This window comes from Bombina bombina, chromosome 1, assembly GCF_027579735.1.
Source record: "Bombina bombina isolate aBomBom1 chromosome 1, aBomBom1.pri, whole genome shotgun sequence".
NCBI classification, from domain to species: Eukaryota; Metazoa; Chordata; class Amphibia; order Anura; family Bombinatoridae; genus Bombina; species Bombina bombina.
The window spans coordinates 1,250,496,959-1,250,569,047 of record NC_069499.1 but is presented as its reverse complement, the minus strand read 5'-3'; positions in this window follow the sequence as shown (position 1 = coordinate 1,250,569,047).

Here is a 72,089-nt window from a genome sequence, read left to right as displayed (position 1 = left end):
TATTTTTGCAACATCACTAATCCCAATAGTACTTTAAAGTGTGCAGCTCTATTAGAAGAACCAAAGTATTATATAAGGCCTGTTGATGTCATTAAGGATGTCAAGATAAATGTTTGAGGATCCAATGCTTTCTCCTATGTAAACGTTGATAACATATTGCTTTCAATATAAGAGATATCTTATGTCATGTTATATAAGTGTTAATATTGTAGACAGATGCAATTTGAGGGATAATATATGCATAAAACTTACTGTATCTTCAAAAATGGGCTGTTAAAATGTCTAGAAGTGGATTGAGTGATAATATTCCTTGCTCTTCCGGCCTCTTTTAAGTGGTCATATATTATAAATCTTAGAATGTAGGTTATTCAGAGGAACTGGTCATTATCTATTCGAAAAAACTTTACCAAGATATATGTACCACACTTTCAAGATAATCTCTGTAATATAAACTTCTGTGTAATTTATTATTGCAGTATATACTATGTATTCAGGTGACTTGTGTTGTAAACTAGGAGATTGGTTAGCAGAAGGCCATAATTAGTTGGTTTAACAGAATTAGAAAGTAAAGTGTTCCAATCTATTGTGAAAATTTTAATGCTTGGACACATAAAAAGGGAGGCATTTCTTCAAATATATATAACACTCGCACTTATTATATAATAAAAAAATTTTTAAAAAAATTAATAAATAAAAAACATAACTGGTAATGAGCAGTATTTTGCTACTCAGGTACTGATAGGGTATCTAATTCACAGGGAATCTAATTTGCAGTTAGTTTTTCTAATTTATATAGGTAATTGTAGTGGCTCACTTTTTTTTCTTTTTTCTGGGTTGCAGTGCAACATTGTATTTGCATATTTTTTTGTCAATGCACTAAATAAATTTCTTTCTATGGAAAGATATATTACACAAGGAAAACATAGTTCACCCATAATGCCCCCTAAAATAAAAGACTGGAAAACGAAACCCCTAGATGTTAGTTCTGATACTAATATAGAACTGGTTATTCCCCCCTTAGACTGTCAACCAACAATGACGCAGCTAGTTGAGCTTCTTTCACCCCAATTTAATGAAATTAAAAAAGAGTTAACTAGTATCTCCACTAGTATTTTTGCTCTCTCCACTGAAGTAAGACTTTTCTCAAATAGTCTATCAGAGGCCGAGAACAGGATTTCAGATCTAGAGGACCTGACCAACTCCCAAGATAATCAAATTCACTCACAAGAATCTCAAATTAAGAATTTGCAAAACCGACTAGAGGATCTGGAGTATCGCTCCAGACAAAATAACATCAGAATAGTAGGACTTCCCTAAACAGTGGAGTATAATGATCTGCTGAATTTTACCTCTATTGTTTTACCCCAGGCCCTAGGCTTTCTGTCCTCACTTTTACCATTGGTAATGGAAAGAGCCCATAGGATTGGTCCTCCCAAAACAAATGTAAATGGTTCATCTAGGAATAGGATGTGCATAGTTACATTTTTAAAGTTCCAGGATAAAATAGAACTATTAAAACTATATAAGAAGTTTGATTCCTTTTCAATAGCGAATAATATATTATTATTATTTCCGGATCTAGATATTTACTACAATTGTTCTATAGAACATTTGTCAAAACTAAATGCCCCTATTACAGGAGAAGAAATCTCTAAAGCAATAGAGAAAGTAAAGGGCCTGATTTTTTACCAGCAGAATTCTATCAGATTTTATCCCAAGAAATCATTTATACTTTAGAAAGGCTATATAATGAATATTACTCTCAAAATAATACAATATCCAACCTTTTCACAGCTGCTAATATAACTTTAATACCAAAGAAAGATAAGGAAGTGGAAGACCCAGAATCTTATAGACCAATCTCAGTTCTTAATGTAGATTACAAAATCTTGACTTCAATCATTGCATCTAGATTAGCGAAAGGTCTAGATAAGATCATACATCCTGATCAGATTGGGTTTATACATGGAAGGAATTCCTCTAAAAATATTTGTAAAGTGGTTATGCTTTTGGATTATATGTGGAATAAGGATAAAATAAAAAATGAGGGTATATATTCAGATATAGCACTTCTTACTGTAGACGCAGAAAAAGCATTTGATTCCATCACGTGACAGTATCTATTTAGAGCTCTAGAAAAATTTGGGTTCCAGGAACAATTTGTACATTTTATTCATAAAATTTATAAGAACCCGATATTATATTTACTGATTAATGGTATGTTCTCTCCTAAAATAATACTTGGAAGGGGAACAAGGCAAGGATGTCCCTTGTCTCCATTGTTGTTTAATATTGCATTAAAACCGCTGGTGATCTGGCTTAGGGACAACGTAAATGGTATCTCAATAGGATCACAAAAACTGAAAATCCTTCTCTATGCAGATGATCTTTTATTGTTCTTAGATAAAACTGCGTATTCTATCCCATTAATTTTGCAAATATTCTCTGATTTCAGCTCTTTCTCAGGATATAAAATCAATAATGGGAAAAGTGAATTGATGTGGATAACTAAGTCCAGGTTTAGCTGTCAAAATTACCCTTTTAAAGTTGTAGATCTTTTTAAGTATCTTGGTATAATATTACATAGAAACCCACAAGAATGGTATAACTTGAATTTTGCATCTTTACTACAGATGATTAAAAATAATCTTGAATTATGGGTTTCCTTTCCACTTTCCATATCGGCACGCGTTAATCTAATCAAAACTATTGTGTTCCCTCAGATGTTATATCCCCTTCAAAATCTACCGTTGTTTCTTACAAACATTGATTTAAGGAAATTGGATCGGTATCTAGCTACATTTATATGGAATAATAAAAAAACTTGTATATCTTTAGCCAGATTGACACAAAAAAAGTGGCTAGCAGGTTTAACCCTACCCAACATGAGATTATACAATATAGCCACATTAGTCAAGTTTGCACTTGATTGGATAACTGACTCTAATAATTTTGCTTCCATTGAATTAGAAAACCAATATATTTCTCCCTTTTCATTGAAAGCTATCCTACATTGTTCAATTAAACATCTTTCTCCTAAAATTGCGAAGTTTGCTTCTATCAGAAACGTAATAATAGCTTGGCAGAAATATTGTAGGATCATGAAAGTAGATCCCCATTTCTCAAAATTTTTAACCATAAGAGGTAATCCAGAGTTTATGCTGGGAATTCAGTACAATATCTTTAAAAAATGGGAGGAGAAAGGGCTGGAATTTGTGTCTCAGGCAATATCGGACAGTCAGCAACTATATCTCCCAGATACCCTCTTCCAACAATTTAACTTAGATAGGAACAACATGTTCCCCTATTTCCAGTTCTGGCATTTTTACTGTAAATTTTCCCTTCTAGAGGATTGGGCCATCAAGTGGGATGAGATTAATATATGTATAAAGAAGTTCAAAACTGGTAATACTTCAATATCACTTATATATGATTTAATGCAAGCTAAACAAGGTATATTATTTCTCGAGAAAATATGTATGGGGTGGGAAGGTTCTGTCCTTGCTATGAATCCAGATTTGATCAGTCAGAATTTTCTCACAGTAAATAAATGTGTAATCGCTATGAGCTGGAAGGAGTCTCACTTTAAACGTATCAATAATTATTATTTTTCCCCATCTAGGATGGTGCACTGTTATCCCACACAAGTTTTTGTCTGCCCCCGTTGTTCTTATCCCAATGCAAATTTAATGCATATGTTGTGGCTTTGTCCTAAAATAATGCAATTCTCGCTGAAAATTCAGTATTGGGCTTATCAGGCATTTAATTCATCCATTCAATTCTCTCCCGATATTGTAATTTTATTAAGAATCGATTACCATATAAAACCTGTTTTTATAGATTCTTTCATAACTATTGTACTTGCTGCCAGATTTATGATTTTTAAAAATTGGCAGATATCCAAAGCCGCTTCTTTTTGTCTTAAAGATATACAGGCCCAAATTATATTTGAAGCTTTCCATACCGAATTTAATGTAGAAAAACTAATTAGTAAGAATATCTGTAGTTGGCTTCCAATCATTAAGTCCTACCCGCTGGTAGTCCAGAAGAACATATTAACTCCTTTCTTAAGTTCTCAAAGTTTTGCAGACTTAGTCTTACATGGGTTGTTTCCCCTGCTCTGGGTATCTAATTTCAGGGAGGTGGGCTGAGGGAGGGAGCTATGCATCGATCCGGGGGGGGGGGAAGAGAGGAGAGGTATCCCTTCCCCTTTTTTTTTTTTTTTTTTTTTTAGGCCGTTTTTGGTAAAGTTTCGTTAGGTGATGTATTTTATAGTATTCTCTGTTGTTTAATCGTAGGCGAAGGACTGTTATGGAGGTGAAATAGGGAGGAGGGAGAGAGGGAAAAAGGAAAAGAAATGTTATGTTAAGATATTCTCAATGTGGAATTGTTTTGTGTTGATACATTTTTGATTATCCACATTGTTAACGGTTATATTCAAGGTATTATTGTTATAATTTTGTTTGTGTTTTTAATATATTTTTCCCTCCTTCATTTTGCTTGAATACATTTTATTTTATATGTGAAAAAACAATAAAGTGTGAATTAAAAAAAAAAAAAAATAAGCGCCAAGAGCGGTGTTCTGTTTTCTTTGCGTGATATCGTTTTAACTATTTACTTTTAAAATCTGGAGCTAAGCTAATGTTATATAATTCTGCACTATGTGCAGAATTATATAACATTATTTCCTAGGTTTACTGGCACTTTAAATACACTTTTGAAACAGCTATAGCTTTTATTAGAAGCATTTTTGCTAATGCGTGCATATTACAAAATTGCTTCTGTTCAATACCGAAATATTTTGGCTGGAATATCCCTTTAAGATAACTAAGTTTTGATGTGTGCTAACTCGACACCGCATAAGACCTAAAGCATGAAACCTGAAGCTTGTTGCTCATATTTTACATTCCTTTGTTCTTCAAATAGAAGAAAACTTATATTTTAATAATACATATGTATTTCTATATCTATGTGATATTGCTAATGTAAAATATATCTATATATTTATTTATCTATAGGAATAAATATATAGGTATAGATATATAGATATATGTATGTATAGAAATATGTATTTAAAATAAAAATAACAGTGTCCTATATGTGAAGAATTGGAATGTGATATATTTATAATTCCTATCGGATTAGTGCGTGGCTGATAAGTGTTAGGTTTTTTTCTTCTGATTTCTCCATTGAAGTCTATGGGGAAAATAAGTTAATGGCAGTCGCAATATCCGATGTCCTTTAGTTAGCATGCATCGGGTTTTGCTCGTACGCAAAATATTTACTTTCAACTTGCAATACACGCGTTAACCGGCACGCAAAAACTTTACTTCTATGGATGTTTACGCTTGACTATGATAGCTAGATAAGGCCCCACTGGTTTTCTAGCCCTATATCTTAAAAGGAGGAATTTCCCCTAAAACATATCTCTGGAATCCACATATCAAAAATCATCATACTTTCACAGGCTCTCAAATAATTCATATGCTTGCAAAAAAGCAAAAAAAAACAAAACAAAAAACACCTTGTGAACAGGAATGACCTGACAAACTGACATTATAAATAATTAAAGAAAATGTTAAAGTACATTAGTAATACATACAAATATTGACATCCCGCATATGTAATTCCTTCTGGAGGTTTTTATTCTATCAGGTCACAGTACACAGTATTTCCTCTATCATAGATGTACATAGCTATCAAAACATGTTAAAATAAGTGTTGACTGTCCCTTTAAATTAAATTTTAAAAAAAAATTCCTACACATTTTCAAAATCAAAAACGTAATCAATAAAAAGCTGATTATTATTATATATGCATTTTAAAGCGATACATGTAAAGATAAAAAGAGAGAGCGCACAAAAGACTCAAGTGTAGATTTTATTAGAAGAGTTTGCACACAAGATAAATTGCACTTACTAGAAATAAAGTTTAAAACGGCATTCAGAATTCAACTCTCTTTCCTCTGCTTAAAAAGCCGCTCCACACTGCTGCCTAGGAAGTCAGTGTCTCCAGGTGATGTATGCAAAGCTGGCGTCTGTAACAGGGCTTTCCGGATGCCCTTGCTAACTGCCCGTCTGCCAGAAGGAAGGAGCGGTTCAAGTCAAAGGGCGCCATGTACTAAGGCGTCAATTTTTTCGCACAGACCGTATCGAAATAACCCGCCGGCATTCGCACCATGCGGATGGCACGTCGCTACATGAATGTACTAAAAACCAAGCCGTAAAATTTTGCGTCTATTGTGTGTTGAAGACAATCGGATTATTGATAACTTTGAAGCTTCGTTCGGCGCGAAAGAGCAAAGTTAAGAAGCAGTCTGCAACCTGATTGGTTTAGTTCTTTACCCACGTGACGATCTTGGTGTCATAATCGTCAGACAAGCGGCAACGTCTGGCTGCTGACATGTATAAGCTTCTCTGTCCAAACGGAATCTCTGGATAATCTCTCGATCAGAAATGCTTTCCAAACCCATACGTGGAAGGAAAACTCTAGGGACTCTGATTCTTCTACTTCTCCTTCTTTGCAAGTTGTCAATCGGTGGCTGTATAGCCCTTCTTCCTCGTAATTGAATTAATCGGAAAATAAACATATGTAAAAGTGTCTCCATCTCGATTCAGTGATCCAAAAACCAATAATGCTACAATAGTAGTCTAGTCCTTTCACTTAAGTACTTCTACCTGGCGTCAGGTTGAGACGCCCTATAGTTTTCTATTGTATTCGCTACCTAAATGGTCGCGAAGCAAATCACGCGAAGTTACAGTGAAAGTTGGAGCAGACGGATTAGTTGATTCATTCATTATTTCTGATTACAGCGAATTTACGTGCGATCGAACATGTAGTAAGTGGAAAAAGGCTTCGGAACGATCAGTTGCGTAAAATTACGATCGCTGATGAAAATAGTGGTTTTTCGACCAGATCGCAGATTGGTACATATGAGAAGCAGATCGTGAGTGAATTTTGACGCGGAAATACAGACGGACGGTCACTTCGAAGCTTAGTACATGGCGTCCAAAGTCGGAGCGTCGGACCTGTCAGCCGGTACCTGACGCGTTTCCCCCAGTCAGCGGCTGGGCTTTCTCAAAGGTAAAAAATCGGGTATAGTTCTCCTTGACGCCCTCTTCCTTTTAAAGGGCAAATGGCCAATAAAATTTGGGGGGGTGTTTGCTTAGCCAATCAAAAACTCCAAAATGTCCTATGCATTCTTGAGGACCGGTGGCCAATCCTGTATCCAGGGGAGTGAGTTTTTAAACCAATGGCCAACGTCCATGGGTGTGTTTGTTTGCCGAACAGCGTGATTGCTGTCTTTTCTCAATAGCACATAATGTAAACAGACATAATAAAAAGCAATACATTTCTGGCATATACATCTAACAGCAAAAACAAACGTATTATTGCACCTAAACAATCGATCGTAATATTATTGATATATTTCTATTAGCAACCCTTAGTCGTATTGCGTTACATCTATGTTATACCTCCTATTGACTCTCTAAGCACAAAAATTCTTCTACAAAGTGGAGATGACCAATCGTTTTTCTAATACCTAAATTTGCCATGTATATTAACATAAAGGTTTAGTATTGCTGATATTTGCAACTTATGTCATTTTGAAAACTGGCTACCTTATATATATATATATATATATATATATATATATATGTACAGTATATATATACACACACTCTTGAGTTATATCCCTTACTCTGCATGTGTTATGTCTACCCAGTGTATACCATATTGTGTTTTCAAGGGATGCAAAATGTATTTAAATTAACACAATCTTATAAAATCATGAAATTAATTATAAATTTAATAATGATATTAAAATTATACTAAACTAATACTGATAAAAACTTGTAAGCTACTAATTATAAAATATTCAATTTATAAAAGTGTTCAAATCTAAACAAAATTTTCTCTATGTTAAAAACATTTTATTGCTATACTATTCATCTTAATTTTTTTTATTTAGTTTAGTTTAATATGTGGTCTGCATAAAATTACTCTAAATTGGATATTTATACTTATACAAATGGGGCTACATCTATGTCTATATTTAGGCCATGTGGTTGTAATGTTTTTAGTTTATAAATCCATTTTGTTTCCAACTTTCTCAATTCTAAAAGGTGATTGGGTTTAGTTGTAGGAACTCTGTCTATAACTTGTACCTTAAGGGAACTAGGATTATGTCTATGGCATTCCAAAAAATGTTTTGGAACACTGTGGTTTGTCATCTTTTTTTCAATGTTATAAATATGTTCGTTAACACGCCGTCTTATTTGGCGTTTCGTGTGGCCCACATACAGTAGGCCGCACCCACACTGTAATAAATAGACCACATATATTGATTCGCAATTACTTCTAAATGAAATATTGAAAGTTTCGGTTACTAAACTATTAGAAAATGTAGGAGCTCTATTGACGTGTTTACACATATTACATCGGGATTTCCCGCATTTCATGGTTCCCTTCCACTCGCTTAACCAGGTTGCTCCGATTTTTTCAGTCCCTGTTTCACTAGCTTTATTTTTTATAATTGGTTTTATTTTACTTGGAGCAAGCATATTCTTAAGGCTTTTACCTTTCCTATAATTAATGGTCGGTTTGTCCCCTAATGATGGCCCTAAGACAGGATCTAATTGAAGTAGCGGCCAGTGCTTTTTGATTATTTTTTCTAAACTTTTTGAACCTTCATTAAAAGTTGTTATAAGTCTTGGTGGATCTAATTTTGGTGGTTCTGTGAGTTTATCATGTATACGGGACCCTATCGCATTTGATTTAGCTATTTTGTCTTGATTAATTATATTTCTCTCTTTTAAAATGTCCTTATTTTTTGCTGCTTGTATCAGTTTTTGGTCGTAACCCTTTTCCAGAAATTTTTCTTCTAAAATTTTTGCTTCAATTTCAAAGTCAGTTTCATGTGTGCAATTTATTTTTATCCGTAGAAATTGGCTATATGGGACATTATCTAACCATGATTTTCTATGTGCACTTTTGGCTTGAATATAACTATATTAACTATTTCTATCAGTATTTCTGCGATAGTTTTTAACTGCTATTTTTCCTGTATTATCTGTAAAAAGTACTAAATCTAAAAATTCTATTTTATCTTAGGAATTGGTAAAAGTTAGATTAAAATTATTACTATTGGGGGGATGCTTCAGGGCGGCGGCCATGATGGTCGTGTATTTGAGAGGCTGAAGAGTCTGGCATATATTTCTGCTGCATATAGCCAGGCTATGGTACCATTCCTGATCATATTTGATATACCCTAAAACTACAGATTTTGCTGAACAATTTGATCTACTTTTTGTTGCCAACTTCAGCCCTGAAGTACCGGAACGAGAAGGTACGCAGTGGCGGCCTAGAAACAGGTCAGGCCTTCATCTAACGCCCCCGGTAACTCCGGGTACAACAGCTTGTAAGCTGTGAAATAGAAGAGACAACAGAGAGGAGACCCATCTCTTTTGGCGAACTAAGCCTGATACAGAGTTTGAACGACAGAGACAGCTGAATTGTGTTTAACAAATGGAGGCCCTCGATTGGTGGGAGATTAGGATGACCCAGCTTATAGCTGTTTCCTTCAGGGACTTAGCAGAAGAGCTGCACAAATATCTCTTCCCACCACAACATACTGAGGGAGTATTACCAGCTAACACTGACAAGCCACTTTGGGATTGTACCCGTGAACGTCCGCCTCCCCTGCTGTCTCCGGTTGGTGCAGAGTCACTTTGTTCCTGTGGACAGATGGAGCATGCTGAAGATGCATCCGGAGGAGCTCTGTTTCCCCTGAGGTGTAGGCTGGGGAATTCTTCCGATGCTGAAGAACGCTTGTTATTTCGGCCTGTAGAGAGAGTAGAGGCCTTTGCTAATTTATTGGAGCAGAATACTTACCATTGCGGAGCCCGGGAAGCAGTGGTGGTTGAGCCCGAGAAGCAGAGAGGGTCCGGTGGCGGTTTGTTGGCCCCCGTATCTTCGGCTCCAGGGGGTGATATTTGTGGCATGCACCCTGCCCTGGCCTGTGGAGATAGAGACATTCCGGGAGGTAAATCCTATCCTGCTGATGTCCACTGGCCCCTCTTCTTATCCGGACAGACACCGGACTTTAACCTTTGGGACTGGCATCTTTACACTGAGCTTCACACTCACCTAACTTTAGCCCTCTCAAGCCTATGGCTTTCACTCCAGAAGGGATTATCAACGGAGGGCCCTTCTGCCTTCTCCATGCTGGCAGATTGTTCCGGCCTGAGCAGAGCCTCGAGCCATTTAGGCATAGGCTAAACTTTTCCAATCAAGCTAGTGGAGGACCTCTGTCAGTATCTTAGTACCTTCACATAATCATTTGGTCAAACTAGGGATCCATTTCACTGCCTTCTTATTATATCCTGCAGTATTTATGGATCACTATATATGAGGTTTGGGGTCTGATCCTTTGGATTGCCTATAGACATTACTTAGATGTTTTGTTATTATCTGTCTTACTCTCACTTGCAACACATCATATATTTAGTCCTCACTTAGAGGTGCACTTTCATTCTGATACATATTTTTATTTGCAAACGTCTAGTATGTATTTTATACTAATCCCTATACTACATTTTATTATGCCTGTTTTATAGTTATTGCTCAAGATGGTGGTAACCAATGTTTCAGTCACTTCCATCTAAGACTTATGTGTACTTATGCCTAGTTTAGAGACATTAGGACTTGTGGGTTATATGTGTACAACTTAAATAACAGCCACCCTATGTTTGGTTCAGAGCCTCTTTGTATTAGCAATGTTTTTAAAAAAAAAAAACATAGAGCCAGCAGGTTCATCTAGGTATAGTTTTCCCATGCCAGCCTTAGAACTAGAAATACTTACAGTGCAATAGTACAGCTGTAGAAGTCCAAGTAAGTTGGAAAACAGTCCACAAATTCCTTATAACTTAGTAAGCCATGATACCATAACTTACAATTTATAGTCTTTGCTAGTGAGTTTACTTTCTTCAAGACCCCTGAGTAGTAATAGCATGGAACCCATTCCGATATTAATTGATATTTGACTACCTACATATATATTCTATTCTCTACCGTATATATGGTATATTGCCTACCCTAACCTCCTTTTGTTTGAAGATATATGGCAGTGGTCCTGGGCCTCTACAATGTATTAACAGCATACACCCTAATTGCCTTTACTTCCCTTGCTCAGGATATAGCCAAATCAGGCAGTCCTACAGCTTTCCTAGGCCTAGATGTCTGTTTCTGTGAATTGCAATAACTTTAATTTAGACCACTACTAAAAATCTGCCTGTCTAGAAGCTTACCATAATACACCTAGCTTAAATTTCCGATTTTGTGATACAGGGATCTCCTCTCTGTAGGTTTAACTCATAATCCATATGGTTGATAAGATATCATACTATTTTAATCCTTAGGTCCAAGAGTGGCCTACTTATTATTTTTTTTCTCCTCCTTAAAGTCCCCCATCATGTCTACAATGCAGTCCAGGAAGTCCAAAAGTGGCCTCGTTAGTTTTTTGGGGGAAACTATTTAATTCCATATCATATATTATAATACTTTAGGAGGTCATATTCTATCAGAAAGCTGAGGTTCAAAGCTCAATTTGTATTTTTATTTTCAAGCAATATGTGTGTTAATGGACGATGTTATATGGTGACTATCTAATTGTCAATTTTATGTCTGGCGTGATGTTTTGTGTAATCACGTGCTTGTATTATTTTTCTTAAAACCTCAATAAAAAATTAAAACTCAAAAAAAAAAAAAAAAATTATTACTATTAATATGTTTAATAAAATTATCTATTTCCGTCATATCCCCTTTCCATAGGATAATGACTACAATTGGGGATTGGTAAGAGAACCAACGAAGGTATAGGGTTTAAATAGCACTCATCCCTAAATAAGTATAAGTTAAAAAATTGAATTTTTAATAAAGTACATAGTTAAAACAAGGATATACCTTGATAGAGTACCCACACTAAAACTGTACACCTAGCCCCCCTGTTTCCTGGCCGATAGCAGCTCCCTCGGCTTCAGGTGTCAGCACATTTTTGTGCACAATTTGTTGGTTTTAACACTGTCTCTTGTCCCTGACACTATTGGTTGAAGATAAAAGTCGACATATTTAGATAAATTGTCACTGATTGATCCGATTCTGGACACTATTGGCCTACCAGATGGATTTTTACAGTTCTTATGGATTTTTGGAAGATGATAAATAATTGCTATGTTTGGCTGGGTGGTAAATATAAATTTAAACTCATTTTCATTTATAATACCCTCTATTTTTGCTTTATTTAAACTCTTATAGAGTTCTTTATTATATATTTCAGTAGGATCCTTGTCTAGGATTCGATAAGTATCCTGATCACTTAGCAACTTAAAAGCTTCCTGCATATATTGTTCCCTTTTTTGAATTACAATACCCCCGCTCTTGTTGGCGGGACGTATTATTATCTCGTTATTATTCATACGTTTTTTGAGGGATTTCCTTTCCATAATGGTCAAATTATCATTATATTTATTTAAAAATTGATTAGTATTTTCCTTTTTAAATAATTATTCTATTTAATTTAAAACTAGTTTAGAAAAAGTTATCAAATGTTCTCCCTGTGCCCCTACTGGGTTAAAAGTTGATTTTCCTTTAAAGTGTGAGTGCTGAATTTCCGGTTCTGTTTCATGTATAGATATGTCCAATGTATCAATAAGCTCATTAATATTATTTTCTGTAGGGTCAGTTAATAAATAATTTGAATTGGGTGCTCCCAAAGTTGCAATAGATGTGGCATTTTCGTTTTCCAAGCCCTTCAGTATGTTTAGGGTACCTAAATCTGTGGCTTCCATATATGTGTTATTAGCAATATTTTTGTTTAGCGGATTCTTAAGGTAATACCTCTTCAAAGTTAACTTTCTCACATATTTATGAATATCTACATACATCTCAAATTAATTTGGCCCTGCTTTGGGTGCAAACTTTAAGCCTTTTTGTAGGAGACTGATATCATTTGAGTCTAAATTAACCTCTGCTAAATTGAAAATGTCACTTTTAGTTTGGTTTATTCTATTCTTGAGCGTCCTGTTAGCCTGGATCTTTTTTCCTCCTCTACTTCCTCTACTCCTCTTTCTAATGATCTTTTTCTTTGTCTTATTCGTTCTGTTGGTCTTTCTTGTGGAGCGTGATTTTTTATGGTTTGTCCCAAGCCTAAAAAATTATGATTATCCATTGCTTCTTTGGGTCTTGCTCCTCTGACTTCCCTGATAGATTCATCTTGTCTTTGGGGAAAATTAATTAATGGTTCATATCTGTTATTTGTATCTATTTGTACTCGTGGACTAGCATAATTATTTGTTGTATAACTTTGTCTGCGTCTCCACTGTGGGTAATTGTCTGAATAATTTGATTTATTTTGTTGGCGTGATCCGCCATAGTATGTATCTTTAGATTTTGTGTTGTGGTATGTATATTCTGTCTTGTTTGATTATTTTTATTATTTATATGCTTATTATGTTGTCCTCCATATGTATTTCTCTTAATATGTTGAGCATTGTATGATCTTTCCTGATGTATCCTAGTTTGTTGTATATGTGTTTTTCTGGGTTCTTCAAGGGGCCTTGTTGAGAAATTATTTGTATTGGAATTCATGGTAGTATTAAATATACTCTCTGTATTCTTTTCATGTATGTCTTGTTTTAAATCTATTCTTTTGTTATATGTATTTACCTTATTTTCTTTAAAATCCAAAATATCCCTTTTTAGTTTTTTCTGTTTGCTAAATTTTAAATCCCTGTCTAATTGACTCACCCTAAACTGGATACTTTTGTTTCTGTTGATCCATTTCTCTATATTTCTATAGGGTTGTATTTTTGAAATTACCTCATCCAATTCTCTCTTAACCTTATTGAGTCTAAATTCTCTATATTTTATTAGTGTTTTAATGAATTTTTTAGAACACTCTTGAGCTGCTGTTTCCCACTCAGTAACAAATTCAACCTCATCCAGCTCAAAGGCTGGTTGTTTTAATATACGTAGACCTCTTGGTATAACTTTATGGGTTAAATAATTTTCTAAAATAATAAGATCTTGCCAGTCCCTGGCATCTTGAAATAAAAGTTTTTCTAGGGTTTTGAATAATTCTTCAGGGTCTAATTCAACTACATTAGAATCTTCTATATTGTGGTCTAGCAAATTTGTATTTCTTGTACGGCTATCTCTATGGGGATTGTGCCTAAATTCTTTTAATATAACATTAGTCATGACCTCTGACATAGGTTCAGACACAGATTCAAATACTGGTTCAGACATACGAGCAGCAATTACAGGATATGTGATTAAAGGAAGGACTAAAACAAAAGAAAAGTAAATTGCGCTATATGTACTGGTACAGTACTCGGTGTGTAAATAGATATAATGATATATGTATATATAAAAAGTAATAGATTAATATTTTATGTTCACAAATATACAAGTTAAAATTTGAAATAGAAATAAAAATATAAATATGTGCACCGGTAGATCCACTAAAAAGATATTATGAAATGATATTATAAAATCCTAAAATTCATTAAAATTACCAAAACAGCATAATACGTTCACAATAACACCTCTGAAAAATAGCAGCACCTTAATTTAGCAGCACCTTAATTTAAAATAGTAGCAATAAATGCAGCAAGATGCAATTAACTAAAAAGAAAAACAATTGTATAAAAAACCCAATTGAATAACGGTAAAACTAAACCGCAAAAATTGATAAAAAGAAAAAAAGGTAAAACAAAGTATTGCACACTGTTTGTGTTTTCAATCCAACAGTAAAACAAAGTATTGCACACTGTTTGTGTTTCCAATACAACAGTACCTCTTATAAGTTCTCATATATTTTCACATATAAAGAGTCCTCAGAAAACAGAGTAGTATGTCCCTTTAAAATGAGTACCACGAAAGGCAAACCTCATTGTTATGTTTTGATTTCTCTTTCTTTTTATTCTTACCTATACTTCAGATGCATACTATGCCATAATGATTAAGCAATGCTACTGACTGCACATAGGTATACAAAGTGTTGAAATCCTGAAGGGATTATCAAAGTTTTTGTTGCTATGTTTACATTTTTTTGTTGTTTCATTTATGTTTTTTTTAAACCAGGTGTTTCCTAACAGGTGTAACAAAGGGAGGTTAGGGAAGTCTAGACGTAAGAGGAAAATACAGGTATCAGGGAATACGGTTGGTAGGAAGATTTTCGGGGGGTTGGATAGATTTTCTAAGATAAGATATATTAAGAGGATGGAAAGGAAGACGAAAGGGATTGATGATGTCACATAATATAAAACTAATTTCCCATAACGTTAGGGGCTTAAACACAGATACTAAAAGACGGACGGCAATGACACAGTACCTGAGATTAAAAGCAAACATTATATTTCTTCAAGAAATGCATTTCTTGTCGCAGACAATTCCTAGATACTGGACACAGCAGTTCCCCCATCATTTCCACTCTACTACAGAAACAAAAAAAAGAGGGGTGACAATCCTAGTACACAAATCCTTAGATTTTATACTAGACAGTGAAATTAGGGATACGGAAGGTAGATTTGTGATAGTTAGAGGCACAATTCAGAACACTAAGGTTACTTTGTGTAATGTATATGCACCCAACGAGACACAAAATGCTTTCTTTGAAAAAATCTCGCAACATCTAACCCAGTGGTCGCAAGACAGAATAATCTTAGGGGAGACTTTAATGTATCCATGACCTCTTACTCTGGAGGGGAAATGAAGAGACAGTCAAATAAACAACATCGACATAATTCAATAGTTAAGTCAATTAGGGAATCCCTGGGAGCGCACAACCTCATGGACTCGTGGGTGGCAGTGGGTAACTCTGCACATGAATACACATATTACTCACCAGCACATAACTCCTATTCTACCCTTGACTATATTTTTGTGAGTCAAATATTGATTCCTAACTTAGTTGCATCAAATACACAGGCGTGCGTGTGGTCTGATCACTCCTTAGTAATTCTAGAACTAGCAGGCATTTTACATTTTACTCGCCCAAGGTCATGGACATATAACCCAACACTCCTTAGGAACCCAGCGGTATACGAAAGGATTAGAATAGCATTGAGGGAATATTGGCAGGTTAACGTTGGATCTACGGGGGACCCGTTAGTGGTCTGGGCTGCACACAAACCTGTGTTGAGGGGCTTGCTTATTAAAGAAAAATCAGTGATAGTAAGACAATCAACACAAAAAGTGAACACACTCCAGAGGGAGGTAGAAACACTAGAGCGAGAGCATAGACGTACTTTAGCCTCGGGAACGTACAAGTCCCTTCAATATAAATGAAAAGAACTATCCACAATTCTAAAAGAAAATTCAATTAGGGTTGCTTTGAGATTGAGGGCACATTACTATGTATATGCAAATAAGCCTGATAAATACTTGGCATATAAGTTGAGGGAGAGAACCAAATTGTTTGCTATACCCTCTGTATATAGACAGGACGGGGCTCCCACTTCTAACCCCCACGAGATAACAGAAGCTTTTGCACAATACTATGAGAATCTTTATGATGGAAAAAAAGTAGCTCCGGGGGATCTCACTCGGCAGACAAATGAACTTTTAGGACAGGCCAAACTAGCGTTGATCCAGGATTCGGACCTTGAAGTACTTAATAAGGACATTACAGCTATGGAAATACTGACAGTAATCAGAGACCTTAAAACGGGAAAAGCACCAGGCCCAGATGGTTTGACGGGGGAATACTATAAATTATTTAAGAGAGCGTTACTACCCCATTTGTTGACTTTTTGCAATGGTATACTAGTGGGAGGGAAACTACCTAAATATATGTTACAAGCTAAGATAGTGGTGATACCAAAAGTAGGGAAAAACCCGAAATATTGTCAAAATTATAGGCCCATCTCCTTGATTAATACAGATCTCAAGATATTCACTAAAATTATAGCTAACAGACTTAAATTGATTTTACCAACATTAATTCATAAAGATCAAGTTGGATTCATTAAGGATAGGGAAGCCCCAGACAATGTGAGAAGAATTTTGACTCTAGTAGATTACTTAAAACAGACTACGACGCCATCACTACTTCTATCACTTGACGCGGAAAAGGCGTTTGATAGGGTAGACTGGTCCTATATGTTTAAAGTCCTGGAAAGTATGGGTTTTAAGGGGGCATTTATGAAGGCACTTACTGCTATATACTCAAGGCCGACGGCGGTGGTGGGAGCAGCAGGATATATCTCAAGGTCCATTGATATTTTAAACGGGACCCGTCAAGGGTGCCCACTCTCGCCACTTTTATTTGCCATCAGTATAGAACCACTAGCAGCACTTATTAGACAATCAGTGGATGTGTCTGGGGTACGGGTGACCAACGACGAATATAAATTGACATTATTTGCGGATGATGTCTTACTGACGTTAACCAGACCCTTGATTTCTTTACCTAACCTGTATAATATATTAGGAAAATTTGCAGAAATTTCAGGTTACAAAGTTAACCTGGATAAATGCGAGGCTTTGCCTCCCAGCACATACAAAGAAGTTGATAGAATTGAATTTCAATATCACATGGGCAAAAACTCACATCACTTATTTAGGGATCAAGATGAATAGCACCTTCTCAGATCTATATAGATTAAATTATGTACCCCTATATAAAGCTATCAGAAGAGATCTTAATAACTGGAAAAAGGGCAGATTCTCATGGTACGGGAGACTCATGGCACTAAAAATGAATGTCCTACCCATGATTTTGTATCTTTTTTAGAACTCTGCCGATTGGGATCCCTCTAGCAGATCTAAACGCCTTACAAGCAGATTTATTTCGGTTCCTGAGAGGAGACGGGAAAGCAAGAATAGCGTCACAGATACTGAAACAACATAGACAGATGGGGGGAGTGGGGGTCCCGAACCTGGTGGACTATTACCAGGCCTCCAGGCTGACACAATCTGTCATTATGGAGAAAAATTTTCAGGGGGTTATCTGGCCAAAAATAGAGGCGGATATTGAAGGTTGTGAGAGCTCAGCAGATATTTTATGGGATCCCTTATGGAACACAAAAAAACTTTCATACAGATCACCAGTGACACAGGAAGCATTACACACCTGGCACAAGATAACCAAACAGATACATTTATTTAGCCCTTACTCTCTATTACTACCCTTAAAGTTTCTGTTACCTATGGATCTTAGAAAAGCAGTGGGAAAATGGGAAAATAAGGGTCTTTATAGGGTTGCAGATTTCCTGAGTGGGACATCAATCCTTACATTTAACCAGATTAGGGATAAAATCCTACCATACACACTGAACTGGTTTCTTTACCTGCAGATTTCATCTGCTATCTCCAAATACAGGGCAAATAGATCAAACCAACCTTTCACCGCTCTAGAAAAGATATGTAGCACAGAATCTAGGGAAAAACATGTTATATCTCAGATATATTTGGTGCTACAAGGAAAGAAGACTACCCTTAAGTCTCCCCTTATGGAGAGATGGGAGAGAGATGTGGGAGAGGTGAGAGAACAGAAAAATTGGGAAAAGATTATATCAGACACTGGGAAGGGGATACTTAGTGCAGATATAAAAGAAAATTGTCTGAAGGTAACCTTTAGGTGGTACCTTACACCGGAAAGGACAGCTCACATTCCCACTATGAATAGTGCCCTTTGCTACAGAGGGTGTGGGGAGCGAGGGATGTATAGACATATGTGGTGGGACTGCTCACGAGTACGACCACTCTGGGATAGGCTTTCGAGGCTAATTAGTGATACATTGGATGAAAGAATCGAATTAACAATAACTTCTTCTTCTGCACGAAAAGGTGGGTACACTGAGCTCTGCGATCAACACTTTTATTAGGACACTTTGTACATGCCTACGTATATGCATAGCCAGACACTGGAAGGTGACTGCGCCGGGATGGGCGGAGGTATTGGATAAGATAAAAGATATCTATATCATGTCAGAATTAGCAGCATGGGCACAAGGGAACACAGAGCAGTTTCAGAAAGTATGGTTTTACTGGATCTTGAAAGGCCACACCAATTCACACACCACTCAAGAAAGAGATGAGAGAGAAAGTTCAGGAAGGTAGGGTAAATAAGATAGGTACAGGGAGAATCCTTTACGTATTGGTAACTCATATCTAGAAAGACCGGACATTCTTGACCTCTAGTATAGTTCAGCTGACAAATTCTTCTTCCTCTTAAACGGAGAGATGACAAAATAATAGATTAAAAGAATCAGTGGGACATCTGAGGAGATGGGAAACACCTGGAGGGGGGAGGAGGGAGGGTAGGGGGAGTTAAGTGTTTTAGTTTTTGATGTTCTGTTAACTATCTGTTTTTATAAAGGGGATGGAGGTATGAGACCTGCCAGACCCAGTATGTTGAGAAATGTACACTTGACGTCAGTGAGGGGATGTCACAGTTTTATCTGTTTGATATAAGTGTATACAGTGATCCACCCTTTTTCAATGCCTATGATTTGTATGTTGTTCATCAGAAATTCAATAAAAAAAAATATTTCAATTAAAATGAGTACCACTTTGGTTTCCAAACACGAGTCCTATCCTGTGCAGCTCGAATCAAACTAGGTAGATCCAAACCTCAGTCGTAGAAAAAGTTATCAAATGTTCTCCCTGTGCCCCTACTGGGTTAAAAGTTGATTTTCCTTTAAAGTGCGAGTGCTGAATTTCCGGTTCTGTTTCATGTATAGATATGTCCAATGTATCAATAAGCTCATTAATATTATTTTCTGTAGGGTCAGTTAATAAATAATTTGAATTTTGTGCTCCCAAAGTTGCACTAGATGTGGCATTTTCGTTTTCCAAGCCCTTCAGTATATTTAGGGTACCTAAATCTGTGGCTTCCATATATGTGTTATTAGCAATATTTTTGTTTAGGGGATTTTTAAGGTAATACCTCTTCAAAGTTAACTTTCTCACATATTTATGAATATCTACATACATCTCAAATTAATTTGGCCCTGCTTTGGGTGCAAACTTTAAGCCTTTTTGTAGGAGACTGATATCATTTGAGTCTAAATTAACCTCTGCTAGCAATAAAATGTTTTTAACATAGAGAAAATTTTGTTTAGATTTGAACACTTTTATAAATTGAATATTTTATAATTAGTAGCTTACAAGTTTTTATCAGTATTAGTTTAGTATAATTTTAATATCATTATTAAATTTATAATAAATGTCATGATTTTAGAAGATCGTGTTAATTTAAATACATTTTGCATCCCTTGAAAACACCATATGGTATACACTGGGTAGACATAACACAGAGTAAGGGATATAACTCAAGAGTGTGTGTGTATATATATATATATATATATATATATATATATATATATATATATATATATATAAAAGGTAGCCAGTTTTCAAAATGACATAAGTTGCAAATATCAGCAATACGAAACCTATATTTTAATATACATGGCAAATTTAGGTATTAGAAAAACGATTGGTCACCTCCACTTAGAAGAATTTTTGTGCTTAGAGAGTCAATAGGAGGTATAACATAGATGTAACGCAATACGACTAAGGGTTGCTAATAGAAATATAGCAATAATATTACGATCGATTGTTTAGGTGCAATAATACGTTTGCTTTTGCTGTTAGATGTATATGCCAGAAATGTATTGCTTTTTATTATGTCTGTTTACATTATGTGCTATTGAGAAAAGACAGCAATCACTCTGTTCGGCAAACAAACACACCCATGGACGTTGGCCATTGGTTTAAAAACTCACTCCCCTGGATACAGGATTGGTCACCGGTCCTCAAGAATGCATAGGACATTTTGGAGTTTTTGATTGGCTAAGCGATCACACCCACAAATTTGATTGGCCATTTGCCCTTTAAAAGGAAGAGGGCGGCAAGGAGAACTATACCTTATTTTTTACCTTTGATAAAGCCCAGACGCTGACTCAGGGAAACGCGTCAGGTACCGGCTGACAGGTCTGACGCTCCGACTTTGACTTGAACCGCTCCTTCCTTCTGGCAGACGGGCAGTTAGCATGGGCATCCGGAAAGCCCTGTTACAGACGCCGGCTTTGCATACAACACCTGGAGACACTGACTTCCTAGGCATCAGTGTGGAGCGGCTTTTTAAGCAGAGGAAAGAGAGTTGAATTCTGAATGCCGTTTTAAACTTTATTTCTAGTAAGTGCAATTTATCTTGTGTGCAAACTCTTCTAATAAAATCTACACTTGAGTCTTTTGTGCGCTCTCTCTTTTTATCTTTACATGTATCATTGTCCCCACGACTGAGGTTTGGATCTACCTAGTTTGATTCGAGCTGCACAGGATAGGACTCGTGTTTGGAAACCAAAGTGGTACTCATTTTAAAGGGACATACTACCCTGTTTTCTGAAGACTCTTTATATGTGAAAATATATGAGAACTTATAAGAGGTACTGTTGGATTGGAAACACAAACAGTGTGCAATACTTTGTTTTACTGTTGGATTGAAAACACAAACAGTGTGCAATACTTTGTTTTACCTTTTTTTCAATTTATCAATTTTTGCGGTTTAGTTTTACCGTTATTCAATTGGGTTTTTTATACAATTGTTTTTCTTTTTAGTTAATTGCGTCTTGCTGCATTTATTGCTACTATTTTAAATTAAGGTGCTGCTAAATTAAGGTGCTGCTATTTTTCAGAGGTGTTATTGTGAACGTATTATGCTGTTTTGGTAATTTTAATGAATTTTAGGATTTTATAATATTATTTCATAATATCTTTTTAGTGGATCTACCTGTGCACATATTTATATTTTTATTTCTATTTCAAATTTTTAACTTGTATATTTGTGAACATAAAATATTAATCTATTACTTTTTATATATTCATATATCATTATATCTATTTACACACCGAGTACTGTACCAGTACATATAGCGCAATTTACTTTTCTTTTGTTTTAGTCCATTTTAAAGAGATATTGAATTCAAAATAAGAGTTTCAGATAGAGCTTACAATTTTATAAAATAGTTTAAAATTACTTTTGTTATCAACTTACTATTTACGTATGTTACCTATTTTTTTTATTTGTCTTCTTTATTGAAACTTAACAGTAAAGATCACATGTGTTTTAAGGGTGGCGCTGTAAACCATAAAATATTGTTTGAAAATAAATCTGAGGTGCTATAAGACTAGACAGGCCTATTACTTGGCCTATTACAGGACATAAAGCAATCACAATATATAAAATGAACTAAAAGTTGTGAAAACGATAAAAAATAATACAAATTGGTAACAAGAATTCTTTAAAGTCCAACAGATGTATGCTGTGTAAATATAAACGCCACCAGTCAGCTCCTACTCATGCTGGTTGGTCTAGCAAAGGGCTATCTGGAATGGAAAGAAGAAGGGCGCCTCATGGTGCAGAAAGTTTCAAAACATAGATTGGTCAGAATAAAAATCCCCAAAAGGGTACTCACAATGAATAAAGCACTATGGATAAGTGCTAATAGAGCAAGCTGGATCTCAACAGCCTCCAGCTGACTGTCCACCTGGGCTTCACATGCAATAAGGATCTCTCTCAGTGCAGGGCTGGCTGGCCTCTTGTGTTTGGCAGACAGTCTGGGTTCCACTCAGTTGGAATGGTTAAAAGTAATCCATATGAATCTGAATCAATCTGAGGTTTTACCTCTATAAAGTCTTCATATATGCATTTTGTATGGTGTTTATCTTGTTTGGAATTTAGTATTGTTTGAGGTCAGAAAATCACAAATGTACAACTGAATCACATGCCCTTTATGTATACTTGTATAGCTTTTAACAGAGCTGTGGGATTTGGTGCTGTCGATATACCCGGTTCAACAAACCACCCACATGGTGGGTATACAGATGAGAGGTCCAGATTGACAAATCAATCCAGTTGATGATTGGGCCGATATGCAACTCCATCCACCTAAATTGTTCTCCAAAAATATATGCTCATGTATCAATATGCAAAATATCAACCCTTTAAATGTGCATGACAACAGGTAGTTATAATCCACACAACGTGTTAAGTGCAAATGACAACCATATGTCATAATCACAGGGGGGACTTTCAAAGCTCATCATCCTCCCCTTTGCACTTACTGCAACATCTATGGTGACCAAGTGGTCTGGCATAACCAGGGGAATCTGGGAATATGCAGCTGTACAGGACATAAGGAAGCTGTATGGGGAGGTAAGCATTTAAATCCCCTCTACTCCCTTAAGTCCTAGAACCCCCCCCCCCCCCAAGACCCCTCTTAAAAATAGTGGTTGCCTATTTCCAGCAGTACATAGCAACAGTAATAGAAAAAAGAACCAATGAACATCAAACAGATATCATAAAAGGACCCTCCCCATAAACTACATATTATTTATTTACTGCAGATAAAGGTGATGTATTTCTTGTGCTGTTTTTATTATTACATTATTAATTTTCCTATTTATCTGAATGTTGTCTTTTGAGGGCACTCATTCACTGAGAGTGACCTTCTTTCTTTCTTTCTTTCTTTCTATTTAATTTCAATTAATTACTTATACCATTCTAACTACTTTCTATTGCATACTGTTCTTTTGGTTTTGTTTAACCACTTATACTTAATAGAGCTAGTTTTGACTTTAATATTTCCTGTTTTGAGCAGCTTTGTTTCCCTCTCCTCACTCCTTCTCAATTCAAACACTGTATTTCTCTTCTTTGGCGTAATCAGGTCAGCGCCCTTGTGCAGTATGTGTCATTCCATTCTGGCGGCCATCTAGGTTGTGGGCAGTTTTCTAGGCACCTATACTACGTTACTTTCCTGCGGTTACATTACTTTTGGGCAGTTTTCCAGTGGCCATTTTAGGTGTTTGTGCACATAAACTTTTATTATTTGATTTTCCTCTCCTGTTTGTTTAGTTTTAGGCTTCACTCCTATCGTGTTGCAGGAAACCATAAATAGTTGTCACACAGTTTCCCTGAATATATCAAATTAATACATATCCTTTATAATATCATCTGTTTATTATTATTGTTTTTCTCCAAGTTATTATTATATTAATATGCCTTATTGGGCACATAATAAATATTATATTTTTATGTATTAAAATAATTATTTACTTCCCTTAATTTTTTACTTATCATATGTAAGCATGTCTCAGTTTTCTTCCACCTAGGATCAGGAGGAACATTCTCATGTTGTTATTGATGATATCCTTGCCAACTCTGTTGCTAAATCCATGTCCTCAATCATGGGGGACATATGCCAATTAGTAAAATCTATAATTCAGGAGACAATAACCCCTGTGGCTACCTCAACCCTAGCAAATGACCAATCTTCCACTGAAGCTGAGGTAGAACCTCCACCTCGAAAACGAGTGGCTAAATTAAAACATCTGGAACCTTTAAAGTCTAATAAACCAGTGAAGCAGATTAAACCCCCTTTTCCAGGGGTAACAATAAAGGAGTCAGAAAATTCCTCCCTGGGTTATATTAGGGGGTGAAGATAATTCAACTATACTAATCAAGGATACTTTATCAAACAAACCGATTCAAATTTCCTCAGACGGGGGGAGCTAGCCGCCAACCAACATGGCCGCAACTGTGTAGAGCTCCGGCGACTCTCTTAAGCATTACCATCATAGTGGTGGTCAGAGGGGATTAACACATCTAAAAACAATGATACTTGGTTGACAAACGAGAATCGCATCGGTATGCTACCGAAAATGTTTAACAATGAGATGCGGCGACACCGAAACATTGCTGCCTAAATAACATGCCCACACCCGTCAGACAGCCAGATTGCAGCAGTGGTAACATATACCTCGCCGCACATAATTCTACCAGAGGCCCCTCAGCCACAGTAAACGAGGCGTCACAGATATCACAAGGAGTTTGACATTTGCACATAGAAGGCGGATAGGCCTCGCTTCTCATTAACCCCTAAACAACCGGCCCCCCACATCGCAACACACTAAATTAAACTATTAACCCCTAAACCTAATACTCCCTAACCTTAAATTAAACTTACAATATAACTATCTTTAAATAAATATAAACTTACCTGTGAAACTAAAAAAACAGTTTAAACTATAAATTAAACTAACATTACTATTTTAAATAAATGAAAGAAACAAAAAATAAAACGAACATTACAAAACTATAAAATCCTAACACTACGATTAAAAATAAAGGAACCTAACTATCCTAAATCCTGACACTACGAATAAAAAAAAAAACTAACATTACAAAAAATAATAAACAAAATTTAGGGGGGCTTTTTTGGTTTTATAGGGCTATTAGATATAAAGGTATACATTTTATTATTTTGGATAATTTTCGTTTATTATTTTTTGTAATCTTAGATTTTTTTATTATTCGTAATGTTAGTATTTATTATTTTTTGTAATCTTCTTAGTTTTTTTTATTTTTATTCGTACTGTTAGGATTTAATAATATTGTAAATTTAGTTTTTTTATTTTTAATCGTAGTGTTTTTTTATTTTTCGGTTTTCTTTAATTTATTTAAAATAGTAATGTTAGCTTAATTTATAATTTAATTTATAGTTTAAACTTAGGTTTGGTTAATTTCACAGGTAAGTTTTTATTTATTTAAAGTTAGTTATTTTGTAAGTTTAATTTAAAGTTAGGGGGTGTTGTTAGGTTTAGGGGTTAATAGTTTTATTAATAGTTTTATTTAGTGTGTTGCGATGTGGTGGGACAGTGGTTTAGGGGTAAATAGGTTGTTTATTAGTAGCGATGTGGGGGACCGGCTGTTTAGGGGTTAATAGTTTTATTATAGTGTTGGTGATGTGTGTGGGTGGCGGTTTAGGGGTTATTAAGTTTAATATAGTATTTGCGATGTGGAAGGGTGGGGGTTTAGAGGTCAATATGTAGTTTATGGGTGTTAGTGTACTTTGTAAAATTTTAGTTATGAGTTTTGTGAAACATTTTTCTTTCGCAAAATCCATAAGTACTGGTCTCAGATCACTGAATGGATTGCAGCGGTATACGCTATAATGCTACTGTTATAGCCTGTCTGAACAACTTGTACACACACTATGGAATGGATTTTTGCGTTACATGCTAAAACGCTTGCGGTATAGCTATACCGCCGCACCTTGTATTACGGGAGACCTGCCATTCCATGTCCAATGGCTAATTTTTCAGTGGTATAGCTGTACTGCACCATAACACAAAACTTCTAGCTGATAGTTCCCTGTCACTCCTGACAGCTATGGAGGACTCCCATCTTAAGTTGCGAGTCTTGCTTAAAGAGCTTGAGAGAAAGATGCACAGCGGATATGACAGTCTTCTAATGGCGCTTAGAGATCCACAAGTGGAAGAAATCCATCACAAGCCTAAGGCAGCAGAAGAAAAAGTGTTCCATGAGTACAGCATTCTCTCTCAACCAAACTTAAGATCTAACTTCACTAAGCTGATTCCCACTATCTCTTTAGTTGACCTCCAGGAATCTAAGATGCACCTACCCTGGACACTCGCCCCAGCTGTGGGGGAAGCAGCCTATCCTTCGGAGTGAAGTGTGGATAATCCACAACAGCAGGAGATGGCTACACATCCAGGTGATAAATGTGGCATCGTGGACACTGCAGAAGGTGGACATTTTGCCTCAGCTGTCTGACAACTTGGAGCTCTACACTGCCACTTCTTACATTGGCCATCTCCAACTTATCAAAATCAGAGTTGATATGGCTCCACTCTTCAATATAATCCTCCTAGCCCCCAGGAACATAAGGCAGGTCCTTAAGTCCTCTCAGATTGGATTGCACAAAATTGGAGTAGGCTAAAATATCTAAAGCCTTACAATGGTTGGACTGCTTATAATCTGTGTGACACGTCATTATATATCTTTAGGATATGAGACCCCATGCAAGAGATATCACAGAGAAGACCTGATCATTATATATTAAAAAAGTGTTGCAATCATAAGAGCTAACCATTCATGAGGACTGTTATGTCTGACAATCCAGGTTAACTATGTTGTTTTATTCGTTGCGCTTGGTACCTTTTAATCAGTTGTTAAGTTATGTTTGTGACCTATAAGATAGTATAGTATCCTTATATTAGCAGTTTGGTATACTATATACAATACAGAGCTCTCAAACTAAGTTCTATTACAACTAGAGTATCAGATTTTTTAGAAACGCGCAGCTAAGCGTAAGCTATTCTGGCATATAAAGTATATTGAACTTAAACTAGCTGCTACTATTCTTTAAGAATTAAGTTACATATTTATGTGTCCATTATTACATGATATGCTCCTCGATGTGCTTACCCCCTTACTTAGGATAGTTTATATATGACTCCCAAAAATTAGGGACACCTGAGTTTGGTTGCGGATGGCCATTATAGTAGTTTAGTTCAGAGGTCCTTCATTTTATGGATATCCTCTTACTAGACAAAACACACCATGCTCTGCAATTACAACAACCTCTAGTTTCTAACTCAGTCCCCCTGACTCAACTCTCTTGGCATATATCAAGATAATATGTTGGAATGTAAATATATGGATAGAGAACTATCTTACATTTGTTTTGTATACTGTATATATATGAAAACAAATTTATCATTGTACCTTGCGTTTTTCAACTGGTACAAGAGTGGCCATCCTTGTATTTACTATTTGAAATAAGTTTATGTTGTGGACCATAAGACATGTTTTTTTTTTTTAAATCTACTAGTTGAAATGATTTAACATTTGTATATCTCAGTTGCTGGCTACCCCCTCCTTAGACTCACAAGTTTGACAAGGTCCAAAGTGACCATCTATATCATTAACTAATTTTTGAGTTTCCCATATTCTGTATTACTTTAAGCGGTGCTTAACCGCTGACAAACTATCTTGTGTGCAAGTTTATATTTTATTCTCATTAATATTATACCTTATTCTGACCTAGATTTGGAGTTTGGCGTTAGCGGTGAAAACCAGCGTTAGAGTCTCCTAACGCTGGTTTTAGGCTACCGCCAGTATTTGGAGTCACTCAAAATAGGGTTTAACGCTCACTTTTCAGCCGCGACTTTTCCATACCGCAGATCCCCTTACGTCAATTGCGTATACTATCTTTTCAATGGGATCTTTCTAACTCCGGTATTTAGAGTTGTTTCTGAAGTGAGCATTAGACATCTAACGACAAAACTCCAGCCGTAGGAAAAAAGTCAGTAGTTAAGAGCTTTCTGGGCTAACGCCGGTTTATAAAGCTCTTAACTACTGTACTCTAAAGTACACTAACACCCATAAACTACCTATGTACCCCTAAACCAAGGTCCCCCCACATCGCCGACACTCGAATATTTTTTTTTAACCCCTAATCTGCCGACCGCCACCTACGTTATCCTTATGTACCCCTAATCTGCTGCCCCTAACACCGCCGACCCCTGTATTATATTTATTAACCCCTAACCTGCCCCCCACAACGTCGCCTCCACCTACCTACACTTATTAACCCCTAATGTGCCGACCGCAAAGCGCTGCCACCTACGTTATCCTTATGTACCCCTAATCTGCTGCCCCTAACACTGCCGACCCCTATATTATATTTATTAACCCCTAATCTGCCCCCCTCAACGTCGCCTCCACCTGCCTACACTTATTAACCCCTAATCTGCCGACCGGACCTGAGCGCTACTATAATAAAGTTATTAACCCCGAATCCGCCTCACTACCCCTATAATAAATAGTATTAACCCCTAATCTGCCCTCCCTAACATCGCCGACACCTACTTCAAGTATTAACCCCTAATCTGCCGACCGGAGCTCACCGCTATTCTAATAAATGTATTAACCCCTAAAGCTAAGTCTAACCCTAACACTAACACCCCCCTAAATTAAATATAATTTTAATCTAACAAAATTAATTAACTCTTATTAAATAAATTATTCCTATTTAAAGCTAAATACTTACCTGTAAAATAAATCCTAATATAGCTACAATATAAATTATAATTATATTATAGCTATTTTAGGAATAATATTTATTTTACAGGTAACTTTGTATTTATTTTAACCAGGTACAATAGCTATTAAATAGTTAAGAACTATTTAATAGCTAAAATAGTTAAAATAATTACAAATTTACCTGTAAAAGAAATCCTAACCTAAGTTACAATTAAACCTAACACTATACTATCAATAAATTAATTAAATAAACTACCTACAATTACCTACAATTAACCTAACACTACACTATCAATAAATTAATTAAATACAATTCCTACAAATAAATACAATTAAATAAACTTGCTAAAGTACAAAAAATAAAAAAGAACTAAGTTACAAAAAATAAAAAAATATTTACAAACATAAGAAAAATATTACAACTATTTTAAACTAATTACACCTACTCTAAGACCCCTAATAAAATAACAAAGCCCCCCAAAATAAAAAAATGCCCTACCCTATTCTAAATAACTAAAGTTCAAAGCTCTTTTACCTTACCAGCCCTGAACAGGGCCCTTTGCGGGGCATGCCCAAAGAAGTTCAGCTCTTTTGCATGTAAAAAAAAATACAATACCCAAGCCCCCCAACATTACAACCCACCACCCACATACCCCTAATCTAACCCAAACCCCCCTTAAATGAACCTAACACTAACACCTGAAGATCTTCCTACCTTGTCTTCACCTCACCAGGTGCAACGATCTGTCCAGAAGAGTTCCTCCGATGTCCTGATCCAAGCCCAAGCGGGGGGCTGAAGAGGTCCATGATCCGGCTGAAGTCTTCATCTAAGCAGGAGCTGAAGAGGTCCATGATCCGGATGAAGTCTTCTATCAACGGCATCTTCAATCTTCTTTCTTCCGGATCCATCTTGCAGACCTCCGACGCGGAACATCCTGCTGGCCCGACGGACTAACGACGAATGACGGTTCCTTTAAGGGACGTCATCCAAGATGGCGTCCCTCGAATTCCGATTGGCTGATAGGATTCTATCAGCCAATCGGAATTAAGGTAGGAAAATTCTGATTGGCTGATGGAAACAGCCAGTTAGAATCAAGTTCAATCCGATTGGCTTAGCCAATCAGCCAATCAGATTGAGCTCGCATTCTATTGGCTGATCGGAACAGCCAATATATTGCGAGCTCAATGTGATTGGCTGATTGAATCAGCCAATCGGATTGAACTTGAATCTGATTGGCTGATTCCATCAGCCAATCAGAATTTTCCTACCTTAATTCCGATTGGCTGATAGAATCCTATCAGCCAATTGGAATTCGAGGGACGCCATCTTGGATGACGTCCCTTAAAGGAACCGTCATTCGTCGTTAGTCCGTCGGGCCAGCAGGATGTTCCGCGTCGGAGGTCTGCAAGATGGATCCGGAAGAAAGAAGATTGAAGATGCCTTTGATAGAAGACTTCATCCGGATCATGGACCTCTTCAGCTCCCGCTTGGATGAAGACTTCATACGGATCATGGACCTCTTCAGCTCCCGCTTGGATGAAGACTTCAGCCGGATCATGGACCTCTTCAGCCCCCCGCTTGGGCTTGGATCAGGACATCGGAGGAGCTCTTCTGGACAGATCGTTGAACCCGGTGAGGTGAAGACAAGGTAGGAAGATCTTCAGGGGCTTAGTGTTAGGTTTATTTAAGGGGGGTTTGGGTTAGATTAGGGGTATGTGGATGGTGGGTTGTAATGTTGGGGGGGGGTATTGTATGTTTTTTTTTACAGGCAAAAGAGCTGAATTCTTTGGGGCATGCCCCGCAAAGGGCCCTGTTCAGGGCTGGTAAGGTAAAAGAGCTTTGAACTTTAGTTATTTAGAATAGGGTAGGACATTTTTTATTTTAGGGGGCTTTGTTATTTTATTAGGGGGCTTAGAGTAGATGTAATTAGTTTAAAATTGTTGTAATATTTTTCTTATGTTTGTAAATATTTTTTTATTTTTTGTAACTTAGTTCTTTTTTATTTTTTGTACTTTAGCAAGTTTATTTAATTGTATTTATTTGTAGGAATTGTATTTAATTAATGTATTGATAGTGTAGTGTTAGGTTAATTGTAGGTAATTGTAAGTAGTTTATTTAATTAATTTATTGATAGTATAGTGTTAGGTTTAATTGTAACTTAGGTTAGGATTTCTTTTACAGGTAAATTTGTAATTATTTTAACTATTTTAGCTATTAAATAGTTCTTAACTATTTAATAGCTATTGTACCTGGTTAAAATAAATACAAAGTTACCTGTAAAATAAATATTAATCCTAAAATAGCTATAATATAATTATAATTTATATTGTAGCTATATTAGGATTTATTTTACAGGTAAGTATTTAGCTTTAAATAGGAATAATTTATTTAATAAGAGTTAATTAATTTCGTTAGATTAAAATTATATTTAATTTAGGGGGGTGTTAGGGTTAGGGTTAGACTTAGCTTTAGGGGTTAATACATTTATTAGAATAGCGGCGAGATTGGGTCGGTAGATTAGGGGTTAATAATTGAAGTTAGGTGTCGGCGATGTTAGGGAGGGCAGATTAGGGGTTAATACTATTTATGATAGGGTTAGTGAGGCGGATTAGGGGTTAATAACTTTATTATAGTAGCGCTCAGGTCCGGTCGGCAGATTAGGGGTTAATAAGTGTAGTTAGGTGGAGGCGACGTTGTGGGGGGCAGATTAGGGGTTAATAAATATAATATAGGGGTCGGCGATGTTAGGGCAGCAGATTAGGGGTACATAAGGATAATGTAAGTAGCGGCGGTTTACGGAGCGGCAGATTAGGGGTTAATAATAATATGCAGGGGTCAGCGATAGGGGGGGCAGCAGATTGGGGGTTAATAAGTGTAAGGTTAGGGGTATTTAGACTCGGGGTACATGTTAAAGTGTTAGGTGCAGACGTAGGAAGTGTTTCCCCATAGCAAACAATGGGGCTGCGTTAGGAGCTTAACGCGGCTTTTTTGCAGGTGTTAGGTTTTTTTCAGCTCAAACAGCCCCATTGTTTCCTATGGGAGAATCGTGCACGAGCACGTTTTTGAGGCTGGCCGCTTGCGTAAGCAACTCTGGTATCGAGAGTTGAAGCTGCGTTAAAAATGCTCTACGCTCCTTTTTTGGAGCCTAACGCAGCCTTTATGTGGACTCTCAATACCAGAGTTATTTTTATGGTGCGGCCAGAAAAAAGCCGGCGATAGTTTTTCGGGTCGTTACCGACAAAACTCCAAATCTAGCTGTATATTAGCAACCCAGTTATTTGCATATCCACTAAGTGTCATTGGGCCTAATAGGGTCTAAGATATTACTATCATGACCTAACAGTTTTACCTAAATCAAAGGGTTCATAAGTGGCCAGCTAATTAGTCATCCATGAAAGCTTTTAAAATTGAAAAAAGGAGGTTTTAGAAGTCCATATTTTGTCAAACATCTTGCTTTATACTTATCTCATTGTATCATTATCAACTGTAATTTTGTCATTTATGTCATAGGACATTTACTGTATGTTTTTTTTTCTTTTGCAAAACCTCAATTAAAGATTTTTTATAAAAAAAAAATCCTCAGACACAGAGATAATTTCAGGACCATCAACTGATTTCAATCCAGAGAATTATTTGGCAGATATGTCCGATCCCAAAGATCTCTTTTGAGTATTAGCCAGAAAGCCAATCTCAATATATTTTTGATCCCCCCCTTCAGGAGTCTAATGGTACTGAAGAGATTATTTTGGACCCTCAAGGAAATCCCCTCTTTGATCTTGACATTATTAGATACTTCTAGAACTTCTCCCTATATTATAAAAAATTGAAACTCTGGATTTTCAAACCTTTGCAGAATAAAACACAAGTCAAGCTCTGTGCAGAGTCCCCTCGCTCCTCCTTAGAAGATAACTAATTAATTACTCCTGGTGGCAAAGACCCTAGAAAAGGGCTTGATAAATCCCTCAGGTCAGGATAAACTGTAGGATGTTATAGGTCCTCTTACTCAAATTTTCTGATTGGCAGATTATGCTATTCTCTCATCTAGTTCTTTGGATCCTTCTCAAATCAGGAAATGGGTCCAAAGAGCCATATGTTTCCTTGGTAATGCCAATGTGGAAATTTCTGTGGAAAGACGTCATGCAGCTCTCATGCTCATTGACCCAATGTTAGCAGAATTAGCTTGGTCTTTGGGTGGGTCCTCTGCACAAGGTTTGCTTTTCTGTGACCTTTTCATTAAGGCACTTAATACATATGTATATACATTCACTTCACTGGACAGGGCTCAAGCTAATGTACGATGTGTCCTTTATCACAGAAACATTTTTGCTAGGGCTGGGAGGCTCAGGGGCCACCTCTCCAGCCATGGACCTTTCTGTGGCTCTTTTAGACCAAACAATACTCCAGTCCAGCCAATGCATTTCCACATATTAGTCCTCTGTTCCCTCAAAAAGAAAGATCTTATCATGCCAGAGGCGAACAAAGACAACCTTCTCCACCACCCAGAGTGGATCATTATTAGTTAAATTTCAGACCTTTTTGTTTTTTTCTGAAATCGCTTGCAGGAAGAATCGGTTCCTTTTTACAGGTGTGGTTTCAGATTTCTCCAGATCCTTGGATATGTCAAACGGTTCAAGGATTTCACATAGAATCTGTACAGTTTCCAATTAAACCACTTCCTCCTCGTCCAATAAAATTCTCTTCTAAAACCCAATCTCAAATAGACATGAAAATGGAAAACATGATACAAAAGGGTGCTTTAGAGCTGGCATCCATTTCAGGTTTCCTCAGCAACAATTTAATAGCCAAAAAGAAAAATTGTAGTTTCCATCCAGTAATAAATTTAAAGACCTGAATGTCTTTCTAGTGTCTTGACATTTCAAAATGGAGGGGATACACATGTTAAGAGACACATTATTTAAGGAAGACTGGATGGTTCATCTGGATCTAAAAGATGCGTACTTATATTTTGATACAACAGTTAGAAATGTAGAATCTCCTTCTTCAAAATCTAGGTTTTGTAATAAATGTTGACAAATTCAGTCTTATTCCTGTTCAGAATATAGAATTCCTAGGATTTATGATAGATTCTGTTCTGGCTCAACTTTCGTTGCCAACCAATAGGATAAACACTTTTCAAAAAGAGCTTCGCTCAGCTATTCAAATACCGGAAATATTCCTTAGCCATCTAGCCAGGATCATTGGTCTTCTTTCATCGTAAACATAGGCAATTTTTCCTGGCCCTCTTCATTATCGAGCTATGCAACGACTGAAACATTCCTCGTTCCATTGCTTCCCATCTTATTATCAAATGATCTCACTTGATTATGTTGTAGGATCAGATGCCAGTCTTTTGGGTTGCGGTGCGACTTGTGGACTGAATTCTACTGGAGGGAAGTGGAATCGAGCCTTCACATAAACTGTCTAGAGCTTATTGCCGGCTCTTTTGCAATGCAATCTTTTGCAGACACTTTGGTGAATTGCTGTGTTCTTCTTCGCATGGACAATATTTCAGTTGTTCAATACATAAACAAATTGGGAGGAATGAAATCCAGATTTCTGTTGGAACTTGTGACACAATTCTTCCAGTTCTGTTTTGACCGCAATATCTTGGTAAAAGCAGAGTCATTTTCTGGGGCAATTAAATGTCACAGCCGACTAGTTTTCCCGATTTTGAAAAGGATGCCAGCAACTGGAGATTGAACAGGAAAGTTTGCTACATCTGAACAATCTCCTGGGTCCCTTTTGTCTAGATCTTTTTGCATCGAGGACAAATCATCAACTTCTTGATTATTTCATTTGGATCCCAGATCCGGGGGCTCAAGTGATGGATGCTTTCCTCCAAATTTAGCCTCTGTTGGGGGCGTATTCCCCCCCCCCTTTTTAATGATTTCCAGGATCATTTTTCAAGCACGCAGACAGATGGCTACTCTAATCCTTCTAACTCCCTTACAGCCTCTCAACCATGGTTTCCATCTCTACTTAAATTGTCCATTCATCCTCCCATTCTTTTCTCATTTTCAGAGCTTCTTCAGAATTCCCAAGGGGCTCTTCATCGTCTCATTTTGAACCATAATCTTCAGCTGGTAGTTTGGATGATTTCTAGGGATCTTGGTCTGTCTCAGGCCTTTCTAGTACGGCTCACAAGCTCCTTCAAATTTCTTGGGCTCCAGGAACTAGGAGAGCTTACCTTTTAGCCTGGACTGTCTGGTCTAATTGGTGTTTGGAACAGGGTTCTGATCCCTATTCATATTCTCCTACTGAAGTCATAAATTCTTTAGCATCCTTATTTCAACAAGGTAAGGCTTATCAGACTATAATTTTTTTTCAATTAATGGCATTGCTACTGTCAAGGATCCTTTGGTTTGCTGCTTATTGAGGGGAATAAAAATTTTTAATCCTCCTTCCACTAGGAATTCTCAATCTTGGTATGTTTCTTGTATTCTTTTTTTTCTCAGAGCTTGGCCTTCTAATGAGGTCTTATCTCTAAAACAATTGTCCGGTAAACTGATTATTTCAGATATAAGTGCTTTGAATTGTGACGCCTTTAGTTTATCTCCTCAAGGAGTTGAATTTTTTGGTCTTTGCCGGACTAAATCAGATATCTCTTATCCCTACTTTGAGGAAGATCCTCAAATTTGTGCAGATTCCTGTTTGAAGATATACGTAGATCGAACAAGATCTTTACGTTCTTCTGGCCCACTTCATTTTTTTCTATGTGAAATCAAATAAACTGGTTTCTCCTCTTACCTTGGCTAGATAGATTAGATGGATTATTTATTTAGCTGGAATCCCTTCAAATTTTGGAGCTCATTCAGATAGAGAAGCTTCTGCTTCCTTGTGCTTTTCTCCAAAGATCCTTGTTACATGATGTTATGATGGTGGCAGATTGGTCTTCTGATCATGTTTTCAGAAAATATTATTTCAAATCTATCTCTCATGCAGCTTTTTCTCTTTTGACTCCTAGCTTTCAAAATGCCTCCTGTCTTGTAATAAAATGAAGATTATAGTAGCCTTGATGACCGTATGGTCATAATTTTATTAAAGACAGGAGGCGAGTATTTTGCCCTCCCTCCTCTTACCCTTGAACTTTTATTTTATTTCAACTTTAATTGCATAATTTTATAAATTAATTTTTATCTTTATATTAGCACCTGTTATTTTTCTTTTCATTTTAAAAGATATTTTCAAGCTTTGTCCTTGATGTGTGGAAATGTTGTTGATTCCAAGGAATGAAGTTGGTGCTATGTATAGGTATATACAGATTTTTATTTAGAACAAAAATAACTTTTACAGTAAATACACATTAAAACATATTATTAAATATATATATATATATATATATATCTATATATATATATACATATATATATATATATATATATATATATATATATATATATATATATATATATATATATATATATATATATATATATATATATATATATATACAGTTGTGCTCATAAGTTTATATACCCTGGCAGAATTTATGATTTCTTGGCCATTTTTCAGAGAAAAGGAATGATAACACAAAAACTTTTCTTTCATTCATGGTAAGTGTTTGTCTGAAGTAATTTATTATCAATCAACTGTGTTTACTCTTTTTAAATCATAATGACAACAGAAGCTACCCAAATGACCCTGATCAAAAGTTTACATTCCCCAGTTCTTAATACCGTGTATTGCTCCCTTTAACATCAATGACAGCTTTAAGTCTTTTGTGGTATTTGTGAATGAGGCTCTGTATCTTCTCAGATGGTAAAGCTGCCTATTCTTCCTGGCAAAAGCCTCCAGTTCCTGTAAATTCTTGGGCTGTCTTGCATGAACTGCACATTTTGAGATCTCCCTAGAGTGGCTCAATGATATTGAGGTCGGGAGACTGAGATGGCCACTCCAGAACCTTCACTTTATTCTGTTGTAGCCAATGACAGGTCAACTTGGCCTTGTGTTTAGGATGATTGTCATTTTGGAATGTCCAAGTACGTCCCATGTATAGCTTCCGGGCTGATGAATGCAAATTTTCCTCCAGTATTTTTTATAACATACTGCATTCATCTTGCCATCAATTCTGACCACATTTCCTGTGCCTTTGTAGCTCACACATTCCCAAAACATCAGTGATCCACCTCTGTGTTTCACAGTAGGAATGGTATACTTTTCATCATATGCCTTGTTGACTCCTCTCCAAATGTAGTGTTTATGGTTGTGGCCAAAAAGCTCAATTTTGGTCTCATCACTCCAAATGACTTTGTGCCAGAAGGTTTGAGGCTTGTCTCTGTGCTGTTTAGCGTATTGTAAGCGGGATACTTTGTGGCATTTGCGTAGTAATGGCTTTCTTCTGGCTACTCGACCACGCAGCCCATCTTTCTTCAAGTGCCTCCTTATTGTGCATCTTGAGACAGCCACACCATATGTTTTCAGAGAGTCCTGTATTTCACCTGAAGTTATTTGTGGGTTTTTCTTTGCATCCCAATGAATTTTCCTGGCAGTTGTGGCTGAAATTTTAGTTGGTCTACCTGACAGTAGTTTGGTTTCAACAGAACCCCTCATTTTCCTCTTCTTGATTAGAGTTTGAACACCGCTGATTGGCATTCTCAATTCCTTGGATATCTTTTTATATCCCTTTCCTGTTTTATACAGTTCAACTACCTTTTCCCGCAGATCCTTTGACAATTCTTTTGCCTTCCCCATTACTCAGAATCCAGAAACGTCAGTGCAGCACTGGATGAAAGATGCAAGGGTCTGTCAGGAGTCCAGAAACTCATTGACATTTTATACACACACACTAATTACAAGCAAACAGATCACAGGTAAAGATGGTTACCTTTAATAGCCATTTAAACCCCTTTGTGTCAATGTTATCAGGCCAAAATCACCAGAGTTGTAAACTTATATATATATATATATATATATATACGTTGATTGGAGCAGCCGTGTTAGTCCAGTGATTTAGATAACAAAATAACAAGAGTATTGCAGTGAGCAATGATACTGTTTTTCTTGTACTAACTATACATTTATAAGTTAACAAGCTTTCAGAAATATTCCTTCCTTATCAAGTCTGAAGCAATACTGACCTATTCAATGGAATTTACTGATTATAACTTGAAACACAGAATGGCTAAAAAGGACAGAAAGTGTTACAGAGGTCTGAGTACAGGGAGAGGAGGGGTGTCGTAAAAATCATGAGGGGTCTTAGGTGACAGAGGCAGACAGTGTCCAGAGTAGGAGAACAGACAAGGGAAATATATAGTTTTACATAGAGCATATACTGACATAAAGTTATATATCAACATGGAATCAATATTTAAAAATATGTGAAATGATTTATACAGGGTGACTATAAAATAGTCAAAAAAAGAAGAAAGGAAAGAAGAAGTAGAAAAAAAAAGAATAATAATAATGCAAAATAATAATTATAATAATGGAAAAAGTATGGACATAGGCTTACCTGTGCACCTATGTATAAAGAGTGTGGAATATACAAGGTAATAAACCATATAAAAATACGTAAAAAAAATGTGTTAAGAACGACTTTTCACCTGTAGTTTTGAGTATTTATTCGATTGTTGCAAAATCGAATTTATCTAAGTGTTCATCTATGAATGTATTAAGTGCAAAATAGATGTGCATTCATGACAAAAAATTGAATTTTGCTTTAAAATATGTGTATGTTTGTGTGTGTGTATATATATATATATATATATATATATATATATATATATATATATATATGTGTGTGTGTATATATATATATACAGTGGGACCTCGGTTAACGAACGACTCGGTAAACGAAATTTCGGTTTACGAATGAAAATTCTTTAAAAAAAATGCCTCGGTTTACGAATTTTTTCCGCAATACGAAACAAGTGTCCCGGTTTGCCCCTCGGTTTACGAATTTTTTTCGCAATACGAAACAAGTGTCCCGGTTTGCCCCTGCATACTGAAGTGTGGGTAGCAGTGTGGAGGTGTTGTTGAGCCTTTTGGAGCCATTTGCAGCAAGTTGTTGAGCCTTTTGGAGCCATTTGCAGCAAGTTGTGGAGCCTTTTGGAGCAATTGGAGCCATTTGCAGCAGGTTTTGGAGCCTTTTGGAGCCTTTTGCAGCAGGTTTTGGAGCCTTTATTTGACTTTTTTCTCACCTCCGGAACGCATTAATTGGTTTTCAATGCATTCCTATGGGAGACCGTGTTTCGGTTTACCAATTTTTCGCAATACGAAACGTCCCGGAGAACGAATTAAATTCGTAAACCGAGGTCCCACTGTATATATATATATATATATATATATATATATATATATATGTGTGTGTGTGTGTGTAAAATATTATAACTACCTTCAGGGTTTATCGCTGTAGGTCTAACACAGTGTCAGGTTAGCACACAAGCAATAAGTGTTTATTTTCTTCAGCATGCTCCACTGAAATCTATGGGGAGAAGAAGTTAACACGGTTGCGATATCCAAAGTCCTAAGTTGGTGCGCATGTGCTTTTCCTTGCATCCAATCAATTTACTGTCAACTTGTAATACACATGCTTTGTGTGTGAGCAAGAAAAAGATAAAATTTAGTGTGCCACTTGTAATCTAGCCCAGAATGTTGATCCTGAGCAAATTTACTGAAACTGCAAACCTGTGTGGGCTTATTTCTTTTGCAACAAATAAACTTTAGACTAGACTTAGCTGTTCCCTATTGACATGTTATTCTTCTGTGATTTTCTGTGATTTCCATAATGATCCATTTAATGTTGTGTTCCTGCAGTACAGGTGGTATCATTACAGCCAAATGCCTTTCGGCTTTTAAATTCTAAAATGTATAGTGGGTGGCAGAAATCAGAGTTCTTTCAACAATTCTAATTCTAATTCCTACTAGTCAAAGCATTCTTAGTGCCAGCTGAAGTCTGCTGGTCACAAACAATGTTCTGAGAAAGTTTTCCATTAATTATTGTTTGAGCTATGTTTGGCTATTTGAACTTGTGTGATAGTTACATTTTTTGGGAACTTTTTTTTTTTAAATAGCAACAATAGATCCACATTGTGGGCCAGATTACAAGTGGCACTCTAACTGATTTTTTTTACACGAGCAAGTTAGTTAGTTAGTGAGCATATTACAATTTGTAAGACTAAATTTTAAAAATAAAAAGAACACTTTCTTCTAAGTGAAGAACATTTAGTTAAATAAAAGTAAAACATATTAAAAAATATTAAAATTGCTTTAAAATTATTTTATCATGTATATATATATATATATATATATATATATATATATATATATATATATACATGTATACTGTATATATGGATAATAAAGAAGGCACCATTAGTCCCTGTCCCAGTGAGCAAAATTGGTGCCAAAATAGTTGTCATGGTGATCCCAAATGAATACACACATCTCATAGAAAAACTCATATCATCATGTGTTACAAAACTGTGTATGATCACACCTAAAGACAAGCATATTCAACAAACTGCTTGATCAATACAAAATGTTACAGATTAAATACAAAATGTTACAGATTAAATACAAAATGTTACAGATTAAACAGTGCATGCTACCAAATTCACACCAGGTTATATAGTTACTGTTGGACTTGTGTGTCATATATGCATATCTGCATAGAAACTATTCTTAGTGAGTAACATCTCTACTTAAAATATCACTGGATACACTATGATCCCTTATACAATTTGATTAGTGATATTGATTCTTAAGGTGCCTACATACCTTACCGGCAGTGTTCCCTCTAAGGCAAGTTTTATGAGCGGCCCAGATGTGAAACAGTTAATAAGGGTACTACATCTTGTGCTCTGCTTTGTGCAATGTTTGCTAGTTGCTCTAATTAACTGTTTCATTGCTGGGCTGCTCACTAAACTGGCCTTAGAGGGAGCACTGCTTACCGGGTATTGTTCACAGTCATCCGTGGTTCTGTATTACGGTCAATCCAATGCGCCATGAGGTTTGTGATCAGACGCAGCCACTGCATCAGTAGTGTGGCTTCTTTTGATTGGCCATTCTACATCATGACTCACTTAGCCATGTAGTCATGGTTACCTGTCTGTTTGTAAACAACAGCCGCGGTAGTGATACAGTGTGTGGAGTTGATCGCAAGGCTCATAATATCCATAATACCCCAAAAATTAGGAAAAGATACCACAGCAAATGCCCTGAATAGATATACATACATGGGACCTCCAGCTAATTACTTACTTGAACTGAATCTGAGCCTCTGGCTGAATTATTTTCAATTTGAGAATCGATACTATCAGCAAATCAATGGAACAGCAATGGGGTCGAATGTGGCACCCTCATTTGCTAATCTCTATATGGAGCATTATGAGGAGGAAATAATACACATATTTGAGAAACCAGAGGTAGTCATATACCGTCGGTATATTGATGATCTTTTCCTGATATAGACAGGAACAATGACAGAACTATGCGATTGGTTCAATGAACTTAATAATCTAGAAAACCCTGTAAGGTTCAAGATGAACTACAATATTGAGAAGATAGAATTCCTGGATCTATGTATTTTTAAATATGGTGAACAGCTGGGCACTTCATTATACCAAAAACCTACAGATGGGAATTCAGTTCTACACACTACTAGCTGCCACCCTACATAACTACTGAAGGCAATACCACATGCACAACTATCCAGGGTCACTAAGAATAACAGTGACCCACACATCATGAGGGAACAGCTGAAAACTATGGCCAATAAATTCACTGCTAGAGGATGCAACCAACAATATCTCAGAGAATGTATTAAGCAACAAGAGAACAATGAATTGGACCAACAACCACCAAAGAGGAAGGAAGCAAATAGATTGACATTTGTGACTAAATACAATCCTTATATGAAGTCCATTGGCCAACCTATATGAGATCATTGGAACATCCTAAAAAGTGATCCTAATCTCCTTAATCTCGTCCTAACAGATCCAACTCATTGATATATGAGATAGGGTAATTTGAACGATCTAACTCACTCCAGATATAGCCTCCTTCAATAGTGTAGTCTTCTCACAATTGACTACACCTAAAGTTTTTGAAAAAAAGAAATTATAGTGGGGTAGGAAAGGGGCGCTGAACCGCAATCTGGAAATGTATATAACTTAAGACCTTTGCATTAATTTATGTTTAGTTGGTGTAGAGAATACCAATATTAAATCTTATATGAGGTGTGATGGTAAAATAAAATAAAATAATATAATAATCTTCTATCTTTTAGTTGGGGTAAAGAATACCAATAATAAGTTCAAGGTGTGATGATAAAATAAATTAGTATAATAATCTTCTATCTTTTCAGTGGTAATATAATGTGTGCTGCGCAGAAAGCTACTTAGTGAAAGTGTTAATGAAAGTGTTAATCTTTTAGTTAGGGTAGACAATACCAATAATATGAGGTTCAGGTATGATGATAAAATAAAATAGTATAATAATCTTCTATCTTTTCAGTGATAATATAATGTGTGCTGCGTGGAAAGCTGCTTAGTGAAAGTGTTAATGAAAGTTAAAACATGCTCATTTCTCTTTGTTTATGTAAGGAAAAAAAGGATATATGAGACCAACATGGCTAGCAAGTTCCAAACAGGAATGTTATAGATATTCCCGGTTTTGACTCCGAACAAGTATTCTTACTCACTATTATAATCGGATAAATATATTCTGCAACCGGATCCTTGCTATCACCTCCACACACTGTATCAGTACAGTGGCTGTTGTTTACAAACAAACAGGTAACCATGACTACTTGGCCAAGTGAGTCATGATGCGGTATGGCCAGGAACCCCCAGATGACTGTGAACAATACCAGTAAGGTATGTAGGTACCTTAGGAATCCATATCACTAATTGAATTGCATATGGGATCATAGTCTATTCAGTGATATTTTAAGTAGAGTGGTACTCCTCACTAAGAATAGTTTCTATGCAGATATGCATATATGACACACAAGTCCAACAGTATCTGTATATAGGAATCTGTCAAGATGAATCACATACAGAGGGCGCCTCCTAGTGTGATATTGTGATTGAAACAAAGAACAGTATATCTTGTATTGTAATTATACTCACAAAGAGAGCAGCACCAAATGTGCTAAATGACACAGGCAGGGAACTCTCAGTGTCCCAGCAAACTGATCCTCTGATAGGATGTAGAGGCCCAGGTGTCCAAGAACCGGCAAGATCAAATCAAGCTCAGGCTTCCAAAAATTGCAATATAGTTTGATTAAAAGCAAAGTTAAAAACCAATGGGTTTAGGCATTTACCCAAAGTGTATAAAAGCAATAGAAACAACAGATTGCAACACGTTTCGCAGCTATGCTAGCTGTTTCATCAGGCATCTCAAACTTTTTTTAACTTTGCTTTTAATAAAAATATATTACAATTTTTGGAAGCCTGAGCTTGATTCAATCTTCCCGGTAGCACAAGAGCACCCCCTAGGGTTGGACACGGAAGTGGTACCAACAGTTTTGTATTTGAGTATCTGTATATAACATAGCAGGAATTTTGTAACATGCGCATTTGGTAACATGCACTATTTAATCTGTAACATTTTGTATTTAATCTGTAACATTTTGTATTAATTAAGCAGTTTGCTGAATATGTGTGATCATAACAGTTTTGTAACACATGATGATTTGAGTTTTTCTTTGAGATGTGTGTATTCACTTGGGATTGCCATGAAAACTATTTTGGCTCACTTGGTGAGAGACTAATTTTTATTTTGTTTGGTGTGTTTGTCTGAGAAAGGGGAGTGTGTTCCAGAAACTTCACAAGGAATTAAACCACATTTTGTATGAAAGACCAGTGAGTGCCTTCTTTATTATCCAAATATTCAACTGCTGGCACCATGGCACAAAGATTTTGAAGGTGAGAGTGCACTTTCGCAACATTGGATATACAGTATGTATGGAGTTCCGTGGGAGGAGTCTAAGTACAAGTCATGTAGTGCTTGCTCTGTGATCTTCCCATACCCTGATCCTTTGGCAGACGTTTTAACGCCAGGAGTCTGAGTGACTAGGGTAGCTATGTGGTATAGCAAGTTATCGCTACTGGAGCTCCAGCAGTGCAATTCAATCATGCTATATGCTGTAAATACTTACAGCAATGGAAGGACCGTGAACCTACCTGCTGTGGTTTTCTAAGGGGGACACAATTTTTGCAACAAGTGTGGGCAGTCCCCCCCTCCCACCGGTGCTGGTTGAGGGGGGTCGACAGCCTAGTTTCATCAATCAGCTGAACTGCTTACTCAACAGCACCTCTGGTCAGCACTCTTGCATCTTGTGACTGCGGGAGTAAGTAGCATTGGCCTTCATCTCGCGCCATTGGCGCACACTGCCTGTCACTGGTCCTGGATGAGGTGGACTGCAAGTATACATTTTGGCTCTGTGGTGAGGTCTCGAGCTGAATTTTGAACCTCCCTGCTCCCTACTTTTCCTCTTCTTATCATGTTTGCATGAGAAGATTGGAAATCTCTAACATACCTGATACCACAAAGAGGAACCTCAATTACAACTGGGAACTGCAGTTTGGGATCCCCCATTTACTTGTGCGTAACAAGGTTTTTTTTTTTGTTTTTTGTTTTTTTTAATCATTTATTTATATATCCAACAATCGGTACAATCAATCAAATTTCCACCTTTACAAACCACACAGGGTCAGGTGTAACAGAAACAGAAAAGCATAAAACACAAAACGAGCACAAGAGAAGAAAAAAAAGTAAATAAATATCACTTTTCCATAAGTAATTTAACTGGCAAAAAAAAATAATAAAGGTACTCTCATGAGCAGAATTGTATCAAATGTTGGACTTTTACTAAGCTGAATAAAACACCATTCATCATTCAACCTGGCCACCTACTAACACAAAAAAAAATAGATCAAAAAAAAAAAAAAGGGGGGAAGCCCCCCAAGGACAATCCATCTCTTTTCTGAGTACTCTTTTTATTCCCTTTTTCCTTCCATCCTCTCCCTCTCCTCTCTCTCATCCTTCCGTCCTTACCCCGTCCCCCCTCTCTCCCCTCCCCCCTCACTTGTCACCTCTACCCCCTATCTACCACTCTCTCAGCAATTCCCCCTTTCCTGTTATCATGCATCCGAGTACTGCAGTTCGCCTTATGCTTCTCTGTAGTTAGTTATCCATGAGTCTGGGAAAAGATCCAAAGCTACAAGGTCCATAAAGGAATTTGAGGACAGAAATGGGGTCAAAATAGCTTTTTGTATAGGTAAGGGGTAGGATTTAATAATAGGTAGCCACCCTACCATAAAAGTTTTTATTCTCTTTTCTGATGTATTTTTTAGATGAAATGATTTGTATATGATTTGAGTTTGGATCTCCTGCAAGATCTGAGATAATCCAGGAGCTGTAGCAGATTTCCAATGTTTAAGAATTTGATATATAGCAGTTAGGATAATAGTATTTAAGATATGAACATGGAAGCTCCTATTGCTGGCAACATCCAACCATATTATCTCGTCAACTGATAATATGATAGATGTCTTATAATGTGTATTGAACCAATATTCCATCTTGCGCCACAGTTGTAAAATTTTTGGGCAATATCAAAACATATGTAAGGTATCAGCTTTAGGTTTATTGCAGCGGGGACAGGCTCCGTTGCAAGTAGGATAAAACTTAGATAATCTTACGGGAGATATGTAGAAATTATTAATAAGTTTTAAATGAGATTCTCTCCAACTCCTGGGAATTTCACATTTTTTTACACTTACCATGCTACGTTTAATTTTCTCAGGATCAATTGAAGAAAAAGAGGGGATCCAAGATAAAGTCAACTTATCTAAAAACCTCAACATCTGTTTGGAGAGCATAATGTCATACATGATAGAAATGGACGAGTTTCCTGTCGCAAATTTTTGAAAACATAAATGGAGGTCCGACCATGCATTCAATCTATTCATATCCCACTTTTGTGTGTTAATAAAATTACGTACCTGTAGATAGGCAAAGAAGTGAGATCTAGCTAACTGAAAATGTTGAGAAAGAATTCCGAAGGAAATTATTTGCCCGTCTTGAGGAAGGATCTGACAAATGTATTTGAGCTCTTTTTCAGCCCACTCTCTAAATACTGATTGTTTAAGCCCTGGGGAGAATTGAGGGTTTCCAATAATCGGTAAGAATGCTTAAAATGTAAAATCCACTTCCAATATTGTACAACACTTCTGCCAAGCCGCCACAACATTTCTAATCGAAATTAAAGAAGATACATTATATGGTAAGAGTTGTAGAGGGCAATGTAATATAGCTTTTAAAGCACAGGGAGAAACCATATAAGTCTCCATCTCTAAAGATGACACTAACTCCTTTTCTACCATCCAATCCACCGCCGTTTTAATTAGACAAACCCAGTTATATAATTTAAAATTAGGAAGAGCAAGGCCAGCTGCTTCAAAGTTTTGCATGAGTCTGTCTAAAGAGATACGCGATTTCCTGTTGTTCCAGATAAATTTGGAGCAGCAGGAATATAATTTACGCAGATCCTTACTGAGAATAAAGAGCAGAAGGTTCTGAAGAGGATAAAGTAAACGAGGGAAAATTATTGTCTTAATTAGATTAATGCGAGCCGTAATGGATAATGGAAATGCCATCCATAACTCCAAATCCAATTTGATCTTTAGAAATAATGGTGAGAAATTAAGCCGATACAAATTTTTCGGATTTTTATGTAGTATTATACCTAAGTATGTAATTGCTTCCACCTCTTTAAATGCATGGTCTTGTAGACTATTTCTAGATTTGTTAATCCACATGAGTTTGCTTTTATTAAAATTGATTTTGTAGCCCGCAAATGAACTGAACTCATCTAAACATTGTAACGCAGTGGGGATTGAAAAAGATGAATTCTTCAAAAATAGCAGTAAATCGTCTGCATACAGCAGGATCTTATGAGTATAGGAGCCCATACTAATTCCCTCTAATACATTCCTTAGACGAATAGCTAGGGGTTCCAATTTCAGATTAAATAGGAGGGGTGACAGTGGGCACCCCTGCCTTGTTCCCCGACCTAGACTAATTTTTTGAGAAAGATGACCGTTGACAATAAGAAACGAGATTGGATTTTTATAGATTTTCTGAATAAATTGCAAAAATTGGTCCTTAAAACCAAATTCCTGTAATGCTCTAAACAGATGGGCCCATGACATGGCATCAAATGCCTTTTCGGCGTCTAAAGAAAGAATCGCGCAATCCTTCTCGTTTAAATTATGAGAATAATCAAGAAAAGTCACTATTTTGCGGATATTCTTTATAGACGTCCTAGATTTTATAAAACCAGATTGATCTGTATGGATAATATTACCCAACAAGAAAGAGAGCCTATCTGATATAATAGCCATCAATATTTTATAATCTGTGTTCAACACAGATATAGGCCTGTAGGAGGCTGGTTCTTCGGGGGTTTTACCTTTCTTAAGAATTAAAGTAATGTTGGCAGCTGAGAAGTACGAGGAGATGGGACTATCCGACTGGAAGTAGTTATTAAACAATCTTCCCAATATGGGGGTAATTTCCGGGGCCAATATCCTGTAAAATTCTATCGGAAGACAATCTGGGTCAGGAGCCTTATTTAGTCACATCTTATCTATCATTTTTTTAATTTCCTCGACCTCAATTGGAGCATTAAGAGATGTTAGGTCCGCTCCCTGAATCTGGGGTAGGTTTATCTTTGACCAGAATCTATCTTGATTATAAACATTACTGTCTTGACTAGAATATAGTTTCTGATAGTAAGCGAAAAGAACCCTATTAATTTCCCTTGAATCCGTATGGCGTATATCGTTTTCTTTCATAGCTAGAATTTAGTTCTTTTTCTTTCTATTGTTTATTAATTTTGCTAAGTGTTTAGTTGAATCGCCATAGGGACCTCTAAATTGACTATTAATTTTAGATTCTTCCACTTGAGATTTTTGTTCCAAAAAGACATCTCTTTCTCTTCTCGCCTCCTGGTACTTATTCCAATTACTTGTGGATCGGTCTATAAGAGTTTCTGACTCTATTAGATAACTGAATTTCTTGAGCCCTGGCTTTTTTTTTTTTTTGCTGTTTATTAAATAACTCTTAATTTCACCTTGCAGGACAGCCTTGCCAGCTTCCCAGAAAATCTCAATTCTATCAAGATAAGAGATATTATGTGTACAGGAATCCTTCCATCTTTGCTTAAGCCAATTAGCAAATCTAGGGTTATTCAACAAATACCGTGGAAAGAATAGGTATTGCGTTCTTTCAGTTAAATTAGTTAGGGAGGAAAGAGTTAGATATATTATTGCATGATCGGATATCAATATATCATTAATTCCAGTGACAGTTTGAGCAATTGATAGAGATTCAGATATTAAAAAAAGATCGATTCTAGAAAAGGTTCTGTGAGCTCTAGATTCACATGTAAATGTCAAGGAATCTGGATGTTTAATTCTCCATATATCAACCAATTTTAGCTTTCAACAAAAAGTTCTAAAATATTTGGTAGTTTTTTTATATTCTTTAGCGTCTATATTACAGAACCTGTCTAATTCTGGAAATAATGTCATGTTAAAATCCCCCGCTAGTATGAGATTCTCTCCTATAAAGGGAAAGATTTTAATTTTTATTTTTTCCCAAAAACTTCTACTATTTTTATTAGGCCGATACACATTACATAGGACATATATCATCTGATTGATCTGGATTTGAAGTATAATATATCTAGCCTCAGGGTCTTTCTCTATATGTAAGATTCTATATTCAAGATTTTTATGAAGCAAAAACGCTACTCCACATTTCCTATCTATACTTGAGGCGGCTACAACCTCACCCACCCATTTAATTTTAAGTTTTGCAGCTTCTATGTCAGTAAGATGGGTTTCTTGAATATAGACAATATCTGGTCTTTTTCTTGCCAGGGTTTTAATTATAAGTTTTCTTTTCATGGGGGAGGCAATACCTCCTACATTCCATGACACGATATTTACTCCAGTCATTTAAAAAAATTATATATCTTAAGATTAAAAGTTCGCTTAGTCATTTCTCTCTTTCCTAGAATCCATTTGACCTATATCTAAGTGATTTAACAATATTCCCATATACTCCAACACGAGGAGAGAGAAGGGGAAAAAAAGAGAAAAAAAAAAAAAACAAAAAAAAAAAACCCACCCCATACAACAACCTCATTCACCAGCACACATACTACACACATCCTGGCAGACATTAACACAATCATGATAGAGCATAGGTCCGTTTTATCAATTTTCAATTTGAAATTTTTGAACTAGCAAACTTTTTGATATCTGCGACTTCCTGAAAAGTAACTGTAGAGTCCCTATCCTCTACAATAACCTTTGCTGGGTAAACCATGCGAGCTTTAAATCCGTTATTTATTAGCTGCAAGCAAAACGGGGCCATTAACTTCCTCTTCATGGACGTCTCGTTAGAGAAGTCCTGGAAGAGTAGGATCTTATTGTTACCCAACTGAAGAGGGCCATTCTTTCTAAAAAGTTTCAGTAATTCCATTTTATCTTGGAATTTTAGTACTTTAAATATACACATTCTGTTCCTAGCTACGCTGTCAGACTGAGCTCTCTTGGGGCCTATCCTGTGTGCTCTTTCTATTATTAAAGGTAAAGACTCTGCTGGCATTCCTAACGCTTGAGGTAAATCAAAGGAGGTGAATTTCATTAAATCCTCGTAGTCTACAGTTTCGGGTAGGTCCACAATACGTATGTTATTGCGCCTGGAGCGATCTTCCATATCCTCCAGGCGCAATTGCATATTTTGGATTGTGATATCCTGTTTTTGAATAGTTGCTTCCTGAGCATTTACACGATCTTCAAGGTCCGAAATTCTGTCCTCTGCGTCACCAATTCTAGCAGAAAACTGCCTGACTTCAGTGGAGAGAGTCGATAATTCAGTGGCCATACCAGCAATTTCATTTTTGATCATTTCAAACTGTGGTGAGAACACGGCTGAGAGCTGTGTTATCAACATTTGAATATCAAAAGAGGGGAGAGGTGACTCACTTAATGTGGAATCGAGACTAATATCACTTGGTTTAGATTTTTTATCCTTTACTTTGGTAGGCATTGCAGGTGAATTTTTTTTCGTCTGTGTGACAAATTTTTCTATTAATTAAATGCAAGAGTGAAAACTTCATAAAACAAAATGTGCATCAAGTTACTGAGAGCTACGCCGTGGCGAAAACTCATTAAGCATAAATTGTGCGTGCAAAAAACAAAAATAAATGTGAGTCCTCTCTCTCTCTTTTCATTCTCCTTCTTCTCCCCCTCTTCCTTCCCTTTCCCCTTTCTCTTTCCTTTCTTTTTCAATATGTTTGTATATGTGAATATATAAAGTGTACCCCATGGGTGGTGAAAAAAAAAAAAAAAAGGTGACAATAAAAATAAAAAGTTAAATAGGCCTGTTCAAGTAGTTATAAAAGCACTATTTTCTAATGGAGAGACGCTCCCCCTTTTGTATTTTTATATTTTAATCTGAAAAAGAGATTAATCTAAGCAAGATTTAATAGTCAAAAGATGCACTAATGTATCTTCACGGGCAATAAAAATCTCTAACTCAGTATTATCTAATTTAACTATTATAAGAAACAAAAATGAATACGGTATTTATAAGCAAAGATCTCTGCAGGAAAGTACAATATTCAGAGCTTGATAAAGGTCAGCTATATTTTTAACCCTTATATATTAGTACTGAATATTAGTAAAACAGAGGGAGAGCCTACGGGCTATAAAGATATCCAAATCAAAGCAAGTCAGAAAAATATTGAATCACAACTGGGCTCAGCAAAAAAAAACAAAAAACAAAAACAAAAAAAAAAACAGCAATATAGCAAAAATCAACGTTTGTAACAGATTCTAGCATAAACCCCCTGTTTATCCTGCATATAATATAAAAGGACGAAGAATAACAAGTAACAGTGGTATGCAAACACACAAACTTTGTTAAGCAACGTCTCAAGTCTTTACATATATCAGAAGATATATATATATATTTTTTTTTTTAAAGATGCCAGATCTTGTATCCCTAGTTAGCACCCTGCTGGTATGGAAAACAGCTTGTCAAATTTCCCTCTTTGTTTCATCTTTATCCTGTGCTTTTTTCTTTTCCTCCCAACTTCTCTTTCCCATTAAACATAGAAAAAGGTCACAATGGATAAATTAACAGTCGTCTCACTGAAATAAGCAAAATGTCCAGGTGGGAGAAGCACACATCGACAGGAAAGGAAAACCTGGATCACTATGAGGTCAATGCAATTTATCCGGCAAACAGTATGGTAATGACCGTTTCCTAGTAAGATAAACAGTTAGTCCTGTCTACAATCAGCTGTGGCCTGTACCTCTCTCACTTCAGCCCTGGCATATTGGCATAGATATGTATTAAGAGAGGCAGTCACAGAAAAATAAAGAAAAAGATACTTGCGGCTGCCACAGATTCTGCCAGCTTTCCACCGTCTTGATTCTGGCACTCCGATTTTAACATCCAGCTGCTTTTGTCTCCTACCGGACCATGAGTACCCGGTCTGCCGCCTTGAAAATTTCGCCTATGCCCGGGTGCAGTTAGTCAGCCCAGCACGGATCCCTCCGCAATGCGGCGTTCCACCTCACCGGTGCTGGCTTCTAGACCGGCTTCCTGTCACGTGCTAAAGGAAGCTGTCCGCGGCGTGTCGGGTCCTCTCTTCTGAGCAGAAACAACTTGAGGTACACTGGTTCCGGAGCTTCAGCAATCAGGTAAGGGATGTTAGGGTAGTTTTGCCCCCGTATACTGCTTATGAGGCTATGCCTCTACCAGGTACTCCCCATACGACCATACATCCAGTTCAAGGATGGCGACTTCCAGCTCTTCGTTCAGCCAGAATATCTCAGCTGTGTGTACCACCACACCGGGAACCCCACATAGATGCTGGGGTAGGTGGTAAGATGGCTTGGGTAGCAAATTTCAGTGGTGGTTAGTCACCGCACAGACCTGGAGCATGCTGTTTCCAAGCTCCACCCCAAACGGAAGTTTCTCTCTTTCCTCTCCAAGGTTTATTTTTGCTGCTGTATTTGTGACCCCTAGTAAAATTACTCACATTGAGGTCATCCTTTGTCAAACTCTTTTTTGGCTGGCCTGAAAAGCAGTACTCTTTTCTTCAAGGCCCCTGGATCAGTATTTACATAAGATCTCAATGATTAAATTATAATCTGCAAGCTCTGTCGCTCTTGTTTTCCACATAACTGTTAAAAGGGAGAAACTTACACAAGGCAAGTGACTTACTATATTTTGTTTTTTTGAGTCCAAGGCATACTTTGAGACTTTGTGAGCAATAAGGTTCATCTTTCTATTGCACATCTAAATATCAAAAAAGAGGAATGTGCAATAGATTCCATTCCACTACCTATTTTTTCTCTTTCTCTCTCAGGGTTGGGAGACAATAAATCATTGGCAAAAGGAACGCTAGATCATGACCCATCATTGCCAAACTCCTAGATTTCAGGATAAACTTACATTAATGCAGTATTACCAGAATAAAACAACCTATTCTTCTAGGGAAATAAAAAATATTTTTATAAGGGGCGGAGCTTGCCATGCTACAAGGTGGTTGCATTCTCTGTGAGCTCTGAGGACCAAGTGCTTTTATAACATATTTTTTTTTAGTTTTTATTTCTTTTATTACTGTTCCCACAAAGGTTATTATACCCTTGATCCGTTTTCCCTCATATTGGCAAGACAGGAGTTGGAACAGCCAACTTAAAGGAGATTAGAAGATTGGGTGTTATGCAGCAACTATCCTAGTGAGTAGTAGGAGCGCTTGACTTCTGTTTTCTCCCCGGACTCTTTTTGGCGCCTCTCAACAGACTTCGTGTTTTTACTTGCCTGCCATACACAATCTACTGCAGTCAGCAATCCTCTCACTTGGATCAGAGTTTAGCGTGACTCTGTGTATCTGGCTGGGCTGAGGTCAGGAGTGCAGCAGAGGGAACACCGGCGTTAATGGGGATCAAGGCAGACACTCACTAACGGAGGTTAGATTCTATCCCAGCCCTCCTGCTGCCGATCCTACTCCACATCAGAGAGTGATCTAGTTGTGAGCCTTCAGCTGCAGCCTGCTAACCTCCTAGAGGCTCACTTACCTCAGCACTCTGCACACCGGAGACCCATCTCCTGATGACGCATCAAGGAGTCTGATTCTGAACGGCTGGGGGAGGTAGGCTTCAACACTCTCAACGTAAGCCAGCAGTTTAGAGCTGCACACAGGTCAGTCCTCAATAACACACACTACACTTCTTTAGACTGCACTGTGATGAACACTGCTCAGATTGGTTAGCTCCATCTCAAGATGGCGAATTACTATCACCCGACCCGGAAGGTCGGGTCGGGTGATAGTAATTCGCCATCTTGAGAAGAACAACGCAAGCATTAGTTTATTTTACTATCCTCCTCAAAGGAACATTGTTCATATCAGTCTAGCCCTTTTCCCTACTCCATTGCAGCTCCAGAGTGCCGCCCCATTTGTGAGTACCCTTATTCTGTCACTGTTTGGATTTCTTTGGTTTTATTGACCTACACATGTGGTGCCTCTGTTTTTGTTTTTATCTCATCATTACTTTATAACTCATACTATCAACCAAAATAGGAGATAGTGCTCAGCACTCACAGAACTGATCTCTTCTAAACCCCTCAGGACTTTATTCATTATACTCTCCTCTATTATCAATCGACTTAACACTGGAGATGTATTAAGTGACCTGACCTGCTCAGACCTGCAGCACCTAAAGATCAAGCTGGATACATACCTTTTCTGATCCCTACCATCAGCTACTACAGATCTATCACATATAGTAGATATCTGTCGTCTCTCCCTCCCTTCCCGTCGTCCCTTATTGCCTATGGGTCATATCCCAGGCTCCTTTTTCCTTACTCGCTCGGCAGAGAGCTATTTCCCCTGGAGAGAGGCAGACTGCTTTTAGGCCGTAAGACCTCCCAACAGGTCTACTACTCTGTGAACAGGACTTCTTGGACAATCCTTTTTTAAAAACCTATCCTCCAACGACATTATGATGTGCTAGGACGCTCCAGTTGGGGGGTGCCGGATTTGTTTTCCCCACTTTCTAGACACTGTGGAGTTCAGCCTACCCGCTTTAAGAAAGAAAGTACTGGAGATCATTCCATACTATACTTAACATGGCTTACTCACAGAAAAAGAAGCAGAAACATGGTGACCCTCCAAAACGGACTCTCTCAGATCACTTTCCTAACAAAAATCTCTACGAGCAGGACATGTCAGATGAAGACTCGAGAGACTCAATACTATCCTCCAAAGGACCATCCAGGGTCCAAACTCATTCTAGTGAGAGATCCACCCACACTTCTACTTCAATCCTAGAATCCCTTAAAGAACTGTCAGACAAGATGGACTCCCACCATTCCTCTCTCAAACAAGAACTTAAGATATCGGTCACTGAGCTTAAGAGAGATATTTCCTCGTTAGGCGAGAGAACAGAAATGCTAGAAAAGAAACAGGAGGATTTACATCTGGATCACTCCAACCTTCTTGCATATACCCAATCTCTCGCTGAGATGATCTCAGATTTAGAATCCAAGATAGCAGATCAAGAAGATATGTCACATCATAACAACATAAGAATACTGGACATCCCAGAAGAGATCAGACCCTCTGACCTTCCTAAATTTCTTCTAGATCTATTTGGAGAGCTTCTAGGCCCAATACAAAGCCAGGAAGCCCTTCTGGACAGGGCCCATTGTGCTCTTAGACCGAGGAATTCACCTTCAAGTTCATCCAGAGAAGTTATTGTGCAGGAACAAGAGGGCAAATGGCAGGTACTCCAATAACCAGATAGGCGTATTCAGTAAAAAATTCAAAACTTTAATGAAAAAATGTTTAAAAATTGTATATAAAATACACAATCAAGCTGGACACAAAGACAGGGGGTGAAAAAGACAGGCCTGGCGCGTTTCGCGCCCCCTAGTGGCGCTTATTCATAGGCTGCAGCACCTAGTGTGTGGTGCCTTTTTAAAGGGCAAGGAAAACCATTAACCCTTAGTGTGCAAATCAAAATTAAAAACAGGAACATGATAAAAACAACAACAAATTTACATTGGGATTACTTACAAAAAAAAAAAAAATAATGTATAAATACAGATACAGATTCAGACATACCTGAGCCAGTGTGTGGAATAATATGATACCTAGACACGATAATGGTAAATTAATATGTATACCTATTATCCAAGTTAGGATACTAGTTTCAAATAGATGTCCTAATCCTCTCAAATATCTACGGACCAACTAGTATTGTACACTATAGGGATATCACTATAATAGTATAAAAAGGGAAATTTAATAGATAGTCTCATAAGTACATAGTACCATTTCAGTTATCCGTGAAGTAGTTAATATCGCATGCTTTGTTCATTCCTAGTGGTTGGCATGTATTAAGCTTTAATATCCAAAATATTTCTTTCTTATCTAAGATTTTTTGCTTATTACCTCCTCTAATTGGAACTTTGGCGATATCAATGATTTGGACTGAAATGTCTGCCTTATGGGTAAAACGTAAACCATTAAAGTGACTAGCGACAGCAGAGTCCTTAGAATAGTTTTTGACGTCTCTGACATGTTCCCCAAACCTGGTTCTGACTTCACGTGAGGTTTTACCTACATATTGACTTTTACAGATATTACAAGTCAAAAGGTAGATGGCAAATTTGGTTTTACAGTTAGCATAGAAATCTATGACATATTGTTTATTATCTACACTTGAAGTGAAATGTGTACCCCTAATGAGGTTGGGGCAAGTTAAACAATCCCTGCTACCACATTTATATAGCCCCTTCTTTGATAACCAATCCCCTGAGGGGACACTCGCAGTATCGGTAACCAAGCTGGGAGCAAGTACTTTCCCTAATGTCCTTGGTTTTTTAGGGACGTACCTAAAATTTTTTACAAATGGTTTAAGAATGTCATCTCCCAGTAGAATGTGAGAATGCTTCTTTAAAATCTTTACTACTGCATCATAATTTGTTGAATACTCTGTGGTGAAGACTATAGTGTCACTAGTGACTTGGTTCTCCTTATGTGTGGTAATGGGTTGTTTATTATAAGCCTTAACTGCTAGTCTGCATTGTTCAAGCCTACTTGGGTTATAACCTCTCTTAGTAAGTCTATCTTTTAACTCTAAAGACTGTCTGTCATAGATAGAATCATCTTGCGTATTCCTGCGTAGCCTAATAAACTGTCCTCTTGGGATGGCTTTTTTAACATGTTCTGGATGTTGGGATGCCGCATGCAAGATTGTATTGCCTGCCACTGGTTTTCTATAGGTTTGAGTTACTATCTGATTGTCAATGATTAATAAGGTAAGATCTAAATAGTTAATCTGTTTGCCATTTAGTTCGCCTGTAAATCTTAAACCCATAAGATTATCACTCAGATATGACAACAAATCATCCAAAATGACAATTTTTTTATCATTATTGACAATTAGCAACAAATCGTCTATGTAGAGAACAAAAAGCACTACTTCATCCATCCAAGGGTTATTTGTTGAAAAGATATAAGTAAGTTCCCACCATGCCACATAAATATTTGCAAAAGCGGGGGCAAATTTTGCCCCCATGGCGGTCCCCCTGATTTGTAAGTAGTACTCTTTGTTGAACATAAAATAATTGTGCGAAAGCAAAAATTGTAAGATTTCACAAATATAATCAATTTCTTGATCACTCAGATCCGTGTCCCTTTTTAGAAAATAGTTAACTGCTCTTATACCTAAATGTTGAGGTATACTGGTGTATAGTGAAACTATGTCAGCTGTAATCCAACTATAGTTATCTTTCCATTGAATAGTGTTCAGTGTGGTAAGCAGATGTGATGTGTCCCTCAAATAGCTGAGTTGTCTTTGTGCTATAGGTTGTAGTATTGTATCAACCCATTCCCCTAAAGGTTCTAAAAGAGAGCCTATGCCCGCAACTATGGGCCTTCCCGGGGGGGTATCCTTGTTTTTATGGATTTTAGGGACATGATGAAATAAAGGAGTGACTGGATAATCTGGTATTAATGTTTCCACATCTTCATTTTTAAAAATCCCCAAAATAACTCCATCTGCAACAAGTTTACCCATTTCTTTTCTGAAAGTATGAACAGGGTTGCTAGGCAACAACCTATATACACTGCTGTCTGAAAGTTGTCTCCGTGCTTCCTCGAAGTAGTAGGACTTATCCATGACTACGATGCTGCCACCCTTATCCGAATTTCTGATGACTATATCATCATTATTTTTAAGAGTTTTAATAGCTAACCGTTCATGATATTTCAGATTATGGGTGACAGCATCGCTGCCAGTGTCCAAACCAGCTTCCAACTTAAGTATATCTTCTTGTACCAACCTATGGTAAGCATTGACCATAGGGCCTCTATAGTTGGTAGGATAGAAACTGGACCCATGCTTGTTAGGTCTATCCAGTATCTCTTTATGGTCCTCCTGGTCAATGCCACCCATATTGTACAATTCATTCAAGGTCACAACAGAGCAAGCATCAGCAAATGGTAAATGTGGGCAAATTTTTTCTACATCTGATGTCACAATCTTAGTTTGTGGCTCTTCAGTACCCTTATCGGTCAAAGCAAAAAACCTTTTTAAGGACAATTTACGAATGAATTTGTTTACATCTAAGAGTGTGTTAAAACATGAAAGCCTATTTGTTGGAGCAAAACCCAGTCCTTTTGATAACACTGAAATTTCACTGTCCTTTAACTCATATTGAGAGATATTAATGACATTTAGTCCTTGTTCTGAAGACTTATGTGACGATATTGAGGGTATTACTTCTGCCCTTTCTTCATCTTGTGCTTTCTTTTGTCTTCCTTTACGCCACCTCCTTCTGTATTTTTTCCTTTTTCTGCATTTTTCTTTATTTTCAAACGTGTCACCGGTTGTCCTTCCGTTTCTTCCCCCGTCTGCACCTGTAAAAAAGCACATGTGGAAAGAGGAGTAGGAGAGGAAGGAGGAGAGGAGGCAGGAGAAGACGATGAAGAAGCAGTGGAAGTACAGAAAGAAGAAATAGAGGATATAGCTGAAGTGTTAGCTTCTGAATCCGTGGACTCTCCCTCTGAAGCACTGAATGCCACCTTCCTAGCATTCTTGTTTTTATTTTTGAGTATGGATTTTGGAGCTAGCTTGACTTGATCTTTGTCTTTATCTTTGTGCATGTTTTTAAACTGTTGTCTGTTTTTCCAAGACTTATTTCTTTTGTCACGTTGTTGTTGGCGCACTTCTGCCCAATTATATACTTTATCCAGATCATAATCCTCCTTATCACGCACAAATTTTGTTCCTTTTCTTGAAGCTTGCTCTTGATCACATTTTTTCAAAGTCTCATCCATTTTCTTTTTGTGCTCTAGAAACTTAGAACTAGCTTCCAACGGTTTAAGATCCTCCTTAATGCTTTCAACCTTAGTTTTTAACTTCATTCTTTTTTTCTCTTTGACTCTGATAAGGATCCTGATGAGTTTAAGGGAACACTCTGTGAGCGCCGAGTTCCAATCTTCCATATCAGGGGGGTCTTCAAATTCAAAAGATGGATATTTCTTTATTCTGAGTCCCCTTGGAATCCGGTCTGCCTCTAAGTATCTATTAAAAGCTACAATGTCCCACATCAGGCGTAAATCAGAGATCAAGGTATTCTGTAAAACCTTAAAGTTTGTTCTTATACTTGACTCCTCAATATCACTTTCAGCCTTAGAAAATATTTTATTGAAGAAATCCTCCCTATTGTACATATCAAAAATAGTTTCCACTTCATTGGTGTTAGTGTCTGAATCCTGTATTACATTGTTTGCATCGTATCCCGCACCCTCCCTGTCTGTGTCAGCCATGTTATTTGAAAAATACGTGTATTTATAAGTTGCGCTATTGGTATAATATGCCAGGATAACTTCAAAGGATTATACCGGTATGTGAACTTTTTAAACCAGAGTTAAAGTACTAATTCTAGTACAAAAGACAAATTGACTAATGATGTCAGTAAGCAAAAAGTCCCAGCAATGGTCCCAGTAATAGTAAATACTTGACACATAAAGTCCCAAAAAAAACCAATTGGTATTTCTTGTGTTGACTTACTGTGTTGTTGCTGAGAAGACTTGTCCACACTCAAATGTTGGTCTATTTCGGGGGTCCGACGGCTTGCCAAGCGCTGTGGTGTGAGTCAGAGAGCTACTAGCGTGCACAGTGGGTAAGCGCGGTGTAGCGGCGTCCGGAACCGGAACCGGTAATAGAAGGTAAAATACTCCAATGAAAATGTCTGGCAGAGTGCCGTAGCCAGCGATCAACTCAAAATCGCTTATGGATACAGGAACAAGAGGGCAAATGGCAGGTACTCCAATAACCAGATAGGCGCAACTGTATTCAGTAAAAAATTCAAAACTTTAATGAAAAAATGTTTAAAAATTGTATATAAAATACACAATCAAGCTGGACACAAAGACAGGGGGTGAAAAAGACAGGCCTGACGCGTTTCGCGCCCCCTAGTGGCGCTTATTCATAGGCTGCAGCACCTAGTGTGTGGTGCCTTTTTAAAGGGCAAGGAAAACCATTAACCCTTAGTGTGCAAATCAAAATTAAAAACAGGAACATGATAAAAACAACAACAAATTTACATTGGGATTACTTACAAAAAATAAATAAAATAAATAATGTATAAATACAGATACAGATTCAGACATACCTGAGCCAGTGTGTGGAATAATATGATACCTAGACACGATAATGGTAAATTAATATGTATACCTATTATCCAAGTTAGGATACTAGTTTCAAATAGATGTCCTAATCCTCTCAAATATCTACGGACCAACTAGTATTGTACACTATAGGGATATCACTATAATAGTATAAAAAGGGAAAATTAATAGATAGTCTCATAAGTACATAGTACCATTTCAGTTATCCGTGAAGTAGTTAATATCGCATGCTTAGTTCATTCCTAGTGGTTGGCATGTATTAAGCTTTAATATCCAAAATATTTCTTTCTTATCTAAGATTTTTTGCTTATTACCTCCTCTAATTGGAACTTTGGCGATATCAATGATTTGGACTGAAATGTCTGCCTTATGGGTAAAATGTAAACCATTAAAGTGACTAGTGACAGCAGAGTCCTTAGAATAGTTTTTGACGTCTCTGACATGTTCCCCAAACCTGGTTCTGACTTCACGTGAGGTTTTACCTACATATTGACTTTTACAGATATTACAAGTCAAAAGGTAGATGGCAAATCTGGTTTTACAGTTAGCATAGAAATCTATGACATATTGTTTATTATCTACACTTGAAGAAGTTATTGTGCGTCTACACTATTATACATTCAAAGAGAGGATCCTTAGAGCATCATTTCAGAACAAGAACCTGAAAGATCCATTCCAAGCTATACAGATCTTCCCAGATCTATCCTCCCATACTTTGTCTAGGAGATGCTCATTTCTACAAGTTACTCACGCCTAGATTTAGAGTTTGGCGGCCAAAGGGGTGCGTTAGCTACGCATGCTTTTTTTCTCCCGCACCTTTTAAATACCGCTGGTATTTAGAGTTCAGTGCGTTAGGCTCCAAAAAGGGAGAGTAGAGAATAATTTAACGCCACTGCAACTCTAGATACCAGCGGTGCTTACGGACGCTGCCAGCTTAAAAAACGTGCTCGTGCACGATATCCCCATAGAAAACAATGGGGCAGTTTGAGCTGAAAAAAAACCTAACACCTGCAAAAAAGCAGCGTTCAGCTCTTAACGCAGCCCCATTGTTTTCTATGGGGAAACACTTCCTATGTCTGCACGTAACACTCTAACATGTACCCCGAGTCTAAACACCCCTAACCTTACACTTATTAACCCCTAATCTGCCGCCCCCGCTATCGCTGACACCTGCATATTTTTTTAACCCCTAATCTGCCGCTCCGTATACCGCCGCTACCTACATTATACCTATGTACCCCTAATCTGCTGCCCCTAACACCGCTGACCCCTATATTATATTTATTAACCCCTAATCTGCCCCCCACAACGTCGCCGCCAGCTATCTACAATAATTAACCCCTAATCTGCCGATCGGAGCTCACCGCTACTATAATAAATGTATTAACCCCTAAAGCTAAGTCTAACCCTAACACTAACACCCCCCTAAGTTAAATATAATTTAAATCTAACGAAATAAATTAACTCTTATTAAATAAATTATTCCTATTTAAATCTAAATACTTACCTGTAAAATAAACCCTAATATAGCTACAATATAAATTATAATTATATTGTAGCTATTTTAGCATTTATATTTATTTTACAGGCAACTTTGTATTTATTTTAACCAGGTACAATAGCTATTAAATAGTTAAGAACTATTTAATAGCTACCTAGTTAAAATAATTACAAAATTACCTGTAAAATAAATCCTAACCTAAGTTACAATTAAACCTAACACTACACTATCAATAAATTAATTAAATAAAATACCTACAATTATCTACAATTAAACCTAACACTACACTATCAATAAATAAATTAAATAAAATTCCTACAAATAACTACAATTAAATAAACTAACTAAAGTACAAAAAATAAAAAAGAACTAAGTTACAAAAAATAAAAAAATATTTACAAACATTAGAAAAATATTACAACAATTTTAAACTAATTACACCTACTCTAAGCCCCCTAATAAAATAACAAAGACCCCAAAATAAAAAAAAAGCCCTACCCTATTCTAAAATTAAAATAGAAAAGCTCTTTTACCTTACCATTTGCGGGGCATGCCCCAAAGAATTCAGCTCTTATGCCTGGAAAAAAAACATACAATACCCCCCCCAACATTACAACCCACCACTCACATACCCCTAATCTAACCCAATTTTAAACTAATTACACCTACTCTAAGCCCCCTAATAAAATAACAAAGACCCCCAAAATAAAAAAATGCCCTACCCTATTCTAAATTACAAAAGTTCAAAGCTCTTTTACCTTACCAGCCCTTAAAAGGGCCCTTTGTGGGGCATGCCCCAAATAATTCAGCTCTTTTGCCTGTAAAAAACAACATACAATACCCCCCCCCAACATCCAAGATGGCGTCCCTCAAATTCCGATTGGCTGATAGGATTCTATCAGCCAATCGGAATTAAGGTAGGAAAATTTGAATCGGAATTCGAGGGACGCCATCTTGGATGACATCCCTTAAAGGAACCGTCATTCGTCGGGAAGTCGTCGGAAGAAGAAGATGGGTCCGCGGTGGAGGTCTTCAAGATGGAGCCGGTCGTCATCGGATGAAGATAGAAGATGCCGCTTGGATCAAGATGGTTGCCGGTCCGGATCGCCTCTTCTTCCCGGATAGGATGAAGACTTCGGAGCCTCTTCTGGACCTCTTCAGCCGCCGGATTATGGATCGCCAGCCACCGCTTGGGATTGGATGAAGATTTTGGAGCCTGGAACGATCGGTGATACCTCGCTTGATGAAGACAAGGTAGGAAGATCTTCAGGGGCTTAGTGTTAGGTTTATTTAAGGGGGGTTTGGGTTAGATTAGGGGTATGTGGGTGGTGGGTTGTAATGTTGGGGGGGGTTATTGTATGTTTTTTTTTACAGGCAAAAGAGCTGAATTCTTTGGGGCATGTCCCGCAAAGGGCCCTTTTAAGGGCTGGTAAGGTAAAAAAGCTTTGAACTTTTGTAATTTAGAATAGGGTAGGGCATTTTTTTATTTTTGGGGTCTTTGTTATTTTATTAGGGGGCTTAGAGTAGGTGTAATTAGTTTAAAATTGTTGTAATTTTTTTCTAATATTTGTAAATATTTTTTTATTTTTTGTAACTTAGTTCTTTTTTATTTTTTGTACTTTAGTTAGTTTATTTAATTGTAATTATTTGTAGGAATTGTATTTAATTTATTTATTGATAGTGTAGTGTTAGGTTTAATTGTAGATAATTGTAGGTAGTTTATTTAATTAATTTAATGATAGTGTAGTGTTAGGTTTAATTGTAACTTAGGTTAGGATTTATTTTACAGGTAATTTTGTAATTATTTTAACTAGGTAACTATTAAATAGTTATTAACTATTTAATAGCTATTGTACCTGGTTAAAATAATTACAAAGCTACCTGTAAAATAAATATTAATCCTAAAATAGCTACAATTTAATTATAATTTATATTGTAGCTATATTAGGGTTTATTTTACAGGTAAGTATTTAGCTTTAAATAGGAATAATTTATTTAATAATCGTTAATTTATTTCGTTAGATTTAAATTATATTTAACTTAGGGGGGTGTTAGGGTTAGGGTTAGACTTAGCTTTAGGGGTTAAAAAATGTATTAGAATAGCGGTGAGCTCCGATCGTCAGATTAGGGGTTAATACTTGAAGTTAGGTGTTGGCGATGTTAGGGAGGGCAGATTAGGGGTTAATACTATATATTATAGGGTTATTGATGCGGGAGTGAGGCGGATTAGGGGTTAATAACTTTATTATAGTAGCGGTGCGGTCCGCTCGGCAGATTAGGGGTTTATAAGTGTAGGCAGGTGTCGGCGACGGTGAGGGGGGCAGATTTGGGGTTAATAAATATAATATAGGGGTCGGCGGTGTTAGGCGCAGCAGATTAGGGGTACATAGCTATAATGTAGGTGGCAGCGGTGTACGGAGCGGCAGATTAGGGGTTAATAATAATATGCAGGGGCCAGCGATAGCGGGGGCGGCAGATTAGGGGTTAATAAATATAATATAGGGGTCGGCGGTGTTAGGGGCAGCAGATTAGGGGTTCATAGGGATAATGTAGGTGGCAGCGGCGTTCGCTCGGCAGATTAGGGGTTAATAAAATTTAATAGCGTGGCGGCGATGTGGGGGGACCTCCGTTTAGGGGTACATATGTAGTTTATGGGTGTTAGTGTACTTTAGAGCACAGTAGTTAAGAGCTTTATGAACCGGCGTTAGCCCAGAAAGCTCTTAACTACTGACTTTTTTCTGCGGCTGGAGTCTTGCCGTTAGATTTCTAACGCTCACTTCAGCCAAGACTCTAAATACCGGCGTTAGGAAGATCCCATTGAAAAGATAGGATACGCAATTGACGTAAGTGGATCTGCGGTATGGAAAAGTCGCGGCTGGAAAGTGAGCGTTAGACCCTTTAATGACTGACTCTAAATACCAGCGGTAGCCCAAAACCAGCGTTAGGAGCCTCTAACGCTGGTTTTGACGGCTACCGCCCAACTCTAAATCTAGGCCACAATGCCTACGCAGCAATAACATTAAATATAGATGGGGATTTCCAGTTAAGCTTTTTTTCAATTTGAAGACTCCTCCTACTCCATTAACACACCGGATCAGGGACTTAAGCTACTGCAATCGCTGAAATTATTACCCTCCGCAAGCCAACCTAACTCTATTCTTGAAAGACCCGAGAAACTAAATGCTACAGCCCCAGCTTGGCGTCCATTGCCACAAACCTTCAGTTTCCAATCCGTAAGGAAGGACACTTCGTCATCTATTAAAGATATATAACCGTCAGAGATGAAGGATATTTCATGTTAACTACACCATTAGAAATCACATTGTTTTGCCTATTATTTCTCTCTCTTTTCATATCCCTTGCCCCTTCTACCATATCTGTTCCAATGGAAGTTCCTAACAAACTCCTGGCATGTAGAATCGACTAGACCCCAGACATTGGGTAACGTACTCTACAGAATTTAAAGTGTCTCTTTAATTATTATTATGTAATCTATATCTCATTGTTCCCTGTTCTTTCGTGTTTTTATGTTTGCATTTTTTTTTCTTTTTTTATACATCTCCCGCAAGGAAAGTTATATTTCTTATCTGTAATGTTTGTTTATGTCCTTAAAGCAACGATTATGTCTTTGCACGCACTCTCTATGGGGTAGCCTTATTCCAAACACACCTCATCATCTTTAGAAATACCTCTTGACTGTGACCACCTTATGACCACATAAGAACTCTCACCTCATTCAACGATTTATGATAGGCGACAGAACGCATTGCATATACGTGACCCTACCTACTCTCCCTTCTCTCACATAGTAAGTAGTGATCTCTGAAGAGCTTACCCAAATACCGACGCCTCCATAATACTGCAACAATATATCCTTTTGTAAGATTTCACGAAATCATAGTCTTGACATGTGTAACGGTACCAACCGGATACCAAGGGTTAACACCAGGGAACAATGTCCTACATAGGGAATCAGCAGTTCACAACCCAGCCAGTTGTCAGGTTTAAACAGAATGACTTTTATTAAGGCTCATATGCCCAGTATTTATGCAGGTCTGACCCCCCCCAGAAGGGGGGTTGAAAGAATGTTGTACATTGAATGGAGGGAACACGCCCTTTTACATGATACAATAGAATACCTTGCTCAAGCTGATAACAATTTAAACACAGACACACACTTGGCTTTCCTTATCATCTAGGGTCTGCTCTCTGAGGTTGATTAAACAATGGACTGTGTATCAATAACATTAATGACAGTGCACAATAGCTGAGGCTAAAGCTGAACACAGTTAACTCTTTCAGTGCTGACAGAAGGGTCTGTCACATCTACATAGCACAATATACAGCCTATAGACAACCTTTCTTATGTTATAGTCCAGAAGTGGCTAGGTTTGCCACAATGCTCCCCCAGAACCAAGCCGGCATACACAGTCTGATCCCAACGGATCGGCTTGGGGATGTCCGGGGCAACAACTTTCGGCTCAAGTAAGCTACGGGGTGTTCTCCGCCATCTGCTCCAACTTGGCTCAGTACTGCCCCCACCCCAAACATGGAAGCGTCTCTTCCCGGAGGGACTGGGATTGGGTAGTCACAGGGTTAACATCAGCGGGATCCATGGGAGCATAGGCAGAAACAAGGGGGGCCAAGTCATTTCCAAGGAGAACATCAGCAGGTAAGTCCTTCTTGACCCCCACATTCACAAGTCTAGCGCCCACTCCCCAATCCAAATGTACCCTGGCAACAGGTAGGCGGAACACAGTGCCCCCTGCTACCCTCACAGCCACAGTGTCTCCAGTGTGCTGTTTCTCAGGCACCAAGTTCTCTTGAAGCAAGGTCATGGTAGCACCAGTATCCCGTAGACAACTGACCTCCTTCCCATTCACTTTAACCCGTTGCCGGTTATTCCGGTGGGCAGCTTGCACGGGGTCTGCTTCATGTAGGCTGCCCCAGCATTCTGGCGCCTCTACGTAGCGGGCCACAGGCTGAGGATTATGTGGGATTCCGCCAGCGGGTCTTCTCCAGGACTGTGCTTGATTCGCTGCGTTTAGGGGACACTCTGGTCTTTTGTGCCCTAGTTGCTTACATCCAAAGCACCGAATAGGTTGTGAGTAGCCCCGCGAATTGAACCGGGCTCTCTGAGGGTAGTTCGTGGCCGGAGGCCGTGTGGTATAGCGGTGCGCCGGGGGTTGGTAACTGGCAGCTGCTGGGGTGACTGGGGGTCTGTACTCCACTCTAGCAGTGGGCAATCGGTATACTGCTCCCCCTGCCCCTCGTACTGCCACGGATCCGCCAGTGGGTGCTGTATCCGGCACCAAATGGGGAGCTATCAGGGTTAAAGTAGCTCCCGAATCCCGAAGTCCCTGGACCGACATCACCTCATGCAGAATTCCCAGGGGTTCCTCGGCTTGGGTGCTCAACACCTCATGAGCGGCTGGCTCCGTTTGGTAATGGTGAGCAGCCGCCCTTGGGGCCAGGTTCTGTCTGACCTGGTTCCAAGCTTGTCTGCTCCGATTTTGGGTGCACTCACGTGCCATATGTCCCCACTGCTTGCAGGTGTGGCATTGTATATTAGCCTGTCCGTTGTTAGGCTGTAGTCCATGGTGCCTCCTGGCATCAAAATGCTGGTCTGCTAATCTGGCTGCTTCGGTTAAGGTGAGGGGTTTTCGATCTCTCACCCATTCTTGGGCTTCTGGGGACAAGCAGTTAAAGAATTGCTCCAACAGCATCAGTTGTCGCAATTCTTCCATGGTGGTAGCTTGGCTGGCCTGTATCCACCCCTGAGATGCTTGATCCAGCTTGTGGGCCCACTCTGCATGGGAATCTCTTTCTGGCTTGCGCAGGCCTCTAAACTTGCGCCGGTATGCCTCTGAGGTAATGGCATATCTTTCCAAGATCGCTCTCTTCACTTTAGCGTAATCCTTGCTGTCCTCCCTGGGTACAGCGCGATACGCTTCCGCTGCCCTACCGGCTAGCTTGCCTGCTAGCACCGGCACCCATACGGACTGCTCCAAATCATGTAACTCGCACAGTCTCTCAAAATCCTGTAAATACCCATCAATCTCATCCTTCTCCTCACAAAACATTTTAAATGCATGGTATGGGATTTTGGGTCTTACTGGGTTGCTGAGTGCGTCCAAAATGGATTCTGCTCGGGAGGATGCATTCCGCGGACTGTGTGCCATCACGTACTCCTGCACATCTGCCATTACCACGGATAGCATATCCCGTGGTACAGGTTGGGGTAAAAATTCCAGCCTGGTCCTCATTTCCCTCTGGTATAGGGTCTCCTCCATGGCTGCTGGAGGCGTAGCGCTGCGAGCTCTGTCTCCCTCCATCAGCTCAGCAATTAATATAGCCTTGGGTTTGCTGCTGCCTATCTTTCCCCTGGCTTCTAGCAGTTCCTTTTACGTTTGTCTCTTTAGCTTAGAATAATCCATCTCCATTCACTTCGGTCCCTGGTACTCCTTCCATCTTAGTCAGTATTGTAGTAATCCCCCTCTTCCTGAGGTTACTGGCTTGTGTAGTTGCTCTTCTGGGCGATAAGGTTCATTCCGTCGCTTGCCACCAATTGTAACGGTACCAACCGGATACCAAGGGTTAACACCAGGGAACAATGTCCTACATAGGGAATCAGCAGTTCACAACCCAGCCAGTTGTCAGGTTTAAACAGAATGACTTTTATTAAGGCTCATATGCCCAGTATTTATGCAGGTCTGACCCCCCCCAGAAGGGGGGTTGAAAGAATGTTGTACATTGAATGGAGGGAACACGCCCTTTTACATGATACAATAGAATACCTTGCTCAAGCTGATAACAATTTAAACACAGACACACACTTGGCTTTCCTTATCATCTAGGGTCTGCTCTCTGAGGTTGATTAAACAATGGACTGTGTATCAATAACATTAATGACAGTGCACAATAGCTGAGGCTAAAGCTGAACACAGTTAACTCTTTCAGTGCTGACAGAAGGGTCTGTCACATCTACATAGCACAATATACAGCCTATAGACAACCTTTCTTATGTTATAGTCCAGAAGTGGCTAGGTTTGCCACAACATGGTATACACATATCACATATCCAGCGACTTTGACGCATACCTTGTTTCAGCATTACAAATATATAATTTCCAAACTCAGTTTAACACTGACAATGTCTTAATTATACTATGAGTGTACTATATTTTGTCATTATTTGTATGCCACCAGTTGCCTATATAACATGTAACTTGAGGGAACATTTGGTATTTATAGACATTTGACTTATTAAGGTTATTCAGTTATCTATTGTGAAATGTAATGTTTATTGTTTATTGCCTATTACTGTCTCCTGATTGAGTCGACGCAAGCCCGGCCCTTAGTGGGGATTTCCTCTCTGACACTCCCCTCTTTCCCCTTCCCCTCTTTACTTCGATACAACCCCAGTTTTGGTCACTCGCCTTAGGGTGATTAGCCCCTCTACTGTAGATCCTCCCCTTTAGTCTACTACAGACCTCATAGCACTTGGTCTGCAGCATATATATATCACACAGCGCACCACCCCGAACATAACGTACATATTACATTTGCAACTCCCACCCCCCCTTCATCCCCCTCTCTTATATTTTACGAGTGACTCGCTGACTCCCCCACTCTAGCTCATCTCATTCATAACCTATTAAAAATCTATGCTAAAATTTTAAACCTCTCGTAGACCAGAACTTTTATTGACCTTACAACCCAGACCCCTTCTGAAGCTCCCTTACCCCCCCTTTTTCTACCCTATCATAATGGCACAATTAAGCATTCTAACCCTCAACTCACAAGGCCTCAACTCACCTGCGAAACGCAGTCTCTTTATTAATATGCTTCATCAGGCTAGTATAGACGTGGCTTTTATTCATAAAACACACTGGCTTCTTAACACTGATTCTGTACATTCCTACAAGAAATACCCTATTGTGATAATGGCCTCATATCTAGCTAAGTCCAGAGGGGTTGCAAACTTTATCAACGCCCTTGTTACATATGAACCGATATATATAGAACAGGACCCACAGGCCCAATTCATTATTCTAATGTGCAAACTTAATAGTAAACTGTTCACCCTAGTGAATGTTTACGCACCCAACTCGAGGCAAATTAAATTCTTTAGACAACTATTGGGTTCAGTGTCAGCAGTTAAACAAGGAGAGCTCATTCTAGGAGGGGATTTTAATTTAATTTGGGACCCTTCCCTAGATAGGATAGGCCCTAGGGTCTCTCAAGCCGAAAGATCGATACACCCCCTCTCGGTTGCATTTCAGAATTTATCAAACAATATGATGTTTACGATGTCTGGAGAGCACTCCACCCTGGGGACAAAGAATTTACCTTCTACTCCGCCCCACATAAATCTTATACAAGAATTGATTTTCTCTTTTTGAGCGCTCGCACATTAGAACTTGCCACTCATGCAAAGATCTTGCCTATATCCTGGTCGGATCATGACTTCCTTCTCATAATTTTAAGCTTATCCCCCTATTATACACCCCCTGCCTCATGGTGCCTTAAATATTTTCTGGTTACCCATCCTACCCTTAAAATAGAAACACAAGATATCATCTCTTATTTTCTAGCAGTAAACAACACTCCATCTGTCACAGCTGAGGTTCTTTGGGCCTCTCTTAAGGCATACCTTAGAGTACACTACATTACGAAAGTCTCACAAATGAGGAGAGCCCAGGGCATCCCATTAGAGTCCTTAACCTATCAACTTAGATCTCTAAAAAAACAGATCTCCATTTCCTATACTATCCCTTTAAATGCCAAACTCACTGACATTACGAAACAGATAAGAATGTTGGAGCTCAACAAAACCCAGACTAACTTAGAAAAACGTAAGCAGATATCTTATTATAAAAGCAACAAAGCCTCCTCAATCTTAGCAATAAAGTTAAGGAATCGGACTGCACAGACTAAAATAACCCGTCTCTGTTCAGGCAATAGTATGACGTCCTCCCCGAGAGTAATCGGGGAAACTTTTAGAGACATTTACTTTAAGCTATATAATCTAGAGTCCTCTGACGCTACCCGGTTGCTTTCCATGGATGATATTTGCTCTTTTTTTAAATTCTCTACACCTTCCACAACTAGACCAAGAGGCTGTCCCCAATCTTATATCTCCAATCTCTGCCTAAGTATTAAAGAACTCAAGGTTTCTAAATCTCCGGGCCCTGATGGCTTTACTGGGCAATTTTACAAAACTTATGACCCTTTGATCTCTCCCATCCTATGCAGAGCTTTTAATGAAGTTAAGTGTAAGGGATGTTTTCGGGAAGAATACCTGGAAGCCACGATCACAACCATTCTCAAACCTAGTAAAGACCCCCTAGATTGTGGTAGCTATCACCCTATCTCCTTACTCAATCTAGATACTAAATTATATGCGAAAATCATCGCTAACCACCTCGCTAAAATCATATCCACTTCCGGACCAAGTGGGTTTTATTCCCAAAGAGAGGGACCAGACGCTACGAGATGAGTACTTGATATCTTAGTTGAAGCAGCCGAGAGGGAGGTCCCCATGCTCACCCTGTCATTAGATGCTGAAAAACCCTTTGACAGGGTGAGATTGGAATACCTATGGGAAACCCTACGAGCCTTTAAACTACCAAACAAACTCATAATATCCATCCAGACAATTTACTCCACTCCATTCGCCAAGGTCAGAGGAGTAGGCTTTCAGTCCAATCATTTTAAAAATTTTTAATGGTACTAGAAAAGGTTGCCCTCTCTCACCACTGTTGTTCGCTCTTGCCATAGAACCCATAGCGCAAGCCATTAGACTAGATCCAGATATTACAGGCTTTACTATATTGGAGTCTCAACATAAAATCACCCTGTATGCAGATGATATTACCCTCCTCCTCACCAACCCATCCAGGTCCCTTCCGGCTGTATTCAAATTGCTCTCCCATTTTAGAACCCTGAGTCATTATAAATTGAACATTACTAAGACAGAAGCTCTACATACCAATATACCATCCTATGAACTAGCACTCTTACAGAGAAAATACCAGTTTCAATGGTCATCAACCTCTATTAAGCTTTTAGGACCTCAGCCCCTTCACAAATATAGTTATTTCTAGAAACTTTTCGGACAGGCTTCCCGAATGGAGGAAACTGCTAGACTCATGGGAATACTGTGAGATCTCCTGGATGGGAAGGATCGCTGCTACTAAAATGTCATTTATACCCAAAATAACTTATCTATTTCGATCCCTTCCAATCAATGTCACTAGAACCATCCTTAATAAGTTGCAGAGCCTTATCACTAAATACATCTGGAAAGACAAAAGGCCCAGAATATCCAAACAGACCCTACAGAGAATGTTTGCCACAGGTGGACTTAGTCTACCAAATATTATTCTTTATTATCAGGCCACCCGGCTGACTCATCTGATGTGCTGGGGCAATACAGCCGATTTTTTCCTCCTGGAAGGAAGTTGAGCAATCCCTCCTCCCTTCAGGCCTACACCTAGCTGACCTACCATGGATCCCCTCTCATTGTAGGAAGGATCTAAAACTTAGACATCCTGTGATTCTTGACACCCTACAATTCTGGGAACAAATCAGACACCTACCTACTATCGCCCCCCACCCATCTCTGCAACAAACAATTGCTAGTTCACTGTTCTGTCTCCCAGACTCTCATGCATCCAGTTGGCAAAAATTTGAGGCCACGTATATCTCCGATCTCTATGACCATACAAACACCTTATCTTACACCAAAATCTGTAGTAAACTACACATCCCAATGACATTGAGATTTGAAACTTTCCGCCTTTGTTCTATGGTCCCAGTGTGGGGTTTCCCAAAGACAAATCTTAGAGTTTCTACAGGGTGGGAACAGAGATGGACACAAACCCGTAAGATTAAGGGAACACTCTCATTCCACTATGAC